Here is a 72,089-nt window from a genome sequence, read left to right as displayed (position 1 = left end):
TCCATCTATACTCTATCCTAAATATAAGATAAGCTTTAACTCTTTGGACGCCACAGACTTGAGCATCGTTTGTTCCTACCACGCCAACACTCTAAGAGATAGGAATAAGTGGCTATATAGTGGTGTTTGTAGAGCTATATCTATATTCTATATTATAGCTATGGATACAATACTATGGCCCATTTGACATCAACTATATATCGTTCAATATGTGAAAAAGAAAAAAAATGCATCCATACGTTTGCGTGTTATACCGTGGTGAATATAAGTATAGTTTTAGAGTGATCCTGTCTAATCCCAGAAAACGACGATATGCAGCAATACGTGAATTTCACTAAAAGCGTTGGCGTTTCTCGCCTGGACACGCTACTATTTCCAAATAGTACCTGCCTTGTAAAAGATACTTGAAAAGCTTGTCTATAAAAGATTCATTGAACATCTTAATAAGCACAATATTATTTACACTCACCAGTACGGGTTCAAAAAGAAACATTCAACATATATGGCAATCACACATCTAATTAATGAAATATACAAAGCTAAAGACTGAAAGGAAAACACTATAGGTATTTTTTTAGACTTATCAAAGGCATTTGATACGGTCAATCACCAAATCCTCCTGCAGAAACTCTCACATCTTGGAATAAAAAACAATGCACTGCTATGGTTACCAGTTACATTAAAGATAGATCAGACTGTATCCTATAATGGGATCAATTCTCCTTTTCTTCCTTTACTTTGCGGTCTGCCCCAAGGTTCAATTCTTGGGCCTTTGCTATTTTTGTTATATATCAATGACCTCCAGGGACGTGCACAGGACTTTAAAGGGGCAGGTGCTCAAAGGCTGAAAAGGGCACTATACCTGTGTGTGTTTTTTAAGGGCCTTTTTCGGGCGGGGGGGCCCCCTTTTTATGCTTTTTGGGGTTTTTTGGTGATCAAATATTGAATATTGAACTATAATTATCAGTGCAGGAGCTCACTTATCCTTGAAAGACACTATTATCACTGACTTAAAAGGCCCATACATCTCCATAAATGTTCAGGGGGGAGGGAATAAGTGCTTACCCTACAGACCCCAAGAAGTGCTGTATATTCTGTATTGTTTAATATAAATGCATTTTTTTTATTCCAATCCCGATTTGTATTTGAGATTCCCAAATCCCATCGGATTTGACTTCTTCGTGTCCCTCAGTGAGTGTAATACCAGCATTCAACTGTATGCGCCACAGCGGTTTCTATCATCATCATCATCATCACCACCCACGCTATGCATAAAATATATAGGTCCGCGGAGAGGAGGCCGTGCAAACTGCAATGGAATATGGGGCATCTCTCTCTCTTTACCTAATATTTTTATTCTATGCTGACATTTTTCAGTTGGAAGGGCAGTCTATATGCGTAACGGCAAAAAAAATATATATATATATTCTTTTTTTTTCCGCCCAAAAAGGGCACTTTTTTATGAGGTTCAAAACGGCAGGTGCTCAAGCACCCCTTGGGCTCTATGTGTGCACGTGCCTGATGACCTCCCTAACGTCTCAGACAGGCTGTAAAAAATTGGATCTGCAGATGACACAAGTGTATTCTATTCACATAAAGATCCTGATACCATCATTAGGGTCATAAATGAAGAACTTAACAAACGATCAATTTGGTTTAAATGCAACAAATGATCACTAAACATAAAAAAATAAAAGAAATAAAAAAATAAAAGCTCAAATCTGTCATTTTTAACTCCTCATCTAAAGTAGTGATCAATGACATGCCCATAGCTAGGGTGTGTTCTACACGATTCCTTGGTGTTCTGCTTGATGAATCCCTATCATGGAAACCTCATATCACAGCCATAACTACAAAAATGGCCAAGAGTATTGGTATTCTTGGAAAAACATGTCACTTGCTGAGCACTGAGGTTGCCACAATGTTATATTACTCTATGGTTTACCCATATATCAATTATTGTAATTTAGTTTGGGGTGGTACTCATCAGACCAAACTTGAGCCCATATACCGTCTGCAGAAACGAGCTCTAAAAATAATCAGCTGTGTTCAACAAAGTCATTCTTCTCAGCCTCTATTCCATAAGTTAGGTATAGGCCTACTCAGTGTTTATCAAGTGAATCATCTTCAGACTGGTTTATTTGTGCATAGTTCTTCAAACAGAGCCCTTCCCCCTTTTTTTCATGACATGTTTGCCCACAATCACCAAATTCATAATTACCCCACACATAGCTCCTGTTTGCTTAGACCACCCCTTTCCCACACTTCCCAATCTCAGTTTTGTTTACTCTACCGAGGGTCAAAGTTGTGGAACTCTTTGCCTCCACATATTTTGGAATTTTCTTTTCTGAAGTTCAAAAGAGCACTGACATCTCATCTCCTAGCTCACCAATATTTCCCATATGGGCTCCCTTTACAAACTGTGGTCTGATGGCTTGTTGTATTTTGTTATTGTATTTTCGTTTTATTATATATTCTTCCTGTCATTAGTTGTTTTCTCTATACCCAAAATTGTATGGCATGGGTGCCTGCTTCGGTGTCTATATGTAGACCTGCTTGTGTGTGTTTGTTTGTTTGGGGGGGGGGGGGGGGGTATTATATTTTATCTTGATATAATATCAGTGTAATTTTGCTTCCTGGTGAATGCCAGTTATTGCAATACTTTCCTCTGACTCATGACATTTGGGTATGTACTTTTTCACTGATGATTGATGGTATGAAAAGCCCTTCCAGTAAGTAGCAATGACTTACCTAACCAGTTACGATCAGTCATCCTCAATGAGTTATTTGGAGGGTAAGAATTCTCACCTATGTTTTTCAGGTCAGGACACTGTGAAAAGCACAAAAACACTACTTCCTAAAGCTAAACGTTATGTAGCGTGAATATAATGAGTTTTGCTAACTGATTTGATTATTTTCTGCTGCTTGTCCCTCATCCAGCCTGTGTTTCCTGCTACGGTCGCGTTTTGATATTCTGTTTTTAAGTGTTTTTATCCTGTTGTATCAAGTGTTTTTTACCTGTTTTATCAACGTGATCCTAACCTGGCTACACACAAGCAACCATCAGACAATTCAGAGGCTGTTTTACTTACAGATATACTGTTAGCTTGTTTCTGGACTCTGGCTCTGAGGAAATGGACCCGACTTTGGATATCACAGAAGCAAGGGCCGGACCTGGCCGAAGGCGCCAGGCACAGAAGGCCATTAGGTCAAGCGGTATCCCGCTGACTGCTTGATTCATCGAGACTAACTGTCTCCTAGGTTGTGTGAGAGTGAGAGAGAGGGAGAAATAGAGAGAGAGAAAAAGAGAGAGAAATATCTAACTAGATATAGATAAAAAAAGGGGGTTTTGGAAAGTGGGATTGTGGGCTAAGATTGATTTATCCATTGGTTTCATTATCTTATCTCTGCCTGTGACTGTTCTAACTGGTGGTCAAGATCTATTTGTAGCTGGCCGTTACTTGAGCCACAGGCACACATTCCAGGGGAATGATGAGACAATGCTTTCTGGCTGACCAGAGGAGCTAATACATGTAAATGCATAATATTAATAAATAATCCTTCAACCTCCCTATGGAGATCTCCACTGTGCGGGTGATTGGAGTTGGACAACCCAGCATTAAACTATGGGCCTCAGCGGCCGGGAAAGTGAAGGCCACGATCTAGCGGTGAGGCGGGATTGGGGTGCTGGTCCTGAGGGGTCCTGGGGTGGGGGGTGGGAATGGGGGAAGAAACAGTCTTTTGTGGTTTTTGTTTGTGAAATATCTTTTAATTTTTTTAAACTTACATTTTTATTTGCAGTTTTTCACTTACAAACATTTAATAAAACTGTGATGAAAATCATACAAGAAACAGACATAAAAACAATACAGTGACATGGGTACATTGACCCTCTTTTGTATTTACATTTCATTTTCTTTTCCTCCTTCTTATTCACTCCTCTGTCGTGTCATTCCCTCTCCCCTTATATTCTTCCCACTTTTCCCACTTTGACCCAAACTTTTCCTCCTGTAACCTCAGCATATGTGTAAGTCTCTCCATTTCTTGTATCTCATCTACTACTCCTAGCCATTGTTCCCTTGTCGGTGATTGACAGTATAAAAAGCCCTTTCCAGTAAGTAGCAATGACTTACCTAACCAGTAGCCCCTTTCGTGCCTGTGATGCACGCCAACAAGGTTTGGCCGAGGTAATCCACACTTTGTTGGTGTGCATCACAGTCACGAAAGGGGCTACTGGTTATAGGTAAGTCATTGCTACTTACTGGAATGGCTTTTTATTAGGGATGTTCGATATTGGCTTTTTTACCGATACCGATATTGTCCAACTCTTAATTTCCGATACCGATATCAACCGATACCGATATATGCAGGGTTTCCCCCCTCAAAAAACGTAATAATTTCAGGTAATTAACATTACATATCACTTGTCGTGGAATTAACACAACATTATGCATACTTTTGACAATAAATAAAATCTGAATTTGTTCTTACTTGCTTGCCTGGGTAAATAAAGGTTAAATAAATGTAAAAAAAATTAAAATAAATTACCTGAAATTATATCGGTAGGCCGATAATATCCGACATCCCTACTTTTTATACTGTCAATCATGAAAAAAATTATGACATGATGCCTGTTACATGACATTTGGGTGTGTACTTTTTTTTTAACCCTGATGATTGACGATTGAAGCCATTCCAGTAAGTAGCAATGACTTACCTAACCAGTTACGATCAGTCAACCTCAATGAGTTATTTGGAGGGTAAGAATTCTCACCAATGTTCCCTCTAATAATTTTTTGGTCTGAGCAAACACTCAAACCTCCTGAGCAGACATCAGCAACTACTGAGCAACATACGTCACCTGCCGATTAACCGGTTAGTTGATAAGCGGCGGTTTGTAAAAAATCTGAGAATCTTAATTTCCCTTAATGTCTAACATAAAAATATATACATTTTGCTGATACACAGAGAAATAATACAAAAAGGCATATATATTCCTTAATCAAATATTTATTTGACCATTGATTGACGATACAGAGCATAGTCCTTACTTTGGCGGCGGCGGTGTGAGTTGTGTCACTAACTTTTGTCTTTTTAGGAGGCTGACTAGTCATTATTTTATTAAGTGAATTATAATGCGACTTCAAGGGTGACCATATTGTGATTTTTTTAAAAGAGGACACTCTGCCTTCAGCCTCAAGATACTTAATCAAAGTTTACTCAAAGATGCCTTATCATTATAATATATTTAAAGTATACCTCCTCTGTATGGATATAAAATTATTGTTTATATTATTTTATATAACAAAATAATATCTCTCTATAACCAAAGTTACTCAACATGCTGTATTATGCCTAAAGTAATCTATCTGACAAATCTCAAGAAAATAACTAAATCAACCTATGACAAAATAATCTATATTTTCAAGTCTTACTGGACAAAATAAATAACAAGAAAAATAGGATAATATTTAACCTCTTCTGTATTAGAAAATACCTCTTCTGTATTAGAAAATCCAGCTTTAAAAAATATATCTTTATCTTTTCAATGTAATGTAAATTATAAAACAGTAACCTCACAAAGATACTAATTTAAAAGTGCACTATGCAGTTTCAGATTTGTTGCAATTAGTGTACTAAATCATAAGCATCTTATCAAACCAAAACATCATTTTGAGGCATCAAAATAGTTTTCAATTATTTTCTTTCTCTCTCTGTATAGCTGCATTCTTCAATCAATTTGGTCAACTTTGCCATCAAACTCTCGCCTCGCACTGCTTTGTTTGTAATGTTTTGCTGTGTCCATGTGAGCTTTGAGATCGCCAGCACCTTTATTAGACACATAAACATATGGTCAAGCTTTGCACGCGTTGCACTCCGCTTCCAATTAGTCTCGACCGGGATGATAAATTGGAAATTTTCTCTGCAGTTCATCTGTAATGTACATTTTCGCGTTTGCATTGTGAAGAGCCAGCAATGCTGGTCGGATCTGTCCACTTCCTCATCTGTTGTGTGTGTCTGTGTGAGTGCGCAGTAGCGCTGCCCACAAAGCACTGAAAGCGGGGCTTCTCTTGGTAACGTCACACGCAACAGGTTACCGTTAGGGATGTCCCGATCACATTTTTTTGCTCCCGATCCGATCCCGATCATGTGATTTTGAGTATCTACCGATACCGATCTTTCCCGATCCGATCAAAAAAATTAAATATATAAATAAAAATTATATATATATATATATATATATATATATATATATATATATATATATATATATATATATATATATATATATATTTCTTTTTTATCCCAATTTCTCACATTACATTCACCCTGAATGTTAATGTTATCCAGGTGAAAAGTTAACTTCATTCAAGCGAGGCATTGCAATCCTTGACATAAATCATTTGATGTATAATTAAATCAAAGGAAATGCGTTTGGGTCTGAGAGTGTGGCTGGTCTGCCGTTCTGCAGCTGGATACTATTGGTTTGTTTTGGCAAAATTCTTCTGCTCTGTGTGACAATAAATAAATTAATGATGATATGCAATTTAACTACTAACTAAATTGCACTAATTAAACTAAGGCCTCAGTATGAGTTTAAGACGTGAACATGGTCATGTTTGTTGAATAAAAAAAAATATATATATATATATTTTTTTTTGCGACCGATTTCAGATGTGCGCGGGAGCGTTTTGCCATGTGCGCGCGCGCGCACGGGCGCACCTTAGGGGGAACATTGATTCTCACCTATGTTTTTCAGGTCAGGACACTGTGAAAAGCACAAAAACACTACTTCCTGAAGCTAAACGTTATGTAGCGTGAATATAATGAGTTTTGCTAACTGATTTGAGTATTTTCTGCTGCTTGTCCCTCATCCAGCCTGTTTTTCCTGCTACGGTCACGTTTTATCTGTGTTTCACTACACATAATGAGTGCATGCCTATACCAACTGTCCGCCTGTTTTATTGCAACACTACTATCACCGACATCTAAGAAGGGAGATCCCCCCTTGAATGGCCCTTCTAAGGTTTCTCTCCTCCACACTGCCTGTGGTGCATTTTTTCCTATTGGTTTTAGTGAGTTTTTCCTTACCTTCGCGTTGGGTGTGTCTGGGAGTGTTGCATTTATTTATTTTGCATTTACTGTATTTAAAACTTTTGGGACTTTATGGTGTTCTTGTTTTGTTTTTGACTTATTGTGATGTTTTCTTCTTGACTTGTTTAAAACACATTGGGCGCCGGGCATTGTGCCCATCATTATACCCAGTCTGCCAGCACTGTAACCCTATGGAGATGTTTACCTTCTTTGCAGGGCTATAACTTTTTAAATATTATAGCTATATTGACATTACTATGGCCCATTCAACATCGATTATCTATCGTTCCGGATGTGGGAACGTTATATTTTTTCATTCATACATTGTTGTGTTAATACCTTCGAGAATATAAGTATGTTTTTAAGCTTTTCTGCTGTAATTCCAAAAACGCTAGTTATATGATCATACTGGTCATCGCGTCTCGCTCTTTGCCATTATGAGGTAACTCTTATCTCCTAGCACCTACTGTGCTCATGAACAAACAATTTGCACTCACATGCACGTGACCAGGCCACGCCCCCGCATCCTGCTATAAGACGCCGGACATGGTCACACTCTACCTTCCTCTTTTTTTGTTTCCAACATGGACGTTGCAGTGCATTCCGTGAACTAGTTGTTATATTATCATACTGGCCAATCGCGTCTCACTCTTCGCCATAATGAGATAACTCTTATCTCCTAGCACCTACTGTGCTCATGAACAAACAATTGCACGAATGCACCTGACCAGGCCACGCCCCAGCGTCCTCCTATAAGACGCCGGACATGGTCACACTCCCCCTTTCCTCTTTTTTTGTTTCCAACATGGACGCTGCAGTGCACTCCATGAACTAGTTGTTATGAAATGCAGAGAGAAATTACACAATGTTGGGTTTTCGCCGGAGATTCACCAGCCCCTAGAATCTTCTCGGCACATCCTAACAGCGTATCGGGCCTGTCCTGGGGTTTCCTTGTCTCGTGACAGCGGACCGAGGGACGTCGCGCGGCGGCTAGCTGTCAGGCTAGGTCGCGCACAGGTAGGGCCTGCGCTGCCAGGCATTAATGCTAGCATTTGTGATACTACTCGTTGTCCCGTGAGACAGCCGAGTTGTGTATTAGCGAGAGGGGCAGGATATGACTCTGTTTTGGGTGTTTTCCCGGCTATCCTAGTGCGCGTGGCTAATGCTAATGCTACAATGCTGGGTCTCCGTTCTTGTTCCCCGCCGAGGGCTGTCTTTTCTAAAAGGTCTTCCCTCCTCTTAACTATTCATGCTGACGGTCAATCGGTGTCTACTGTTGGGAGTTTTGACTGGGGCTTGTTTACCATTTCATCGGTGGATGGGCTGAGGCCTAGGGCTGGTGTGCTTTTTGTGAATCTATGAATTGTGTGCGGGACTGGTGTTTTTCTGGTCTGCATCCCCTTAACATTTGTGTGTATGGGCTAGCCCATTCTGCAGTGTGTTAGTGGAGTTTTCGTTCATTTATTCATTTACCCCTTCATGGGTGCACACCACAGTGGAGGTTGCTGCATTCCTACTAGTGAGGCAGTGCTTCACTAGTAGTAGTCTTTTGTTGCAGCCACCACTGGTCCTCCGTGCTTGTGAAGCAGGTGGCATCAGTCCTTTGCCTCTGACATGGTGGAACGGGGTCCCGCCCGGCCGACGCCATGAGGCGAGTCGGCCCGGCAGGTGGCTGGTGGGCTGTTAAGCCTATACCGCCGCGGTATAGAATTAGCAGCGACTAGCAACATTGTTCGAATTGCTGTTTTTTCTGTAAAAAATGGTGTCGGGTGGTGGGGCCTTAGGGTCAGCCGACGTCGAAACATTACGCAAGGTTTTGAGGTCCTTGGAACAGGTTGTCATCCCCACCTGTCTGAAGAAGTCCACCATCATCCCTGTACCCAAAAAATCTACGCCCGCTTGCCTCAACGACTACCGCCCTGTAGCCCTCACCTCCATAGCCATGAAGTGCTTTGAGAAGCTAGTGAAGGGCTACATCTGTTCCTCCCTCCCCATCAACCTGGACCCCCTGCAATTTGCATATCGCCCCAACAGGTCCACGGAGGACAACATAGCCCATGTGCTGCACACAGCAGCATCACACCTGGACAAGAGGCAGGGGAACTATGTGAGAATGCTGTTCATCGACTACAGCTCAGCATTCAATACCATAGTCCCCTCCAAACTCATAGCCAAGCTCAGGGACCTGGGCTTGAACTATGACCTCTGCCAGTGGGTCTTGGACTTCCTGACGGGCAGACCCCAGGTGGTAAGAGCAGGCAACTGCACCTCCTCATCCATCACGCTCAACATAGGGGCCCCCCAGGGCTGTGTTCTGAGCCCCCTCCTCTACTCCCTGTACACACATGACTGCGTGGCACAGCGGAACAACAACACAATCATCAAATTTGCTGATGACACAGTAGTGGTGGGCCTGATCTCTGCCAACGACGAGAGGGCCTACCTGGAAGAGGTAGAGAATCTGTCACAGTGGTGTCAGGAGAACTGCCTCTCCCTGAACGTCAGCAAAACAAAAGAGATGATTGTGGACTTCAGGAGGTCGGGGGTCAAGGACTACAGCCCCCTCAGCATCGACGGGGCACCGGTTGAGAGAGTGAACAGTTTCAAGTACCTCGGAGCCCACATATCCGAGGACTTGACATGGACCACACACATTGACAGTGTTGTGAAGAAGGCACGACAACGCCTCTACTTCCTCAGGCGCCTAAGGAAGTTCCAAGTCAGTCAGAAGATCCTTAGTGTTACAAAGGGTCAGATTAAACCGAATATATATATTTATTACTTGAGATATATTGTATAGTATTTGTATATCGTCTGATATCCCTTGTATATTCTTTGTACATATACACGGAATATCCCTTTACCTAGTACAGGCCAGACCATAATATTCGTTCTCCTATTGGACAGCGAACCCCTAGGCGCCACGGCCATACCCCCAATGTCTAGTTCAAAGTCACCGCTAAGACATGTCTCAACATGCCCAGATTTGCGCAGTAATACGAGACAGAAATAAGGCTGGTACTAGATTATTCACCTTACGTATAAATACGTTGCAGGTGGATACAGCAGTGTGTTACCCCAATAAGTTGAAGCCTTCACCACGATACAACGTGCTGTGAAGTGGGCCCGTTTTGCCCCGAAATAGAGCCTTGAGACCGCGTGCGAATTGATAGCTGAAGTGTCAGAGTTTAACGCTGTATCGTCGAGTTCGACCTATTCTATTATTAAGTAATAGTCTATTATGTATAGTGTATCGTGCGGCTACCGTTCTACAGTGACCAGCATTACCAACGTTTCATCGTACCGAGCTAGTGTGCTTATCCAGGCTGGGCGGCCTAACCTTGTGCCGTTATCCGAGGAGCCCTAGACGAGAACCGTGTGGATATGTACACTGGATAACCTACACCGACGACTACAGAGCCCTTTTCGGCTGGATTATATTGCTTTGGTCCTGTGGCTGCTGGAGCAGAGAATCGTCTACCCCCACTACCGTGTGGGATTTACCCTGTGAGGAGCCCCGTCGAGCCCGCCTCTAGGACTCTGAGGCTGGCTAGCTTTCATCCATGCGGCAGTGCATACCGGAGAATAGCTGTTGCTTTGTCTACGGATCAAGGGATTATTGCATTGTCTCCTGTACCTGGAGTCTCCTTATTCCTCGTTGATCCAGACTTTTGCTACCGACAAATCCTCTCCCCTGCTGGCTTACAACCGGAGGGAACCCCCCTAGTATCTCCAGCTGACCTACTAGTGTACCTTATATAATTCTTATGCTACAGGTGGTATTAATTATCCCCTTCGTAATATGCTCATGGACTTACGCTCTTGACCTATTCATGCACATTCTTCGCCTTACAAGCGCAACTCTAATTCTTAATAAATGTAAGATAATCTTGGTGCTCTTCTAATAAATATTATAAACAGTACTTTCTTTGTTAAGCCGTGTTATTGTGTGGGTGTTCATCTCATATACATGTGTACTGTATGGCCAGTAGTAATGTACATAACTCAGTAGTGGTTTAATGATACCATACTTATTCAATACAGTCAGGGAATTGTACCCCTCAGTTACAATTGGTCCTTCGAGCCGGATGGTAATTAGCGTAATATTAATATAATATTAATATTGACATGGCCAACGATGAACACTCCACAAACGGTTCTCCTAAGCTAGATCGCCCGCAGCGCAGACGGCAGCCACCTCCTTACCTAGAGGACTACGCTGCCAGTCTACTACCTAGCTTTATACAGACGTTAAACGCGGAAAAAGCGGATAGTAAAAGTATGTCAAACCCTACCGACCAGGCGACCCTGCCAGTAGAGACCCTAGTGGGTTCTAACGTAACTGACCAAGCTCACGGGGGGGACCAGGAGGGACATGACATGACTTTACCCCCCGACAACGTCAACGGGATAGTCCCCGGAGAGCTCCAGGATAAAGAAAGCGCTCCAGGGACGGAACCCGACCCACCACCAGAAGAGACGCGCACCCAGGAGATGGACCTCCTCAGAGCGCGACAGGAGAACGGATCTCTAACTAGCACTGCCAGAAGCCGATCACCTCCATCAGTGTCTTCCCCCAGCGAGGCGGAAAAGATGCTGGCGCAGGCATTTATCGCCACTGTTACGACCCCTGTGAGTCTAAGGGTAAAGGGCTGTAACATAACAGTTGGTTGACAGAAAAGATGGACCACGTTTGTAAACAACAATGATATTTATTGAAAGATGCAAAGGAAGCACATGTAGCTCAAGGGTGAGCCCAGGCCAAAACAACAAACAAACACCACTATACTCCAAATAAACCCAATCTAATCTATGGTAAAAGAAATTACATTACCTAAACTACTCTTACCTAACCAAAACAGGAGAAAACAATATCCAAAGGAAATGGCAGCTCACCCCATCTGTGCTTCCTGAGAAAGAGAGAAAAACACATTAATGATACATAAAACAAAGGCAGAATATATACAAAAACAAACTATAACTAACAATGCTCTCTCTGTGGCCATACACACACAAGGCAATTTCCACTAAGCACCAAAGGCCAATAAATGAAATGCAATATTGTCAAAATTACAGGTTACAAAATCACACTAGGCCTAGCCTCATGCCAGAGAGAGAGAGTGACTGAAGTGAGAAGCCATGTTTTAACAGGTGTGGGGTGATCCATGATTGGGTGGTGTTGATCGAGTGTTGGAGTCTGGAAAACCATCCACCAATCGGTGCTGTGTTGCTATAATGGAAGGGCAGGCCTGGCAGGGACCAATGGTGGAGGGAACAATGGCTGGAGGGAGGAAACAAAAATGGAGAACACACACACATGGAGACACACACTGGGGAATATATACATTGGGATGTAACATCCCCATACATAAGACAAAAACATGTTTGACACATAACACATACCACCAACAAAACATGTTTTTCTTTAACAACGAGATCCCCATCTCCGAGATAACTTGTACTCCAAAGTAAAGAGCTATGAAAAAAACAAAAATAAGCCGTCGGTACAACAATGAACCAGTCAACAAACAAGTCGACCGCACAAGAGATTTAACTCCGAGATAGAGCATCCGCCAACACATTCTCAGACCCCTTCTTATGCTTTATGCTGAGGTTATAATTTTGCACTATGAGCGCCCAACGCATGAGGCGCTGATTGTGGTTGTACATCCGCGACAGAAAAACCAATGGGTTGTGGTCGGTGTATACTACCACTGGTAATACGCTCGAACCGACATACACCTCAAAATGTTGCAACGCATACAACATAGCCAAAGTCTCCTTTTCAATAGTGGAATAGTTTAGTTGATGTTTGTTAAATTTCCGGGAAAAATAACAAACCGGGTGACTGACACCATCGTGATCTTCCTGTAATAACACCCCTCCAGCTCCCACCCCGCTGGCATCCACCTCCAGCTGGAATGGCAGGGAGAAATCTGGAGCAGAGAGAACAGGGGAACTGCATAAGAGAGCTTTAACACCATCAAATGCATTTTGACAATCAGCTGTCCAAATGAATGGTTTGGACGGGCTACACAGGCTAGTGAGAGAAGTGACGACAGAAGAAAAGTTTCGGCAAAAACCACGGTAATACCCAGCCATCCCAAGGAATCTACGCAATTCCCGCCTAGTAGTAGGCACTGGAAAAGTTGTGATTGCAGATATTTTTGCATCCACCGGACGCACTTGTCCTTGTCCTACCTGCTTACCAAGATAGGTAACCGTAGCCTTGCCGAACTCACACTTGGCAAGGTTAAGGGTCAGGGAGGCTCCAGCTAAGCGGTCAAAGACAGTTTGTAAGGTTGTCATGGGGTCACGCCAGTTGGTCGAATAGACAACCAGGTCATCGAGATAGGCATTACAATTTGGAACACCAGCCAGGACTAGGGTCACCAGTCGCTGGAAAGTGGCCGGGGCATTACGCATTCCAAAAGGCATTACAGTATATTGCAAAAAATTGTCAGGAGTAACAAACGCCGAGATTTCCGAGGCACGGGGGGTCAAAGGGACCTGCCAGTAACCCTTTAACAAATCTAGTTTGCTAACATAGGTGGCAGATCCAAGGTTGTCAATACAATCTTCCATGCGGGGCAGTGGGAAGGAATCAGGCACGGTGACAGCATTTACCTTTCGGAAATCAGTACAAAATCTAGGAGTTCCATCCGATTTGGGAGCTAACAAGCAAGGTGAACTCCAGGGACTGCAACTTGGCTTGGCTAAACCATGTTTTAACAAATAGTCAACCTCCTGTTGCATCATGGCTCTCTTGGTGATGTTAACACGGTATGCATGTTGCTTGATAGGCACAGCATTGTTAACATTAATATCATGGGCCAATACAGAAGTACAGGAGGGAACATCACCAAACAGAGCCATGTAGGCCTGAATCAAATTTGTGATGTCCTCTCGCTGCTCCTCAGGTAAGTGTGCTAAGTGAGTGGGCAGGTTCAATAACATCTCAGTGTTGGACAATCTAGCACCCTGATGGGCTGCATTGCGCAACTCTAAGCCATCTACATCCTCACCACTAACGTCAGGAGAGTCCGGAACTATTGGAGTTGAGGCAACAGCAGAGACCGCCAGTCCGGCTGTCTGGTCTGAGGTCTTCACCTGCACACTATCTCTGGAAAAATATGGTTTAAGCATATTGATGTGGCAAACACGAGAGTGACGTTTACGATCAGGGGTGCGAACCACATAGTCTGTATGACTTATCTTCTTGTCTATTGCATACGGTCCAGAAAAACGAGCGGAAAGAGCAGAACCAAGGATAGGTAACAGGACTAGAACCTTATCACCTGGCTGGAAAGATCGAGAAACAGCTTTCTCGTCATAGTGCCGTTTCATAGTTCTCTGGGAAGAAGAGAGCGCTTCTTTTGCGAGAGAGCACGCCTGATGCAGTCGCTCTCGAAACTGGCTAACAAAATCTAGAACATTAGTGGGTGTGCTGGCACCCTTTGACATGAACCGTTCTTTAAGAACTTTCAGAGGCCCTCTAACAGTGTGCCCGAAAACGAGCTCAGCAGGACTGAAACCAAGAGACTCCTGTATGGTCTCTCGCGCAGCAAATAGAACAAGGGGGACACCCTCATCCCAATCTTTCTCTGTGTCTAAGCAATATTTACGCAACATGGACTTTAATGTCTGATGCCAACGTTCTAGAGCCCCCTGAGTTTCAGGGTGGTAGGCACTGGACACTATATGTCGGATACCCAGGGACTGTAACACTTGCTCAAATAACCTAGACAGGAAGTTGGTGCCTTGGTCCGTTTGTACTACCTTAGGCAGTCCAAACGTGGAGAAGAACTTCGTCAAAGCCTTAATTATTACAGGCGCTGTAATTCTGCGAAGAGGGATAGCCTCAGGGAAACGGGTGGCGGTACACAATATTGTCAACAAAAACTGATTGCCGGCTTTGGTCTTTGGCAACGGACCAACACAGTCAACTATGACATGTTCAAATGGTTCACCGACCGCTGGTATAGGACAGAGGGGAGCAGGTGGAATTACCTGGTTTGGCTTTCCGGTGATCTGACAAGTACTACAGGTACGACAGTACTGTGCTACATCAGACTTCAAACCGGGCCAAAAGAAATGTTGAAGTATTCTGTTGTATGTTTTAGTGACTCCCAAGTGTCCAGACCAAGGCTGGTCATGGGCCAAGAACAGTACATGCTGACGATAAACTGCAGGGACAACAATCTGATAAACAGTGCTCCAGTCTGGTACCTGATCTGGTAGCCCTATCTCCGATTGTGCATGCTCTGCCAGTCTAGTACCATGGGACCTCCATGTACGCATCAAAACTCCTTCATCCACAAAATAAGAATGCAACTCTCTCCTCTGTTCTGTTTCAAGAGAAGAGAAACATTTTGCAAGAGAAGGGTCAGCCTTCTGGGCAGTAATTAGCATTTCACGAGTAACGGGTAACTTCAATGCGTCGGAACTAGTTACAGTTGTCTGTGGGGGTACCTTACTATGAGTCTGTGGTTTGTCAGCGGTATCAGAAGTTGGAGCCAGCAACTCCTCCCTGACAAAGGCTGAAGCAAAAACAGAGTCAGACAAATTAATTTCATCATCTTTTTCAATTGAGCCCGAGTGACAACACTTGCAGAAAAAACTTCAGGGAAGTTCTGTGACAAGTCATCAGGCAGAGAATCTGTGTCTGGGTGATCCAACACTTCTAGCACAGCGTTCACCTGTCCTCCAGCTAAATCATTTCCCATGATAAAGGAAATGCCTTTAACTGGCAAGGAAGGTCTCACCCCTATTTTAAAGAAACCAGTGACCAAATCAGATTGTACATGAATACAGTGTAACGGGGCTGGCACGAAACCCATCTCAATACCTTGAACTAGGACACTAGAACCACAGGAAGATTTCTCAGACAGAGGTAGTACATCAGAGAGGATAAAGGATTGTGAGGCTCCAGTATCTCGTAAGATCTGAACTGTACACTGATCTTTTGGATCCCCTGTCAAGGAAACTAAACCCTTGGAAGTAAATGGCCTGAAACAAGGATCGAGAACATCCTGATCATTGTGCATCTGTTGATCGGAATCAGGTGCCATTTTAATCAGACCAACCCCTTTGGGTTGCCTAAAGTTCTGAGAGGACGGTTGCTGCTTACGTTTCAATGTTAAACAGTCAGAAATAACATGACCAGATTTATGACAGTAGTAACATGTCCGCTCCTCTTTTGAGCGTGGAGGTGACATTTTTGGTCGGGGGTGTGTGAATTCTGGATGGTTGGGGACAGAAGGTCTCTGAGAGAAATCATGGGGGAGAAACGAGTCACGCCTATCTACAAACACAGTTTTATGGGTTAGCGCAAACTCATCAGCTAATACAGCAGCCTGCTGCAGAGTGGACACTTTCTGCTCACTCAGGTAAATTACAATACGCTCTGGCAAACGATTCTTAAACTCTTCTAATAGAATGAGTTCTCTGAGAGAGTTAAGATCTGAGGCCTTGCTTGCTGCACACCATTTATCAAAGAGAGTTCCCTTCTCTCTAGCAAACTCTACAAAGGTCTGGTTGACAGCTCTCTTGCGACTGCGAAACCTCTGCCTATAAGCTTCGGGCACAAGCTCATATGCACGAAGGATGGCAGCCTTCACAGTATCATACAGTAAACTATCTTCTAGGGAAAGTGTTGAACAAACCTCTTGGGCTTTACCAGTCAATTTGCATTGAAGCAACAAAGGCCAGACCTCTCTTGGCCAGCGCAATGAAGCAGCAATACGCTCAAACACATTAAAATAAGTATCAACTTCTGTCTCTCGGAACGGAGGCACCAAAGCAATGTGTTTACTTATATAAAAAGTGTGTGATGAATAAGCTGTGGAGGAGGACATACCCGGGCCTTGTGGAGGAGTCGGTGTAGCAGAGTTGGATCCACTCCTTTGGTCTCCCAGCTCCAACTCCCGCAGTCTGAGCTCTTTTTCCACCTCAAGCTCCAACCTACGGATGTTAACAGCCCTTTCATTTTCCGCCTCAAGCTCCATTTTACGAAGCCGATACTCCGCCTCACGTGCTTGTGCCTTCTCCTGAGCCTCCATCTGGAGACGGGCTATTCTAACCTTGACCTGGGCCCCTTCTCGAGACCCAGATGACACAGGAGAGGCCAAGTGAAAATGTGGCAATGTGACTTTCACACCTGCCTTCTCAGCACCATGAGCTTGCTCCTCAGAAGGCTGTGCTTCCGTAGGTTCACCAGGAGGACTTGCATGTTCATCAGAGACCACAGGTAAAACAAGCGTCCCCTGCTCCAACAGCTTATCTACCACAAGACACCTGATATCCTGCTTAAGATGCTTTTGTTGAACCGAGAGTTTAAAATGTGTGGCAATCTCCACTAAGTCTGCCTTGCGGCAGCTATCCAGCGCTTCCCAAGTAGGATTGCTCAAGAATTTCCCCAGATCAAAAGTACTAACTGCCATTATTTTTTTTTACACAAATGCCATTTTTACACACAAATTCATTAATAACTATACAAGTGTAAACAAACACAGTTCACCAAATCCATCAACCAACAATTGAACACGGGTTACAAGATCCCGGATGAGCCCCCATTTATGTTACGACCCCTGTGAGTCTAAGGGTAAAGGGCTGTAACATAACAGTTGGTTGACAGAAAAGATGTACCACGTTTGTAAACAACAATGATATTTATTGAAAGATGCAAAGGAAGCACATGTAGCTCAAGGGTGAGCCCAGGCCAAAACAACAAACAAACACCACTATACTCCAAATAAACCCAATCTAATCTATGGTAAAAGAAATTACATTACCTAAACTACTCTTACCTAACCAAAACAGGAGAAAACAATATCCAAAGGAAATGGCAGCTCACCCCATCTGTGCTTCCTGAGAAAGAGAGAAAAACACATTAATGATACATAAAACAAAGGCAGAATATATACAAAAACAAACTATAACTAACAATGCTCTCTCTGTGGCCATACACACACAAGGCAATTTCCACTAAGCACCAAAGGCCAATAAACGAAATGCAATATTGTCAAAGTTACAGGTTACAAAATCACACTAGGCCTAGCCTCATGCCAGAGAGTGACTGAAGTGAGAAGCCATGTTTTAACAGGTGTGGGGTGATCCATGATTGGGTGGTGTTGATTGAGTGTTGGAGTCTGGAAAACCATCCACCAATCGGTGCTGTGTTGTTATAATGGAAGGGCAGGTCTGGCAGGGACCAATGGTGGAGGGAACAATGGCTGGAGGGAGGAAACAAAAATGGAGAACACACACACATGGAGACACACACTGGGGAATATATACATTGGGATGTAACAGCCACCCTGGCAGCCTCCACTGAACGCGATCGACTCCAAGCACAGACGCTTAGCGAGCGCGAACATTCTTCCATGGAACAAGAGCGCCTCCGAGCGCAACACCAAAGTGAGCGCGAACACTCTACCATGGAAAGAGACCGCCTGCAGGCTCAACAACTGAGTGAGCGCGAACAATCTGCAGACCAAAGAGAACGCTTCCACGCGCAGCTCCAAGCGCAAGCCCTCAGTGAACGCGAACACTCTGCGACCCAGCGAGAGCGCTTCCAGGCGCAGCAAAGGAGTGAAGACGACCGCATACGCCTGGAGACCAGACGCCTCCAGACGGAAGAGAATATTGAAAGAGACCGCGCCGAAGCCCAGCGCGCCGCCGCCGATGCACAGCGCGAAGCCGCCAATGCACAGCGCGACACAGCCCAAGCCCAGCGCGAAGCAGAGCGCGACCTCGCTCACATCAAGCGCGAAGCCGAGCGCGACCGATTACAAGCGCAGATAATGGAGCAACTGATTGCCAGGGCGACCCCCCCTCCCTCCGCACGGAGCTCCAGGGCCTCGTCAAGACAAGGGTCTAGGGCACCCTCCCCTACCCGATCAAGCGACCCGGAGCCCGGCCAACAGAAAGAGCCTATACACGTCTCCGAACCCCCTCCCCGACCGGTCCATGCGAGACCCAGCAACAGGGAAGAACCGGCCTACGCCGCTGAGAGACTAAATAGACGATTACAGGATCTAGAAGACCTGGCAGAGGAAGAAGAAGAGGAAGAGGAGGAAGGTCAAGCCCACCAGCAGCATCGTACTCCACAGGACCAGGAGGTCCAGTACAGCCCAGACTTTACCCCCGAGGCCCTGCGTTACAGACCCCCGACTCAACTCAAGGGTGAGTTTGACGCACGACCAGCCCCGAGGAACAGCACCTGGGTACCCGGGCCTTGGTACCCACCAGGTACCAGCCCACAACGACACGTAAGGGGAGACTCGCCTAGGAGGCCTCTCCCCCAACGCTCACCGATGTGCCAGCCATCCATGGCATCGTACCTTGGCACACCGACGTTCCCGGACTTCACACACGAGGACAGAGCACAGTACACAGAGCTACGAATGTGCTTAGAGACAATGATGTCCGATGTCCCCGATGAGACGTACAAGTATGCTATCCTACTCAAGCACCTGAAGGTGCCCAGAGCGCATAATATAGCGCTGGCATATTCCAACTCAAGTACCCCATACACCGCGGCTCTAGTAGCCCTCGACCAACGTTATGGACGCATATGGGACTACGTAATACAAGAGATAAGGAATATTGACCGTCTACCCCCAGCCACAGACAATCGCTCATTGGATGACCTCTCTATCAAGGTACAATCCCTGGTAGGGATGCTGGGGGCACAAAAGGAAAAGGGTAGGCACGAACTGTACGCGAACTCTAATGTTGAAAGAATATTAGAGAAGCTTCCGCCCGCCGACAAGAGCGCTTCAGGCGGCAAAGAGACCACCGTGATCCCAACGGTCCCGAGCCATCCCTCCTAGACCTGGCCGACTTCCTGGCGAGAGAAGTCAGCAGCCTACGACTGGATACGTTCGTGCGGAGTGTACCAAGCTCCAGAGAGGGACCTAGGAGATCAAACGATAACCGCAGGCTGGTGACCGTCATGCACCAAGCCGAATCAGTACCGCGTAACAAGAACCACAGCACCCCCTCGACGAAAGAGAAGTGGAAGATTGTATGCCAGTACTGCGAAAAGGAACACTGGCTGTCACACTGTGACACGTTCAAGAAGATGACAGCCGACGAGGTGAGTCAATGGATAAAGTCCAACCGCCGCTGTACCACTGTGCGCGCAGTCACATGGCAGCCGAGTGCCGCTTAAAGAAGAGGTGTAGTCGGTGTGACGGAGCCCACTTGGACGTTTTACATGACAGTAACAGAAGAAAACCCGCACCCTCAAGCAGCACCAAAGCAAGCGTTATGTACATTGACCCCGCCAGCAGCGGGGGCGCCCGGGTGCTCTTGAAGGTGGTCCGCGTAACATTGAGCTATGAGGACAAGGTCATGGACACCTACGCCGTCCTTGACGACGGGTCAGAAAAGACCCTCCTCCTCGCATCCGCTGCGGCCCAGCTAGGGCTGCGGGGGAGCGAAGAAACGATGACGATTCGGACTATAAGAAGAGACCTGAAGACGATCAAGGGTGAGAACGTCTCCTTCACTATCGCAGCAAGCGGGCAGCCAGAGAGACGGTATAGGATCACTAACGCTTTCACCAGCCAAGACATAGGCCTGTCGCGGTACACCTACCCCATCGCCAAGCTGATGGACAAATACGTGCACCTGCGTCAACTACCTATACCGCTCATAGACGGCGCCACCCCGACCCTGCTCATAGGATCCGACCACGCACACCTCATCGTCCCGATGGACCGGGTCCACACTGGGCCCAGAGGCTGTCCTGCAGCAGTCGAGACCCGCCTAGGATGGACGCTACAAGGCCCCCTCTCCAGGTCTCCCAACCGAACAGCAGCCACTCGCTGCCTCCACTCCAGAGTGACAGAAGAAGACACCACCCTCTTACAGCACGTCGAGAGGCTATGGACACTAGAGACAATGCCCTTTAAGAACGAAAAGAAACACATTCGTTCCAAGGAAGACATTTACGCCATAGCCCTCCTCGAGCAGGGGACAAAGAGAGTCAAAGTCAACGGAGTGATGAGATACGCAACTCCACTCCTGAGGCGAGAGGGTATGCCTACCTTCCACGCCCCAAAAGAAGCGACGGAGCGATATCTACTGAACACAGAGCGGCGCCTAGCCAGAGACCCCGCTCAAGCTACTGTGTACCGCGCTGAGATTGACAAGCTAATCACAGCGGGACACACAAAGAAAACTGACTGGCGGCGTCGTGCGCTGCTCCGCGCCTCCCTGATCAAAGGCGGCTTTGATCTCCGGCAGTGGGCCAGCAGCGACCCTCAAGTATTGCGCAGCCTCTCCCCAGAGGACAAGGCAGCAAGCAGCGAGACCTGGATGGCGACCATCCCAGGTGAAGCCCAAGAAATGACATTGGGACTGGTCTGGCGTTTCAAAACAGACTCGCTCCATTATAGACACACACCCCTGACCAAGGAGCAGGGAAGGTCGATTTCACTACCGACCACCAGACGGAGTGTATACAGAGCACTCGCCAGACAATATGACCCGTTGGGATGTATTCTACCTTACACCACCAGGGCAAAGATGATTGTACGAGCGCTGTGGGACAAGGACCAGGGCTCGGACGACCCCATACCCGACCACCTTGCCTCCACATGGAGAGAGTGGGAGACAGAACTCAGCTCGCTCCCAGGTGTCAACGTGCGCCGCAGCTACTTCCCACCCACAGTGCGGCTGGAGACGTGTCAGATGGACCTGCACGTCTTCAGCGACGCCTCCGAAGTGGCCTACGGTTCGGTGGCCTACTTGCGGGCCCGAGAGGAGGGAGGAGAAATACATACTGCCTTCATCCTGGCTCGCTCGGGAATAGCCCCCCGCAAGCAACAATCTATCCCGCGTCTAGAGCTCTGCGCAGCCCTAGTAGGAGCGCAACTCGCCACGTTAATCCAACGTGAGCTCACCATCCCGGTGAGAGGAACAGTCCTGTGGTCAGACTCCATGACCGTACTCACATGGATCCAGTCCGATTCGTGTAGATACAAGGTCTTCGTGGGAGTCAGAATCACAGAGATCCAAGATTTAACAGAAGCAGCATGCTGGAGGTATGTGGACACAAAACAGAACCCAGCAGACGTCATCACACGGGGAATGTCCCTGGATGACCTCACACGTCACAATCTCTATAGTGACGGTCCCGAGTTCCTCAAGCTCCCGGAAGAAGAGTGGCCTACACCCACCACACGGGAGGCTAGTAAAGAGGAGGCAGAGATGAAGAAATCTATGTTCTGTGGGTTGACACACACACCAGTTCCCACGGATCCCAACATAGACGACTGCCCCACCCTTGAGAGTGCGCAGTTAAAGACATTCCTGTGGCACCACCCTGAGGTTCCCTCCACTACTGACATTAATGCAGCTAACTACGAAGAAGCAGAACTCCTTCTGCTACAGCGAGCCCAAAGAGACTTGTTCCCCGACGAGCTAGACTGTCTGCAGGGATCAAAGCCAGTCCCGTCAGACAGCAGACTGCTCCACTTGGCCCCTGAGAGCGACGCCCATAATCTCATCAGAGTGGGTGGTCGTCTGAGGAGGGCCCCAGACTTAACGGATGACGTCAAGTCCCCGATAGTCTTAAACAGCCGACACAAGGTCACAGAGCTCATCATAAAGAAATACGACGAGGACGTGCACCACGCAGGGGCAGAGAGAGTCTTCGCGGAGATCAGACGTCGCTATTGGATACTGCAAGGAAGAGAAGCAGTACGACGCTTCCAGCGGACCTGTCTAGACTGTCGCAAGTGGCGAGCACAGCCCAGTATACCCCGGATGGCTGACCTACCCCCCTGTCGCCTCCGACTCGGCGACAAGCCCTTTCACTCCACCGGTATGGACTGTTTCGGCCAGCTGTATGTGAAGAAAGGAAGAGGGACGGAGAAGCGGTGGGGTATTGTATTCAAATGCATGACCACCCGAGCGATACACATAGAACTCCTTCCAACCATGAGTACGGACTCATTCCTTGTTATGGCCTTCCGGAGATTCACAGCGCAAAAAGGAAAACCGTCTATATTATTGTCTGATCACGGGACAAACTTCAAAGGCGGAGAAAGAAAGCTGAGAGAGAGCTTCCAAGCTATGGGCCCAGAACTTAAGACCCACCTCGCTCCCTCTCAGATTGATTTCCAGTTTAACCCCCCGAATGCACCTCACTTCGGGGGAACTTGGGAACGAGAAGTATGTTCAATAAAGACAGCCCTGTACGCCGTGCTTGGGGCCCAGACCGTGGCGGAAGAAGTCCTCACGACAGTCCTCACGGAGATCGAGGGAGTATTGAACTCAAAGCCCCTCGGTTACGTCTCAAGTGATGTAGCAGATGTCGACCCAGTCACCCCCAACACTCTCTTGATGGGGCGGCTGGACCCCGCGCTCCCACAGACAGTGTACAGACCTGAAGAAGCGAACGGCCGAAGAATGTGGAGGTACAGTCAAGTATTGGCTGACAAGTTTTGGAACAGTTTCCTCCTCCACTATCTACCGTCTCTACAGACCCGCCAGAAATGGGTAAAAGAAAGAGACAATTTGACGGAGGGCACAGTCGTCATGATAATCGACCAGTCACTACCCCGAGCTATGTGGCCGGCCGGCCGCGTAAGCAAAGTGATCACTGGTGCCGACGGAAAGGTCAGAGCGGCAGAAGTGCTCGTCCAGGGGCGGACATACACCCGACCCATGGCGAGGCTGATAGAGTTGCCAAGGCTCCCCGACTCTCTTAATGACGACCATGACCCCCTGACTTTGTGAATTGCCCTACTCCTCACAACGGACATTGAGTAGTGGACAGTGCGGTTAATCTGTCTCTGCTTATCTAATTAGGTGCGGACTAATTAGGAGGCGGCTGTTACAAAGGGTCAGATTAAACCGAATATATATATTTATTACTTGAGATATATTGTATAGTATTTGTATATCGTCTGATATCCCTTGTATATTCTTTGTACATATACACGGAATATCCCTTTACCTAGTACAGGCCAGACCATAATATTCGTTCTCCTATTGGACAGCGAACCCCTAGGCGCCACGGCCATACCCCCAATGTCTAGTTCAAAGTCACCGCTAAGACATGTCTCAACATGCCCAGATTTGCGCAGTAATACGAGACAGAAATAAGGCTTGTACTAGATTATTCACCTTACGTATAAATACGTTGCAGGTGGATACAGCAGTGTGTTACCCCAATAAGTTGAAGCCTTCACCACGATACAACGTGCTGTGAAGTGGGCCCGTTTTGCCCCGAAATAGAGCCTTGAGACCGCGTGCGAATTGATAGCTGAAGTGTCAGAGTTTAACGCTGTATCGTCGAGTTCGACCTATTCTATTATTAAGTAATAGTCTATTATGTATAGTGTATCGTGCGGCTACCGTTCTACAGTGACCAGCATTACCAACGTTTCATCGTACCGAGCTAGTGTGCTTATCCAGGCTGGGCGGCCTAACCTTGTGCCGTCATCCGAGGAGCCCTAGACGAGAACCGTGTGGATATGTACACTGGATAACCTACACCGACGACTACAGAGCCCTTTTCGGCTGGATTATATTGCTTTGGTCCTGTGGCTGCTGGAGCAGAGAATCGTCTACCCCCACTACCGTGTGGGATTTACCCTGTGAGGAGCCCCGTCGAGCCCGCCTCTAGGACTCTGAGGCTGGCTAGCTTTCATCCATGCGGCAGTGCATACCGGAGAATAGCTGTTGCTTTGTCTACGGATCAAGGGATTATTGCACCGTCTCCTGTACCTGGAGTCTCCTTATTCCTCGTTGATCCAGACTTTTGCTACCGACAAATCCTCTCCCCTGCTGGCTTACAACCGGAGGGAACCCCCCTAGTATCTCCAGCTGACCTACTAGTGTACCTTATATAATTCTTATGCTACAGGTGGTATTAATTATCCCCTTCGTAATATGCTCATGGACTTACGCTCTTGACCTATTCATGCACATTCTTCGCCTTACAAGCGCAGCTCTAATTCTTAATAAATGTAAGATAATCTTGGTGCTCTTCTAATAAATATTATAAACAGTACTTTCTTTGTTAAGCCGTGTTATTGTGTGGGTGTTCATCTCATATACATGTGTACTGTATGGCCAGTAGTAATGTACATAACTCAGTAGTGGTTTAAAGGGGAACTATTTTACTATTTCTTTCACTATTTGGGCACTTTTACACAATTCCTGTGAGTCTATGGAACACCTCTGTAATATATATATTTTTTTTATTCATTGTTTTGTATTTCTAATCAAGTCCTCAAAAACAGCATTTTTCTACCTCAAGATTTCGAGCTGTTTTGAGCCTGGGCTCCTAAACCACTGCGGAGCGTCGTCTTCGCCTGAACATTAACATGCAGCAGTGACTATATGACATCACATATAGGCACATTTTCAAACGACTCAGTTCAGTGAGGGTGAATATTGTGAGAGGAGAATTGGAAGAATGCGCCAATATGAGAATTTTGAGACATAGATCATATTAATATAAGTTCACATAGCTAGGAAACAATGCTAAACACTCAAAAAGGCCATTTATAAGATAGTTCCCCTTTAATGATACCATACTTATTCAATACAGTCAGGGAATTGTACCCCTCAGTTACACTTAGGAACTTCTACTCATGTACAATAGAGAGCATCCTGACTGGAAACATCACCTCCTGGTTTGGGAATAGCACTGCACAAGACCGTAGCAGACTACAAAGAGTGACACGTTCAGCCGAACGCACAATTGGAGGGGGGCTTCCCACCCTCCAGAACATTTACAACAAGCGGTGCAGGGGGAAGGCTAAGAGAATTATTAAGGACTCAAGCCACCCGAACAACTGCCTCTTTGAACTGCTGCGGTCAGGCAAGCGATACCGGAGTCTTAAGGCGAGCACAGAAAGACTCAGAAGAAGCTTCTATCCCCAGGCCATCAGGCTGCTAAACGAACAATAAACACTATGCAACAACCATCAAATGCACACAGCACACACACCCACACACTCACTTAAACAAACAACACACTACAGCACCCACTCTCCACACTTTAGATCACACAAACACACTTTATATTTATTGATAAAGGATTTGCACTACAACTCGTACACCTACTGTAAATTGTACCTAAATTGCACCTCATCCCATTTCTGCATTGCACTATATAGTATTGTATATTAGTACACTGCATAGTATTGTATATTATATGGTAACTCAGTTACGTCTATTCTGCATCGAACATTGTACATATGTCTATTCTGAACACTGTGACCTCATTTTTTTTACTTCTAATTTACATGCTATACTATGTTATTTTATTTCATACTTATCTTGTCTTGCACAGTCTCTGGAGCGTAACAGTAAGAAGCATTTTGTATAAAAGTATTCTGTACTTCTGTATGACAACTATTAAAGAAACTTGAAACTTGAACTTGAAACTTATTAGCTTTGACCTAGCCTCAAGCTATAACCGCAGGGAGGGCTAGGATGCTGTCAACGCTTGTTTACAGACATCTTGGTTGGATCAGTCTCCCCTTGAGGAGGAGAGACGTTTTTTCCCTCCTCACGGCTCCCCTCTCCGCAGAGGGACTTTGGTCTTTCCGCAGGAGTGCGGGCGGTATTTGACCTAGGCCCCACACCGCCTCACACTGCGCAGCCAGAGGTGAGGGCGCGGCCTCGTCAGCGGCTGTGGCGAGGCCCTCAACCAGAGGCCATGTTTCCCCCGCCTGAGGTACCCTGGACACAAAGACAACAGGTGATCGCAAGGCCGACAGCCTTGGCGGCTGAGGGATCGGCTACATTAGATGAGCATGCCCTAAAAAACCGTCACCGTCTAGCTGTGTCTAGCTCGCTCTCCGGTCACTCCCCCCCCCCCAACACCAGCGGGATAAGGGCTCTGATTTGTTTCCTTTGGCTGCGGGCAGCGTGCCTTCAATGAAGCGCAAGCGGCCCCATGTTTAGCTTCTCATGGGGACAGGAGCTGACACCCAATTGCTGGCTAGGCCTGGGTCTGTCGGTGAGAATGTTGTGCTGTCAAGTGGCTCCCATGCCACACATTCTGCGTCTGTGTTTGGTGAGCCTGGTGTTGTGTCTGTCAACGACGAAGGTTGTCAGCGGGGGAACTCGATGCCCAGGGGGTTGCAGCGTGAGTTCACCCAGCCCCGCCCTCGCCAGGCCGGGTATCACGTCAGTGCCTCCCACGGCCGGAAGACCGGCGGTGGTCAGGCAGGCGTGCGTGATTTTGGTGGTAGTAATATCACTGCAGGGCTACGGTGTGTAGGAACCCACCCTATCGGGCAGTGTGGGGACCTCGCGCCTTGCATGTCCAGCTGTAGAACGGTTCCTCAGCAATCCATGCCGGGGAGGTGTTCTGTGGGGGAGCTTTTGTCACCCAGTGTGATGTCAGCTTCCCCCGTATCAAACCGGCCCTTTCTGTCGAGGTCCCCCCTTGGGTGCGATTGCCTCGTTGGTAGTGTCAGGGTGCGATATCCCGGCTCCACGAGACGCCCTGCTCACGCGGTTGGTGGGTCCAGGGTTGGCAACGCACAGCGGGTGAGACCGGGCTGCCTATCTATGGTTCCTGGCGGACCAGCGCCAAATGGCGCTTTGGGATTATCATCACATATGGCTACAGCAGTGCCGTATGTCGAGGTAGATGGAGAGAATGCTGAGGCGGGGGCTTGTGTTGCAGTTTGCGCAACCTCACCCTCCGTTTTCAGGTTTGGTACAGACCCTGTTGTCAGGGTCAGCAGCAGTGACAGCTCTGGCCGACGAGATCCAATCTCTGTTAGTGAAGCAAGCCATCGTTGTGGTCCCAAAGGAGGACACGATGTGTGGCGTTTACTCCCGGTATTTTCTGGTGCCCAAGACATCGGGAGGTGTACTATTCTGGATCTGTCTGTGTGCAATCGGCTGATTGTGACGAGGCGGTTCAGGATGTTGACCGTCAAACACCTGATAAGCTCCGTCAGAGTGGGGGACTGGTTCACCTCCATAGACCTGAAGGATGCGTACTTTCACATCCCAATCCCGATCCCGATAATTCCTTGATCGTCAGTAACGGCTTTATTTAGTATGGGTTGATATATTGATCAGACTGATTGCAAACAAGGAAATGGACAATCGGGCTAAAAATAACGTTAGTGTCCTCTTACCGTTCGCCGATGAGACTGGAGGAAAAAGATCCCAATTATTTGATGTCGATCTCCTAGATCCATTTCCAGTTTGTATGGCGCAATAAACGCCGAAATCATATCGATTATTGCGTTTCGAAAGCGATCCAAATGCACCCGAGTGTTTGTCTGGACCCACGTAACAAGATATGACTGCCGGAGGGATTTACTCGATGCACCGATCGCCACTTCCGGTTTGACGTGAGTGTAACTCGCCCGACCATCCACCAGGTGGCGGTATTGAGGCGTTGCAATCTCAGACAGGGTGCCGCTCCAGTCCGGAGGGAGGCTGGATGAATTATATATAATATGAAAAAATATAATATTGATCCCAAAAACGATTTACGCCGTTGTTGGCGTTCAATGCATGGCGGGCAATAACGACTTACGCCGTTTATGGTGCACACGTGTCCGGCCCATGGGGACATTAACGTGTGTTGTCAGGCCTTACGAATACATTTGATTTGATTTGATTTGCAAAGGTTTTTTTCAATACATGAAAGAAAATATGATTTGAGAGATATTTGTAAATGTACTGTTCAAAAAGTTAAGAAAGGGATTAAAAGGAGGTCTATTTCTATTATTGGGGTTAACTTGTGGAACAATGCTGATATATAGTTAAGAATGAGTAATTCGCTTTTGGTTTTTAAGAAAATGGTTTGTAAAACTACAAGGGTGAATAATACTGTTTTTTTGCTATTTTCTTTTAGAATACTGTTTTGGAGTCTTCATTTTTGTTAAGAATATAGGACAGGCATATATAAGCATTATGATTCAGTATGTACCTTTTCAGTCACTGTAAAATCAAATATTGTTAAATGATGGTGTACTTACTGTATATTGTATTGTGTGAGATGATGACTGAATAAACTACTACTACTACTGCTACTATTTGTTACTCTGTTTTTAAGTGTTTTTAGCCTGTTGTATCAAGTGTTTTTTACCTGTTTTATCAATGTCATCATTGATTTGACTGTTTTGGGACTCTGGCTCTGAGGAAATGGACCCGACTTTGGATATCACACAAGGGCCGAGTTGAAATCCACTCAACATGGATCTCCTTGGCCATCAAGCTGATCTCCTGTCTCGGTTGGATCGTTTGGAGCTGTCGGGCGTTGCCCCATGGCCTGCTCGTTCATCCTGGGTGACTGTCGTGAGAGGTAAAAGGAAGCTTTCGCCCCCTTTATTTGATCCCATGGATTCCCCTCAGCTCTCCAACCGTTACGCTCCCCTGTCCGAATGCTCCGACACCTCCGCTTTACCTTCTTCTGGCGCTTCTGGTGACATCCAAGGTGCAGTTTCTTCAGAACGGGCACTCTGGTCTAACGTCGTTGTTCCGTTAGCTGACTATGCTAGCGATAGCCGATAGTAGTAAGCCCCGCAGCTTGAGCATGGATGTAGAGCTGCGCGCCGGAATGTAAAACGTTCTACTCCGTGTCCTTCACCCCCACACACTAGCGTTTCCAACTCCCGATCCCCCTCTCCCGCCTGTAAAAGTTCTCGGCTGTCCCCTTCCATCCCCTTGGCCCTCCCTGTCACCTGTGCTACTAGCTTAACAGCAGCCCATCAAATGTTGACACAAACCCTCTGCTACTAGCTCATGTTAGACACCGTCTTTTCCCACCTCCAGAACGGATCCTTGTAGGTGACTCCATTGTCAGACATGTTAATCCCAAAAGGCATCACATATTCCTTCTCAGGTGCAAAAATCACTGACTTAGCCAAACATATCCCGGACATTGTAAATTGCTATCCGTCTGCCATACAACCACTTACATCAAGGCTCTCATCCACATTCATTAATTTGCTCCCGCTGCTCTCTCCTCTGTCCTCCATGATTTCAGAATCCCGGAAGTGTTGCGGTGGTCTATAGGCAACAGAGTTCAAAGTTCATACAGTATGAGTAACAGAGTCACATTTCATCAATTCATGTGTGATGATGTGAGTACTCACAGTAGCTCTTTCAACATCTTTTTCATAATCTTTTTTAAAAACATAACCTCACTGTATAAAATGACCTTAGGGGCTAGATCCACAAAGAATGGATTGCACGGAGCAAGTTGCACCCTTACTTACAATTCATTATTAATAAAAAATGGGGGACCCTGATGTAAACAAGACGAAAGTCCTTCTCTGGTCTGCATCCCCTTAACAATTGTGTGTATTGAGCCGTACTGTATTGTACCCATTCTGCAATCTGTTAATACAATTTTCATTCAATCAATCACTGTGCAGATTGATTGATTGAATGATAGTTTTATTATTAACAGATTGCAGAATGGGTACAATACAGTACAGCTCAATACACACAATTGTTAAGGGGATGCAGACCAGAGAAAGACTTTAGTCTTCTTTACATCAGGGTCCCCCATTTTCAATTTATAATGAATTGTAAGTAAGGGTGCAACTTGCTCCGTGCAATCCATTATTTTGTGCTATCAGACCATGACACATTCCAGTTCACCTAAACTAGTGACCTGGGTAAATGAAAGACTGTTTTAGATGTTTGTATATATTTTGTTATATTATTGCAAATGGAAAAATATATGAATGTGTTTACTTTTTATTTGATGTCTTTCCACTTAGGCTTTGCCAAAGAAACACAAAGAACACAAAGAAACCAGAAAGAAAAATGTGACCCGCCACAAGAAAGTACTGACAGGCACTAACGTTACAAGTCATTCTGCATTATTAGTAAAACACACTCCTGCGCGTGATGTAATGCTTAAATATGAAGTGGACAGAAGAAAAAAAAATGCCAAAGAAAAATGTACTGACAGGCACTAACCTTACAAGTCATTCTGCATTCTAATGTGCTGTCGTGACCTGAGAGATGATATAAAAGGATGGTGGATGAGAGACACAGCACCAGATATTTGAAGCAGGGAGTTGAGTTTCAGGCACCATGTCTTCTTCTACACTGGTGTTCTTAATCCAGCTACTGGCCTCATTGGCGTCTGCAAGTCATTACACTGGCGGCTCCGTGACCTTCAACACCAAAAGAATAAATAATGGAACATTTAAGGTGAGAGATTCAACTTAATAATATTAACAATATTACAATAATAATAATAAATAGCATAGTCAAGTCGAGTTTTCCTTTATTAATCCCCTTGGGGAAATTCAAGTGTAATTGCAGCATGGAGGGGTACAGGTAGGTAGGATTATTATAATAATAATAATAATAATAATAATAATAATAATAATAATAATAATAATAATAATAATAATAATAATAATAATAATAATAATAATAATAATAATAATAATAATAATAATAATAATAATAATAATAATAATAATAATAATAATAATAATAATAATAATAATAATAATAATAATAATAATAATAATAATAATAATAATAAAATATTGAACAAAGTGCAAAGTAATAATGATAATAGTGACAATGTTGCACCCTTAAAACAGAAGCTAAAAACTTTTTTTGTATAAAGAAAATTTACAAAGAATGCTTGGTATGGAATTAATGTTTTGGACGGCATCATATGAAAGGGTGACATAGAGTTGCAGGGAGAGAGGATATCTTTGCTGAGGTGTGGGATCACTTCTTACAGCTAACTGAACGGCCTGGAGCCGAATGAAAGCTCTGTTTCTGTAATATCAATGATCACTGTGAGAAATAGGATCTGATCTGATGGTACCTGTGTTTTATTTGTATTGTGTACATGTATATATATTCTATGTCTGGTTGGTGTGATTATGGCTTAGCCAATTGTTATGTCATACATCGAATGATGTCTGTGGTTAAATAATTTGTTCGTTTTGTATGTTTATAAATAAAGAAAAAAAAGAAAAAAAAAATACAAATCGTTAAATTGTTTGATGGTACGTTAAAGGTTTAAAATGACTGGGCGCTCCAGTAGCACACCACATAGCACGCTGAGTCGCGAAGCGGTCTCCCCGGGTTCGATTCCCCGACCCGGTGGCCATATGCCGCATGTCTCCCCCTCTTCTCTTCCCGTGTCACCCTCTCTCCTCTGTCGGTCCTGCGTTGACCGAAAATGCTATAAATAAAATATTAAAAAAAAAATATATATATATATTGAAATTACTGTAAGATTTGTGCAAACATATCAAAAAATAAATAAATAAATAAAAAAGTGCTTTGTTCTGTTACAAAGCATATTTAGCTTCTAGCCACTTTTCAGTCGACTGCTGTGGGTCTCGCTGCCACAGCGCTGCACACACACCTGCTTCAGAACTATTCAAGAGACAACGCTCCTCTTGGTGTTTATTAGTCAGATAGTCCTAACAGTTCACCAGCCGTTATGTGCTCCAGTCATTGTGGTGACAGATGGCACAAATGTGGTGACAGTGGCTCAGGAGGTAGAACGGTCGTCTGGTAATCAGAAGGTTCCCGGGTTCGACTCCGGCTCCTCCCGGGAACTGTGTTGAAGTGTCCTTGAGCAAGACACTTAATCCCTAACTGCTCCCGATGAGCAGGTCGGCATCCTGCATGATGGTCGCCTCCGCCGTCTGTGTGTGAATGTGTGAGTGAATGTGTGAGTGAATGGGTGAGTGAATGGGTGAGTGAATGGGTGAATGTGAGGCATAAGTTGTAAAGCGCTTTGGATAAAAGCTGTTATATAAATGCAGTCCATTTGCCAATTGGCAGCAGTCCATGCCCACGGTTGTGGACAATACAGATTCTACTTTTAAGTTTCCTAGTTGGAATTTGTACTTTGAGTGCGGTTCCATTGTATTCTTCCTAGTAGGAGGTTGGACTTTTCTGCAGTTGGAGCCAACTGGTAATGCAATGTAACAAATGGTGGTCCTCCAAGTGCACTCCAACAATATGTAACAGCAGGAACCCTTCTCTATTCACTTACACAATGTCAGGAAACTCCTATTACATTATTATACATTCACATAATGATCTTGTTCCACAGGTGGATATTCGCTTCAGGTGGGCCATGCGTACTTTCTGTGGTACCCCCTCCTACTCTTGTTCCCTTGGCAACTGTGGGTCTGTAGTCAGGAGTCAAAGAGGAAGAATCGACCGCGCCACTGGACAAAATTCGTGGTGTGAATCCGAGAGAGTCGTGACAAGAGTTGTTCAAACTAACAGTCCTTTTGAACTGAGGTGGGTTATTTCACTCAGATGATGGAATTATAAGACCAGTTATGATGTGATGATGTTTACTTATGGAATGTGACTGTTTTCTTCTGTTTCAACACACCAGCGTTAGAAGCTGTTGTTGGATCACCACGGTTAACAATGTTGGACATTGGAGACTACTGACACACGTGGATTTGGGAACAAGATCTGATACTGGGGAACCAAACAGATCTCCAGATATCGCCATTCTGCCTTTCTTACGGTAATGGAATTAATTTCTCAGAGTATTTGTTCATACTGAAACCTTTTGCCTTGGGTCATCATTTCAAATACCATACTAACCTGAAATAAGAAAGGGCCATTTTTTGGAATACATAGAATACAAGGTAACCATTTGATTAGAAATGACACATCCCATTCACAAATGTTTTGTGGCAGCCATCTTGTATCCTTCTTAAAAATAATTGCTTAAAGGGGAATGCCACCCATTTAAGAATTCATATACTGTGTCCTTCCTGTGCCCAAGAACAGTTGAGTCAGTATTTGTGAACATGCACCACTCTTCCCAAGGCTAGAAATCAGATAGAGAACCCTCTAACTGGTGATGTCACAGAATGTAAAATCTGACAATGAAATGCAAATTTGGTTTATATTCTAGCATTGCTGATTTCTAGCTTTAGGAGAGAGTCGTGGTGCCTGTTCACAAATACTGACTGAACTGAACAGTCATTTCCACATTGTCTTTCTAGAATTCTGACATGGATAAATGCTTATCATGATAAGGCACTTGGGGTAGTGTGTCATGCTCCACATACACAGGGGTGCGTTGGTCACGGGTCTGTGAGCAGAAGCACGCGCGTGCACACATGCAGGAATGCACTGCACTCGACTGATGCGCCAACTCACCAAGTACCCACCTGGCTGCTTTGCATAACAATAGCTCAGGTCGTCAGGTGTGTTAATACGTCCTCAGATACATTCACACAACTTGTGAATGAAATGTGTTACATTCCATTCCTATAGGCAATTAGGCATTGTCTTTATTCTGTGCGCATGCGAGGGAACATTTATGCACGTGGCGTCATTAAAACACAGTGCAACCAGGTATGAAATCACCAACGCACCACTGCACATACAGAGTTGGTTGCTTTTTCCAACCTTCTGATTTTATTCTTGTCTGTAAGTGACTCTTGGACTTCTATTCAGGTGACTAACTGTTACCTTCTGCTTGTGTTAACAAATGTATTCAGAGTTCGTCAGAATTGCCCAAGATTATACAACCTGATGGCCTTTGACCCGGATGGGGACCAGGTCTTGTGCAGATATGGAACTGCCAGAGGAACAGAGTGTAACAGGTGCAGCCAACCCTCAGGATTTCACATTAATCAGGTTGGTTAGCAAATCAATATTTTCAGTGCCGTATCAAATACTTTCTTTTATTTTTTTTTGCTTCAACCAACTGCAGTATCTAACCTTTTTTAGGGCTCTTGCACATTACACTATAACCACACCGTGAGACCTGGTGTCTATGGATTTGAGATGGTGGTGGAGGACTTCCCAACACATAACATCTCCCTGGCCTACACAAATGGTTCTTCATCTGTCAGGTCTCCACTGAGTACATCTACTACCACAACTAGGCCGACTGCCTCCTCTCCTCCCCTCAGTAAACTTCCTTTGCAGTTCTCTCTCCTTGGTAAGTCATCCTCTCCTGCTGTACTTGCATGGCATTTTATACACAGCGTAATGATTGATAAATAGAAAGATGCAATGTCATGGTAAAGCTCAGGTACTGTGATTTTATGATGAATTGAAAATGGGGGACCCTGATGTAAACAAGATGAAAGTCTTTCTCTGGTCTGCATCCCCTTAACAATTGTGTGTATTGAGCCGTACTGTATTGTACCCATTCTGCAATCTGTTAATACAATTTTCAATCAATCAATCAATCAATAGTATACTGTATTTTGGAGCAGTTAGATACAATTATATGGTAGATTATCTGGTAAAGATAATAGACGTCACGTCATGCTCGAATGGATTTACGAGAAGGTTACGAACTCATTTCTTCGTAACTCGACTTACGAACTTCTCGGGCCGATTTTGGCATGATTGAACAGTTTCATTACGGAGATTCGTTCATAGCTACAAACAGGATTTATGAACGTGGAAAGGCAGTTGTAAGTTGGACAGACTAGTGTGTGCCCGTGTTTCTAAGGGCTTCATTTGGGTGAAATCATGGTGATTGCATTCACGTCGATTCTACAGACATCCAATTATAATAATAATAAATACGACAAAATCTGTATCATTAAAAATTACGTTTTGCATTAGTCATGACTCAACAAGGTATTGTGAAATAAATAAATAAGAATTAAACCAAATCTCACGGATATAGCTATAGTGGAATATACTATATTAATAGTCCATATACCGTCTTCTTCTTTATTGTTATTCTTTATTGTTGGTTTTATTTATGTATTACATTGCTTAGTGTGCACATCGTAAGAGCCAGTGAAGAAACATTCCACAGCTCATCTTACTGTTCACGAGTTGAACCCACACAAATGACAATAGACACAAAGGATAAGTTCAACAAATTCTATATAAATCTATAGCTTATGCAGGTGGCTTGGTGAGGATGCATAAGGAGCACTCCTGGCACACACACATACTGTATACGTGTTTACTCACATTTCTGTTTACTAAATCCAGATTTAACTCTGCCATTGGAAAGACGAGATTAGGCCCGATCCATAGATGTATGACTTGGCCACAATAAGGTCATTTATAGGCCTGATATTTTATATTCTATATTCATATTTCAATGGCCATGTGTCCGGATGGCAAAATTCTGTACTGTATCTACAAAACCTCCTGTAAATCATCATTTGCTTTGATATTTTGTACACTTGATCTCAAGAAGGTGCTGAATGAGCTCAGTGGCAATTCTGGTCAATGTTAGCATAGTGTTATTCACAGTGAAAGATGGAAAAAAAAGTATAATAATAATAATTAATATTCTCCTTTGGTTCATTACAATTTACTCAAGCATAGTAACATACACAATATATGTGACACTGGGAATACATTCCCTGAGGTTTATAGATGTCCCTAGATACCAAAAACATGCAAATGAACCTTGTAGAAGTGGAGAAATCTTCCATTTACCTAGGTATGTACTTTTAGGCAAATTTTCTGAAAATATGGCTAGGGCTTAAACAGGCTACTGGTTATATGCAGGGAAACATGTATCTTGGTGTTTACATTTATCTCCATTTGAATTGCAGTGGATTCAGCTGCTCCATCTTGCGTTGATGGAGTATATTTTCCCAAGTTCCTGCACCCAACACCCAGAAATGGGGAGCGACTCCATGCTGAAGTCAACCAGGAGGTGGAGATAAGAGTCAAAGCACAAGCTACAAACGCAATGTAAGGGAAATAGGGAGGTGTAGTGGTTACGTTATTGCTGTTTCCGGCCGGTCCACCATCTTAAAAACGCAATGTAATTCCCCATTGACCATTTCTAAATCGTCTCGTTTAAAACAAATAAAGCATTACTATTTGCATGGTGTACCTTTCTGTGCGTATTCATCCACAATCTAAGGATAAGGATAAGGGTATCTTTTATTAATCCCTCACGGGGAAATTCCAGTGACATACACATACAGCTCAGAAACCACAGTTGCAGCAACGGGAGGGGCAGGGATTTATGACACTAACTACAATGCCGTCAGCTGGGGGATAGGACTTTGGTGATGAAACAGTCTTAGGCTCCCCCCCTCCAGCACGCGTACTAGTCGGCTGCCGTCACCATCACGTGGGATAGGCGCCGGGCGTACACGCGGGAGGGGGGATTGGGTATAGGGATTGGGGGTGGGCGGGGCCGCTTGCCACTCTTATCTGCCAGAGGGCCTTCGACTCCAGCAGCTCCCTGGTTCAACCTTGGTCCAGGAATTTGTTTTGGCTGAACTGGCAACATTTCTCCCAGCCACGTCACTTTAAATTTGATTTGAGTGGAGTGAGTTTTAACAACTCCGTCCAAATGACTGAATGCATTAGTCCAAGTGTCCAAGTGTCTTAATCAGTTCATTTTGGTAAGTCCGCGGTAAACAGATCCAAAATCTTCTTATTGCAGTCCAAAAGCTTCGATAATCCAAAAATGACCACGTCTTCAAGTTGGTAGCCCGATTATGATGTCCCAAGAGGCAGAGAGGGTTAGCCTTATTCTGCTTCTTGACGAAAATAAGCAATCCAATGATTAGATCCATTTCGAGTTGATTTGAGTATAGTCCGGCAACCGGCACGAAGCACAGAGCTTCATGGAGCAGTAGAGGCGGCAGTAGGAATGGCCTTGAGGAGCCTGGGGAGAGGAGAGAAATGCGACTGTCTCTGGGAAGGGCTGGGAAGGAAGGATCTCATCTATAGCTCAACATGAAAATATTCGCAATTAATCGTAAAAACACATTTTTTCTTTTTCACCACTTTTTTAAGCTATTTTTAGTCCTATTTTAGCTCTTTTTATCCCTGTGTACTTGTCCATCTTGTTTTTAACAACTAATAAGTGTATGTTATGTATGTTATGTATAAACTGTTTTTTAATTGCTGTTTTTAAATTGCTGTTATGCTGTTAATGCTGTAAAGGACATCTGAATCTCCCCTCGGGGATAAATAAAGGTTTTCAATTCAATTCAATTCAATGTAGGCTGGTGTTGGCAAATATCTGCATTTAGAAAGCCAGATATACAAAAAAGTCAGTGATTATAATAAAATCGGGACATGTTTGTTTCATCTTTGTATACAGAGTATATGATGTCCTCATCAGTGGACCTCTTAACATCACCAAGCACAGGACCACACATGATGAGTATGTTATCAGATGGACTCCTGTTCAAGAGGACCTGGGAGACCATTTCCCCATTTGCTTTGTCGCTCAGTCAGTAACTGGGTGAGCATTATATTTATTTTCTTCCAAGAAAGATGCAGCATCCCCACATTTTAGTCAAGTCAAGTCAAGTCAAGAGTTTTAATTGTCACGGCATACAAGTATACAATGAAATGCGGGTGGTCTTGCCCGCAACGATGTGCAATACAGTGTTACAACATATAATAGAATCCAATAAAAAACAACATTGTGCAATAAACAGGTAACAGGTAACATGGTGTGACATCTCGGTATCTGTACATAGTTATTTACAGAGCATATAGGACATGCTAGGTAGCTTTGGTAGTGCAATACACTGTTCCTGTTATTCTAATTTAAAGTGGCCTTTCCTTTTGGCCATAAGTGTGCGGCATTGGTGTGTGCCCGCTCATGTTAAAGTGTTAAGTGGCTGCTAGTGTGTGAGCGTGCACAGCGTGCGTGTCGTGTGTGTGTTCATGTGTGCTTGTGTGTGGATAGTTCAGTGTTCTGTGGCACTCAATGTTCATTGTTCAGGGCTCTGATGGCCTGGGGGAAGAAGCTGAGCCTAAGCCGCTCTGTCCTAGTAGCTGGGGTTTAGAAGTGTGTGTGAGAGAGTCTAAACTGTGTGAGTCGTTGGCAAACTGATTCTCCAGCTTGGGGTTGTACTGTGACCTGGCAGTGATGATGACACAGTTGAACTTACGTTTGGTTTGGTGATATTCATCCCCAGGGCCGGACTGGGGAAATAATTCATACCGGGAGATATAGCGCGAAATATAGCCCCAGTCAAGCCACTTTTTAAGCGGGGGGTTCCCCACCAGGACATTTTTAGTTACAAAGACTTAATTTCCTGCATTCTGGTGAATTTTAGTGCATGTGAATCACAAACTAATGAGCCAACAATTGCTTAGTACAATGTACTGTTATGAAACTCAAATAAAACTGTTGTGGCACTAGCAATGCTACTCTCTCCACCTTCAAAAAGAAAAAAGCAAGAGCACAACATATTTTTCTATTTACTATTATAATACAGTTAACCCTCTCCACCTATTCAAATACCATATTCATACCATTGAGCAAGAGCACAATACCATATTCAGTTTACTGATGCACTACCCATCAATTGTTAAATAGCCCTTTACACAAACATTAAATAACAGACCTTTCATTACAATACTATAATAACAGTAGCCACTGCCAGAATAGTGACACATGTATCGCACAACGAAGACAGAAGATTGCATTGTCTCAATCATTTTAACTATAAAATGAGCTCAAAGTATGAGCTCACTGACTGAAATTTCCAACAAAAAGCATCAATTGTCAAATAATATTGATCACATTAACTAGATAGATGTTTTTGAGGAAATTAGAAAGGGAACAACAACTTAACCCTTGTGTCTGATCATATTCTTATTTTTTTGATAACTTGTAGCCAATATATGTGGCAAAGGTGTGTAATCTTTGAATTATCTTGGATTTTCATAAATTGTTTATTCAACTTCAGCCAGATCATAACCACCACATATTGTTTTTTGTAATGTCAGATTTAACAACTCCTTTCAGAAAAGTGGGAGTATTTCATTTTTAATCTGAAGTTGAATAAAATATTTATGGAAAAGAAAGTGGGAAATTATTTTAACATATAATCTTTTTATGGCGTTTTTCAATTTAGTCCCCCTTTAGTTTTCAGACACAAGGGTTAAATTATTTGTTTCTTGGCAGATTTAACATTGGGCTTTTGTTTTGACAGGGGAGATGATGCATTGCATGGTAACGTTAGCTAGCTAACATCCACATGTTTATTTTTATCACTGACTAACCTGCTGGTTCCTTGACCTTGGTGCAAGAAAACATTTGATAAATGTTGCCGGATTTAGCAGCATCTGCTGTAAGGGCCTTTCTTTTTCTTTGTTTTATCCCTCTCTCCTCCACCCTTTCTCTTTCTTCCACTGTCCATCTTGACATCAACGTTAATTGACTTTCGCTCTACTGTATCTCTCCCGAGTCCCTCACTACCTGGCTCACTGCCTGGCTGTTATTCTGCAGAAAGCCATCTGCCATTCCATTCGCCGCCTCCGCTGTCAATCAGTTGTATCGCCTGGTCCCGCCTCCACCAATCACAAGCGGCAGCACGGCTCCATTTGTGAGTGTGTGTGAGCCCCGAGAGGGAGAGAGTCAAGAGAGATAGTTCTCCAACTCTGTCGCAGACAGTGAAATCCTGGTTGTTCCCCACCCATCTAGGCTATCTAACTATCGCGCCGCCACAACTAGAAACAATGGCCTTGCAATTTTTTTTTTAAATAATGATAAATTTTTTATTTTTTTAAATATAATAATAATTTGTTTTGTATCTGTGCAGGCCAGGCCACCGGGAAAACTCCCGGTGCTCCCGATGGCCAGTCCGGGCCTGTTCATCCCCACCCTTTCCTTGAGCTCCTTGATGTTCTTCAGGACCCTGAGCTCCTCAGTATTTCCTCCAGACATTTAACACTAGCACAGCCGACAAGGGGTCACATGACTAAATGTATCCTCGTCACTTGGTCGAGCTCCAGCTCTGTCACTCAATGACTTTTCCTAAAAGTACCAGTTTTATCTGGCACGGTTTCTGAAATTTCAAAATGACTTCAGGAAAATGGAATTAGAACGTTATTTCAGCTATTTCTGCTGAGCGGCCACCTCCCTCCCTCCTTGACCCTCCCTCCCTCCCTTTCACTCTCTCCCTCCCTTTCTCTCTCTCCCTTTCTCTCCCCCTCCCTTTCTCTCCCTCCCTCCCTCTCTCTCCGTCCCTCTCCCTCCCTCCCTCTCTCTCTCCCTCTCTCTATACCTCCCTCTCCCTCCTTCTCACTTCATCTCCCTCCCTCCCTCCCTTCGTCTCTCCCTCCCTCCCTCCCTCATTGACCGTCCCTCCCTTCTCTCCCTCCCATCTCCATTCTAAAGGCTGTCGGGTCTTCTGACCCGTTCCCGGCGGGAATTAGTGTCATTTTCTCCATGGCTGTGCTAGTGTTAAGAAGCATTAATGTCAAATTGCAATAATGCCCCTTCTGCCAATCTGCAAATTTTTTTGTAAATGCAAATAAATAAATAGGCCTTAACAATATGATTGTAGGGAATAGCTGTTCTTATTCAATCATATAAAAAAAGTTAAAAACACAAGGTTTATAATAGATGTATTTTCTAATGACTCAGGAACGGCGTGCCCAGTCCATCTCCAGCCAGTCACCACCACAGCTACAATCCCACAGTTTCTGCACAGTAAGTTACCTTCTTCTTTCTTTCTACATTGTGTCTAGGAAAATGTTTCAAATCAAATCAAATCAAATGTATTTGTAAGGCCCGACAACACACGTTAATGTCCCCATGGGCCGGATACGTCTTCTTTAAACAAGTCAAGAAGAAACATCACAATAAATCAAGAACAAAACAAAAACACTATAAAGTCCAAAAAAAAATTATAAATAAAATAAATGAATGCAACACTCCCAGACATACCCCACGCGAAGGTAAGGAAAAACTCACTAAAAGCTAGCAATAGGAAAAAATGCACCACAGGCACCAAGTGTGCTGCTTGTGCCACTTAAGTCTAGCACTCAGGTGTTAATTTTCGGGGGGCTGGTGGCTGGGTCTAAACGTGAACAAAGGGAGGGTACTTAACTTAAGTGCTTCCCCAGGGAGGGGGTCAGTGGCTACTGCCCTCAGACCCCCAAGATAATTTGTATATGGGCAGTCTGACTTGGGGTACTGACCATATATTAGTGTTGCAATCAGGGCTTGATATTGGCACCTGCCCACCCGCCAGATGCGGGTAGAATTCCCCTGTGGCGTGTACCTCTGTCATTCTACCCGCCCCAGTGGCTAGTGGCTTAAAGGTCTGTCTGTCTGTGTGTATGTGTGTGTGTGTATGTGTGTGTGTTCATGTGTGTGTGTTTAGTGTCTTTTCCCCGTGGCCATGTGCGTTCTAAAAATAAAAATAAATCTCTGCCTTTGATTGGCTATAACACGTTCATTATGCAAAGACCAGCCCTGATCTGCCTCTGATTGGCTCTGATCATCACCCCTGATCAGGGACGTGCACAGGACTTTAGAGGGGCAGGTGCTCAAAGGCTGAAAAGGGCACTACACTTGCGTGTATATATTAACCGAGCGCACGTAGCGCGCAAGCACGATTTTTAAGGGCCCTTTTCAAGCGGGGGGCCCCCCTTTTTTTTTTTTTTTTTTATTGATCTTTTTCCCCCTCCATTTTCCTCAGATTTTTCTCCCATCCCAATGTTAGTCGTATGCCAATTCCCAATCCCCTTCCTGGTCGCTGCGCACTTACCCCCCACAGTCGGTCTGGGAGAGTGGAGGCTACCACGTGCTTCCTCCAACACACGTCCAGCCAATCACCGCTTCTTTTCACCTGGTAGCGCGGATTCTCATTGAGAGGGCGTAGCGTGTGGAAGGATCACACTATCCCACTCAGGTCCTATCCGCGCTTAGCAGGCGCCCCGACCGAACTGTAGGAGTCGCTGTTTACAACGACCCGGACCCACCCCTCCAGCTTCTCCCACCCTCTAATACTGCCAATTGTATTAGTGTGAACGGCCAGCCAAGCTGGTGACAACCCCCGGAGTTGTGAGCTGGATTCGAACAGGCGAATCGAGCCGCTCCGGGGTTTGGTGACGAACGCAATCTCCGTTACGCCACCTGACCGCCCGGGGGGGGGGGGGGGGGGGGGGGGGGGCTTTTTATGCTTTTTGGGGGGTTTTGGTGATCAAATATTGAATATTGAACTATAATAATCAGTGCAGGAGCTCACTTATCCTTGAAAGACACTTTTATCACTGACTTAAAATCAGTGTTGTGCTAGTTACTGAAAAATAGTAACTCAGTTACTTTACTAGTTACTTCATTTCAAAGTAACTTCGTTACTGTACTAGTTACTTACACCCAAAAGTAATGAGTTACTGTGAAAAGTAACTATTTAGTTATTTAAAAAAAAATAAAAAAAATTAATTGCTCAAGTCCCATGCCCCATATACTCAAAATCGGTTGATCAACTTGACAGTTTCCATTCACATCACCGAACTCTGCTAAGCAATGTGGTCTAGAGCGTTTCATTATATATTCCCTCCCCGCTGTATGTATATTTCTCTCCCACCCACCCACCCCCTCCTAATGTACAGTCCCCTCCCCATCATATGTATATACTCTGTCAGGATCTAGGGGTAACAGTACTGTATATTTGAATACCGCTTATGTCACAAATGTATCAGTACTAAATACCTATATGTCCCTATGCCATAAATGTCATGTATGTTGTGTATGTCATAAATGTCTATATGAATTGAAAATGGGGGACCCTGATGGAAACAAGACAAACGTCTTTCTCAGGTCTGCATCCCCTTAACAATTGTATGTATTGAGCCGTACTGTATTGTACCCATTCTGCAATCTGTTAAATAAAGTTTTCATTCATTCATTCATTCATCCATTCATTAATTCATTCATAACCATCTTGCAGCGTTGTTATCAAAGCATTGCAACGTTAGAATAGTTAGGATATCAATTGTGCATGAAAGGACTATATTTATATTGTTTGATTAGTATTATGAGATTCCCTGGCAGATTTCGTACAGTCAAAATCCGTTGATCTTGAGTTTCAGTGAACACATTGCACTCACCGTCACCAGTCTGCGGTGGTCGAGATGTAACGTTAGTCCAGTTGACTCCAGCAGCCCTTCAAACATGTTCTTTATCTCGTTTCCATGTTGTATATTAATTATCTCTCCAAGTAGTTGCTAAATGGTTTGTTAGTTCGTTATTATTACTGCGTTCTTATTATGTAGATTCATAGCGAGCGTCCTCTTGTTGTTTACTGTAGAGAGCGCCTATTTCTTTCAGAACGTCAGTGGCCAATCAGAAGTGCGAAACCAGAATGAGGCTACGGAAAGAAATAATAATAATAATAATACTTCGTTTTATATAGCGCCTTTCAGTCTACAGTAAACAAAACAAACGCAGGCGAAATAAGGACGCTCGCTATGAATCTACATAAAAAGAACGCAGTAACGAACTAACAAACCATTCAGTAACGTAAGTAGCGTTACTGAATTTCAAAAGTAATGCGTTAGAGTACTAGTTGCGGCAAAAAGTAACTTCGTTTCTGTAACGCGTTACTTTGTAACGCGTTAGTCCCAACACTGCTTAAAATACATATCCATAAATGTTCAGGGGGGAGGGAATAAGTGCTTACCCTACAGACCCCAAGAAGTGCTGTATATTCTGTATTGTTTAATATAAATGCATTTTTTATTCCAATCCCGATTTGTATTTGAGATTCCCAAATCCCATCGGACTTGACTTCTTCGTGTCCCTCAGTGAGTGTAATACCAGCATTCAACTGTATGCGCCACAGCGGTTTCTATCATCATCATCATCACCACCCACGCTATGCATAAAATATATAGGTCCGCGGAGAGGCATGCTGAGGAGGCCGTGCAAACGGCAATGGAATATGGGGCATCTCTCTCTCTTTACCTAATATTTTGATTCTATCCTGACATTTTTCAGTTGGAAGGGCAGTCTATGCATAACAGTAAAATAAAAAAAAATAAAATAAAAAAATAAGATTTTTTTTTTTTCAAAAAGGGCACTTTTTTGATGAGGCTCAAAAAGGCAGGTGCTCAGGCACCCCTTGGCCTCTATGTGTGCACGTGCCTGCCCCTGATGCTGAATGACGGATTAAACAAAAAAAAACAGGTGGTGAAACCTGAAACCTCTCTTCAAAGTTATTTTCACACTGAGTCGCGCCATCGTTCATTTATGGACCCGTTTTCTGCCAATCAAGCTGGCAGGCTCGTTGAACACAGCTGCCTACAACCTCCACAAGTCTCTGTAAGTAAGCTAGCTAATGGCTAATGCTACACTACTGGCAAGTATTTTCATATCTTAACCAGCGTTGCAACTTGCAAGACGCTTATAATGAAACGTTCCAACGGCGACATTGTTCATCAATTGATTCAACCTAGAACCTACGCGCGCTCTCCCCCCCCCCCCTCTCTCTCTCTCTCGCTCTCTCTCTCTCTCTCTCTCTCTCTCTCTCTCTCTCTCTCTCTCTCTCTCTCTCTCTCTCTCTCTCTCTCTCTCTCTCTCTGTCTCTGTCTCTCTCTCTGTCTCTCTCCCTCTCTCTCTGTCTCTCTCTCTGTCTCTCTATCTGTCTCTCTCTCTCTCTCTCTCTCTCTCTCTCTCTCTGATTGATTGATTGATTGATTGATTGATTGAAAACTGTATTAACAGATTGCAGAATGGGTACAATACAGTACGGCTCAATACATACAATTGTTAAGGGGATGCAGACCAGAGAAAGACTTTCGTCTTATTTACATCAGGGTCTCCCATTTTCAATTCATATAGACATTTATGACATACACAACATACATGACATTTATGGCATAGGGACATATAGGTATTTAGTACTGATACATTTGTGACATAAACGGTATTCAAATATACAGTACTGTTACCCCTAGATCCTGACAGAGTATATATGATGGGGAGGGGACTGTACATTAGGAGGGGGTGGGTGGGTGGGAGAGAAATATACATACGGCGGGGAGGGAATATATACATGCGGTGGGGAGGAGACTGTCTATTAGGAGGTGGTGGGGGTTTTGGGCATTTACGGTGGCCAGTTTCGAATTGCAGCCTCCCGTAGGTGCTCTTTAAGAGCGGTTTTGAATGTGGGTAGTGATTCACATTCCTTTACAGCTTTGGGTAGGGCGTTCCACATTGTTGTGGCATAATTGCGAAACGTGTTTAGTCCCTTGTTTGAGCCGAATCTGGGTTTTACATGATTTGTTGAGCTTCCTCTGGTGTAGTGGTTGTGGTATATTTTGACATGTACATGGGTACCCCGGTCGTATAGTGTATCTTGTAGACCAGGCCCATTGCAAGTTGCTGTACTCTGTCGTCTACTCTAAGCCATCCTAGGTTGTCAAAGTGGGCAGGGGTGAGGTGGGTTCTGGGGTTCAGGTCAAGTAGTAGTCTGACCAGTTTGTTTTGTGATGTTTGTAATTTTGTTTTAAGCGCCTTTGAAGTGCTTTGGTACCATGAGGTGCACGCATAGTCGTAGTACCCTTGAATGAGTGCTCCTGCCAGAGTCTTCAGGGTATTCTTGTTTACCAGAGAGGAGATCCGGTACAAGAATCTAGTTCGTTGGTTGAGTTTTTTTATTACATTGGATGCCATTTTGTCACAGGAAAGATTTGCCTCTAGGATGGAACCCAGGTAGGTAATTTCGTCTTTCCTTGTGACAATATTGTCACCCACTGTAACTGAGAAGCCGTCGGTCTTGCTGAGTTTGTTATTTGAACCAAAGAGAATGGACTCTGTTTTGCCCATGTGTAATGATAGTTTGTTATCAGCGAGCCATATGCAGATTTTGCCTAGTTCCGTGCTGAGGGTTTTTTCAACCTGCAACTTGTTCTTGTCAGAGACCAGCAGGGCTGAGTCGTCCGCAAACAGGAACAAGTTGCAGTCACAGGCTGACGACATGTCATTTGCATAAATTAGGAAGAGTAGCGGTCCTAGTATGCTTCCTTGTGGAACACCACAGCTCACTGTGAGGGGGGGGATAGAGTACCGTTTACCTCTACCATCTGTTCTCTCCCCTCCAGGTAGGATTGCATCCAGCTCACTGATAAGCTATCAAAACCAATTGCTTTTAGCTTGTCCATCAGAATGGAGTGATTGACAGTGTCGAAGGCCTTTTGTAGGTCCAGCATGACCATGCCGCAGTATTTGCCCGCGTCCACCTCTTGTTTGATGTGGTCGTTCAAATAGAGGAGGCATGTGTCAGTGGAGTGGGACGTTCTGAAGCCAGATTGGAATTCGTAGATTAGATTTTTTTCCGCCAGGTACTTTTCGACCTGTTCGTAGACTATTTTCTCCATGACTTTCGAGATGGAGGTAAGAATAGAAACAGGGCGATAGTTGCCTGGGTCTAATTTGCTGCCCTTTTTGTGCAGAGGGGTCACTCTCGCAATTTTGAAGTCCTTGGGGACGTGTCCCTGTTTTATAGAGAGGTTTATTATGTGTGTGATGACTGGGGTGATGGCGGCTGCTGCGTCTCTGAGGAATTTGGAGGGGATGTTGTCATGGCCAGTGGCCTTGTTAGGTTGGAGGGCGCTCAATTTTTTTAGTACCTCATCAGTTGTTACCATTTCAAGTTTGAAGTCATCTTTGTGGACCCCTAGGTTTTTGTAGTATTCTACTATGTGTTCTACCCCATAATGCCCTGAGTGGGAGGGTAGTTTGTTTACCAGTGTTGTGGCTATGTTTGTGAAGAAAATGTTTAAGTAATTGGCTACATCCAGCTTGTCTGTGATGAGCGTGTTGTCCGTCTTTATGTTTATGTTTGAGAATCTGGTTTTAAGTTTTTTACTGCAGCCTAGTTGATAATTTCCAAAGTTCGCAGGGTTTGTTTTTGTTTTCCTCAGTTTTGTCGTTGATGAAATTTCTTTTTGCGGTTCTGATCATGGTGTTTACGTCATTTCTTAGTCTGTTTCTTTGAATTTTTTGTTCAACCACGTGGGCTTGGAATTCACTGTTTGAGCTTTTGGAAAGCTTTGTCTGACTTTTATGAAGTTCAGAGCATTTTTTGTCTCTGGTTTTCATAGCGGCCAGTATTTCAGTGTGCATCCATGGCTCAGCGCGATTTTTAACCCTGGTGGTTCTTATGGGTGCCATGTTGTTGAGTATTGCTGTGAATTTGGTTTTGAATCCAAGCCATGTTTCTTCAACCTGTGTACCACTGAGTTCATCTGACCAGTCCAAGCTCCCCAGTTCTAGGTTAAAGGCCTCGCTAGAGTAAGTTTTGAGGTCTCTAGCTGTGACTGTTTTGTGACAGCCGGCCTTCTGTTTTAGCTTTTTGCGGGTACAGAAAATCATATAATGATCACTTAACCCGCATGCTATCACCCCTTTATTGGAGATCATGGACTTGTCAGAGGTCAAAATGAGGTCAATGGTGGTTTGTGTCGAATCACATACCCTTGTGGGTTGGGTGATTAGCTGGCTGAAACCGTGCAGATCAGAAAATCTACTGAAGGCCTTGAAGACGGGTGCTGCTTTACGCAGCATATCCGTGTTCCAGTCCCCAATAAGAATTTTTTCTACCCCCTCCACCCCAGCTAAACACCCATCAAGTGTGTCATAAAAGCCACTCTGTTCTGACGGTCTATATATTGTGCCTACTAGTACTGGTTTCGCCCTGTCTAATAAGATTTCAATCCAAACAGTTTCAATTTCATCATGGTTAAGGTCAGTACGGTTGATGTATTCGGTATCCTTGTGTATATACACGCAGACGCCACCTCCATACTGGTTTCTATCCCTCAAGACTATTGAGTAGTTTTCAATTTCAATCTCTGGATCTTGTACAGATGAGTCTAATTTTGTTTCTGTGAAACACAATATGTTAGCCTTACCGTTTAAAAACAACTGTTTGATTTCAGCCAGTTTAGGTCTCAGGCTATTTGTATTAATGTGGAATATATGAAGTCCATTTTTGCTGGTAATCTGATCGATGTTGTCACACTGGAGGTAACTCTGTTCATTTGTGTCCTGTCCTGTGGTGGGGGGAGGGGGGGCGTTGTTGTTGTTTGTGCCGTGCGTGGGGAGGGGGGGAGGGGGTGATCCTTTGTCCTTTGCTGGAGTTTGTATTCCTCTGTGTGAAAGCCCGCGATGTGGGGGGGGGGGGGCTGGTTGTTTACAGATGTGTCTGTTCGTACTCCATTGTGGGGGAGGGGGGGTGCCTTTTGTCCTGGCCCCGGCCCGGGTAGACTAGCTGGCATGGCGGGGCCAGCCAAGCTAACCGTCGGGTTCTTGGTGATCTTGATGTCCCGCGCCGCTCTCCCTCTAGCCTCTCGCCAAGTTTGCTGGGGCTTCGGTGAGGGTGTGTCGCCGCTTGCTGGTCGGCTGGTGCAACTGCTGGCTGAATCGTCAGTTGCGGCCGGCGCCGGTGTGAGGAGCGATGCCTCGCTGTTTCGTCCCTGCGACGTGCTGGGCGCCTCGGTTGTGAACCCCGGTTCCTTCCCTCTCGCTGTGGCCTCTCGTGGGTTCTTTTGCAGAGGTGGTAGAGGAGGAATGTTGCCGTTGATCATGTCGTTAGCCGCCGTCTGTGTGGGTAGCATTTGATCTGTTGTGCTGGCGAAGCTGGCTGCTGCTTCTTGGGTCAGCAGATTTAACTGTAGTCTCTGGTTCCGTGTCATTACGGGACCAGGGTTCTGATGTATGTCACCCGACATGAGCAGATATAATAAAAACATTGATCTCTTATTACACTTGCCTGTCGGGGGTAATTTCTTTCGTTCCGGATTTGCAGTAAGTACTGTGTGGATGGTCGTGGCTCCGAAGGCTGGATGTTTCCTCTCCATGCCCGTTAACAAGTAGAAGTCGCAATGGGACTGCTGATTTGCGTTATCGCTACCCTCCACTTCTGTCTGGAGTTGCTGCTTGAGTTGTGAATTCAGGTACAAATCCATAATCCACAGGAGGGAAAGTAGAAAATGCGCAAAATACTTTTTTGTTGTTGATCTGTTGCGTTGGTTACGGGAGCTGCGTAAAATGCGACCGTCCATGTTGAAGCCGGAAGCTGGTCCGAGTTGACTCTTGAGATATAATCACGGAAATAACGTAAAAGTTTTTCGCAAATAATATTTTCAACAGCTTTGACAGAGCCTGGTGTGAGCTGGTTATTGTAGTTTTGTGAAATGTCGATGTCCATCGAAAGCCCTGGGTCTCCTCTCTCTTAGGACTACAACGGTTTCATGACGCATTATTTCCTTGCGTCTAATTCATCCGATATCCGCCGGGATGCACAGAGATATTTATAAACTCATATTTCGCTAATAACACTTAAATACATTGGTAAACAAACGTAGTGCTGAAAATATAAATCTTTGATAGGGTTAGGGTCTTTACTCTTGGCTACATTTGAAAACTGTATTGATCTATTTATCAGACCCCGGACTGACCCAGGACTGTATTGATCTATTTATGACAAGATATTAATTCCGTCTGGCTTAAGGGGTTAAAGTAAGTTGATGAACTTATCTACGTGGTCCTCATTTCACACAGTCCAGCAATGAGAACCTTGTGGACTCAACCACTACATGATGAGGACTGTGTGGAGTACTCAACCACTAAATAATGAGCCCATTCCACACAATTGTGTGTGTGGTTGAGTCTGATGTGTAGTGATATTTGTATATTTTTTTCAGGTCTGACATCTATCAGTCCGAGATGAGATGTGTTTTGGTTGAGGTTGGGCGGAAAAACAGTAAGTGATATTGTTTAGATCTGGCAAGTTGTGTAAAAAATTATCATTGCATCCTAAAGCATTAAATGAGTGTGTAAGTTCTAGATAGCCAATGGTTTTGGGTCCTAATCACAAGAGAAGTGGAAGTTGATGGCAAAATCCCATTCAACCTCTTCCTGATTCACTAATGCTAACGACAGGTTATGTATATAACCTAGTTATATGAGTACTAGCTAAGCGTCCCGCTCTTAAGCCATACCGAGATATACCTCATCTCATGTACCTAGTGTACTCCATCAACGAATAAAAACCAATACACCCAGCACCTGCAAGGCCCCGCCCTACTGACGTACTATATAGTACTAGGCGTGGTCACCACTCACTCTTCCTCGGAAAATCGTTTCCAAAGAAAAGTTTCCCCAAGGGAACTCAGGGCACGCTAAGAGCGGGACGCTTAGCCAGTACTCATATAACTAGGTTATATACATAACCTAGTTATATACTCGTACTGGCATCGCGTCCCGCTCTTAAGCCATACTGAGATATGGGGTAGAGCGGACGCGAGGCCCGACAAATGCACCCCCTGAGGACCCGTAAGCCCACATCAGGGGGGGGAGAGTTCCTAATGAAGAGGAGACGGCAGTCAACTCCACCCGAGTGCGAACAAGAGGGAACTAGAACCTCTTGAACGCACAGCACAGGCGGAACCACGTGTGACACAACACATTGTGGCCCACACCCACACACGCCTGCTACCCCCCCAAAGGACGGGAAGCAGGAGAGGCCACAGACCTCAGAACCGCCTGGGAGACAGAACCCCCGGTCATGTCCATGAGGTAAAACCTTACGAAGGGACCCGGTGAGGACCATGAAGCCGCAGCACAGATGTCCTCCACCGAGGCCCCACCCCGGAGAGCGGCAGAGGCCGCCACCCCACGAGTGGAGTGCGCCCTGACGCCCCCAGGGGGAGCCAGCCCGGCCAACGTGTAGCAAAGGGCAATGCCCTCGCACAACCAATGGGACAGGCGCTGTTTCGACAGTGCCTTACCAGCACGAGAGCCACCGTAACAGACAAGAGCTGATCGGTAGCCCTGAGGCCCTGAGTACGGCTGAGGTAAACCCCCAAAGCTCGGACCGGACATGACAGGTGAAGGCCCGCCTCCAACTCACTAGCGTGAGGAGGCGGATGAAACGCCTGAACCATAATATCCCTGGAGCGGAAAGCACACTTTTCGGAACGACAGGCACTCTGGCCGTACCGAGAGAGCACAAAGCACACCCACGCGTTTAGCGGAGGTGATGGCCAGCAAGAACGCAGTCTTGAACCACAGCCGTTCCAACAGCGCTTGCTCAAGAGGCTCAAACGGGGCCAATGACAACCGACCGAGGACCAATTGAAAATCCCAGCTCGGAGCCAAAGAGCGTTTCATCGGCTTAAGGCGTCGAACGCCAAGCAGGAAACGCTTCACAAGAGGGTGGCCTTACACCACTCTTGGAAAATACGCCACCTACCTGCGTAACCCGCGATAGTGGAGGGAGCATGTGCGTTCCGGATGGTACCAACCACAGAAGGATCCATCCTCTCCAGACTCACCCTCTCACCAGCCAACCCACCAGCAGCTGGCCCAGCACAGGGAACTAACACAGAGACCCGTGCGCTTGAGAGAGGGCCCGCGATGACCAAGGAACAGGCCATGACGGGATACCAAGAGCTGGATCAGGACCGGGAACCACACAGCTGCGCCCCGGTCCGGCGCAATCAGGATCAAGGACCTGCGCTCCTCAACGTACCCGCGCCAACAACTGACCTAACAGATGTATGGGGGAAAGAATCCCAGGCGGCACGGCATCGGTCCCAGACCTGCCTGACTATGTCCGGACGTAATCCCCACCCGTCAGGGTGAGGACCGCCCGCGACATTACACCTGTACCCACATTCACCCTGCCGGGGATGTGGAGAGCCCTCAGGCCGCGCAGATGGAGAACGCCCATAGCCAGCGCCAGCCGCCCGCCGCCCGGTGCAGATGGGGGGAGCGTACTCCTCCCTGTCTGTCGATATACAACACTGACGTCGTATTGTCCGTCCTGATCAACACCGTTTGAGGACCAGAAGGACCGCTTTCAATACCAACACATTGAACGTAGCGCAGACGGGGCAGCATGGCTTGCCAGCTGCCCCCTACTGCGTTGGCCCGACGCGTCTCCAGCGAGGGAGGCGTAGGTGAAAAACGTGACGTGTGACAGCCTACTGCCCATGGGGACCCCCCTGGTGAGGACCCCAGGCCCTCCCCAGGGGCGAGGTCCCCCAGTACTGACACGGGAACCTTAACCGCTTCCACTTGCCTCTCACCGGGTCTATTTCCATACTGGAAAACCCACCTCCGTAACCCCCTCCTGGGGTGAAGAGGAGGCCAAGAGGGACCACGGAATGAGCAGATGCCATCATACCGAGCAGGCGTATCACGGACAGCGCCGTAACCGTCCTAGGACGGAACCTCCCGAGCATGTCGACAACACGCTCTGAGAGGGATGCCCATAGCACTCCACCCGTTGACTGGGAAGAGGAGTACTCCACTTCCAGTCTACAGCAAACCCCAGGCTGGTAGGAACCTGCCTGGTACGAGACCTGACGATCCACCTTGACCGCCAAGGACCAGAATGTCGTCAGGGCAGAATACACTTCGTAACCCCTGACGACGCAGAGGCCCCAGTGCGGCCTCCACGCACTTGGTGAAGATGCAGGGAGCCAGAGAAAAGCCGAACGGCAGCCTCTGGTACTCATACGCTAACCCTGCAAAGGAAGCGTAGGTAAGGACGGAAGATCGGGGATGCGAATACGCATCCTACAGGTCTATGGAGGAGAACCAGACCCCCACCTGACAGTGTTCAACAGGTAGGAGACGATCCAAAAAATGCTGAACCTTCCCATGGGACAGGTCCAGCATGGGTCTGACACCCCCCCTCCCGATTTCTCAGGCACCAGAGAACACCGGGAGGAAAACGCCACGACGATGGCTTGCTTCGTCCACAGAGATTGGATCTCGTTGACCAGAGCTGTCACTGCTGGTGACCCTGACAATAGGGTCTGTACCAAACCCGAAAACGGGTGGGGTTGTGTAACAAGTCCCCGCCTCAGCGTTCTCTCCATCCACCTCGACATATGGTACTGCTGTGGCCATATGTGATGACACTCCCAACGCACCCGCCGCTATGTGGCGCAGGTCCGCTAGGAACTGTAGATAGATGGCCCGGTCCCACCCGCTGTGCGTAGCCAACCCTGGACCCGTGCGAGCAGAGCGTTACGTGTCGGGACATCTGACCCTGACACTACCCACGAGGCAATCGCACCCAAGGGGGGACCCCGACAGAAAGGGCCGGTTTGATACGGGGGAAGCTGACATCAGTCTAGGTGACAAAAGCACCCCCACTGAACACCCCTCCAGAACATGCTGAGGAGTTGTTCTGCAGCCGGACATGCAAGGTGTGAGGCCCCCATGAGTTCCTACACACCGTAGCCCTGCAGTGATATTACTACCACCCAAATCATGCGCGCCTGCGAGACCACTGCCAATCTTTCAGGAGTGGGAGGCACCAACATGATACCTGGCCTGGCGAAGGCGAGGTCGGGGAAGCCCGCACTGTGTGCCTCAAAAAGGTTTCGAGCCCCCCTGCTGACAACACTTATAGTTGACAGACGTAACACCAAGCTCAACCAAACACAGCTTATGGTGTGGGAGCCGCTTGACAGCACAACATTCTCACGGACAGACCCAGGCTCAGCCATCAACTCGGTGTCAGCCCCTGTCCCCATGAGAAGCGAAAAGTGGGGCCGCACGCGCTTCAACGAAGGCACGCGGCCCGCAGCCAAAGGAAACAATCAGAGCCCCTTTTCCGCTGGTGTTGGGGGAGGGAGTGATCGGAGAGCGGGCTGCTCGCGGCAGGACGGCGACGGCTTGTATATTCCAAGCCGAGCTCATCCAACATGGCCGATCCCTCGGCCGCCAAGGCTGTCGGCCTTGTCGACACCTGTCGATTCAACGGCCAGGATACCTCTGGCGGGGGAAAACATGGCCGCCTATCGAGGGCCTCGTCATCGCCGCTGACGAGGCCGTGCTCTCTCTTCTTCTGGCTGCGCGGTGTGAGGCGGTGTGGGGCCTAGGACAAATACCGCCCGCGCTCCAGCGGAAGACAAAGATCCTCTGCGGAGAGGGGAGCCCTGAGCGGTTATAGCTTGCGGCTAGGTCAAAGCTAATAACGTCAACAACCTCGCGCGATGTGTCGACGTCGGCTGGCCCTCAAGGCCCCGCCACCATTTCTTGATAGAAAAAACAGCAATTCGAACACAGTTACTAATCGCTGCCAATTCCATACCGTGGCGGTACAGGCTTTAGCAGCCCACCAGCCACTCGCCGGGCTGACCCACCTCATGGCGTCGGCCGGGCTGGGCACTGTTTCAACATGTCAAAAGCAAAGGACTGATGCTAACACGGAGCACCAGTGGTGGTTGCAACCAGCAACCTCCACTGTGGTGTGCACCATGAAGGGGTTAATGAATAAATGAACTAACACCACGAATATACTGTAGAATGGGCAAGCCCATGCACACAATGTTAAGGGGATGCGGACCAGAGAGAACCAGTCCCGCATTCATTCATAATATTCACAACAGCACACCAGCCCTAGACCTCAGCCCATTTACCCATGAAAGGTAAACAAAGCCCCCCCCGCAATACTCCCCCAGTAGACACCGATTGACCGTCAGCATGAATGGTTGAGAGGAGGGAAGACTGTAGTATAGACAGACATTCCCGTAGCAGGGAGACAGAACAGAAACAGTATCCCAATATAGCATAGCGTTAGCCACGCGCTCCAGGATAACGGGGAAAACAACAACGTTTACCCAGATATCCCGCCGCTTGCGCCAATACACAACTCGGTTGTCTCTCGGGACAACTCGAGCACATCACAAACGCCAGCATTGTCATGCCTAGTGACATCCCACAGCGGGGAACAGTAGAACAGTGACCCAGCATTTATAGCATTTAGTATTAGCAGCGCGCTCCAGGACAGCCTGGGAAACGTCCACCTCAGAGGGACGTTTACCCAAACATCCTGCCCCTGGCGCAGATATACAACTCACAACAAGCAGCATTTACTAACACCAGCGATAATGCCTAGTGGCGCAAGTCCTACCTTGTGCGAGGTAGCTCGATAGCTACACCTCACACGCTGTCCCTCTGTCTGCTGTCAACAAGACAAGGAGACTACAGAACTCGACGCTGAGATGCATCGAAATGCATCCCGCTGCAGAGTCGCAGAACCCATACGAGCGCCGCCAGAACATGCCGCGAAGATTTCAGGGGTAGGCAAATCTTTGGTAAGCACTCAACCTAATTTCTCTAAACTTTTTATATCAACTAGTTGCATAGGGTGCACGCATCCGCTATGATGGAAACGAAAATAGAGGAGGAGTGAGTGGTGACCACGCCTAGTACTATATAGTACGTCAGTAGGGCGGGGCCTGGCAGGTGCTGGGTGTATTGGTTTTTATTCATTGATGGAGTACACTAGGTACATGAGATGAGGTATATCTCGGTATGGCTTAAGAGCGGGACGCGATGCCAGTACGAGTATATAACAGTATCTATAGCCTGGGCTGCACGTGACAGCAAAACATGAGTTTTACAAGGCTTTTGAGGCTGTAATATGGTTGTTTACATTATTAATTGAAAAAGAAACAGATAGATACAGAATAGATGCCACAATGTGATATTTGTTATTCCAGTTGAAGCACATGTGATTTGCAAGGAGAACACCATGACAGTAGAGGTGACCAAAGTGTCATTCCGAGGACTTGATGAAGATCACCTGCGTCTCAGTGACCCCAGCAACACAGTCTGCAGCCTCCAGACCCACTCCAACAGCACTCATATCATCGCTGTCTTCCCCCTCAATGCTTGTGGCACTCAGATCGAGGTACTGTTATTCACTCTTTCTATTAGGCTTCTTGTTTCATGATTTACAAGCGTTCCTTAGTTTAGTTTCGTTTATTTGGTTTATGAAAAGGACAGTGTGCATGTACAGTGTGCATATATAGTCCTAGACCATTAAGGGATGCTCGATATTGGCTTTTTTACCGATACCGATATACCGATATTGTCCAAATCTTAATTTCCGATACCGATATCAACCGATATCAACCGATACCGATATATGCAGGGTTTCCCCCCCCAAAAAACTGAATAATTTCAGGTAATTAACATTACTTATTACATGGCGTTTTAACATTCGCCGAAATGCTTGATTGTGATTGGTCAATAGCGCTCGTCAGAGGTCCGTTATTACTCGATAACGGACCTCTGCCGAGCAATAATGACCGCTGTGCGCAGCTGGACCAATCAAGCCCACTGACATCAGTGCAATCAGACACACCTGCTGGCTGCTGGCGAAGCTGCCGGCGATGACAGCGGGAGCGACAGAACAGAACTGCGTCTGCATTTGATCTCGTCTTGTCGATGGTGTAAAAAATTAGGTATATTGTAAGTTAGCCATGTAATAAGCGGGATAATGTATAGCCTATACTCGGTCATTGTCGCAAAATAATTGACCTTCACTGACGTTTAAAACACCTTGGCGAGGCGCCTCGGTATTTTAAACTCCGTGTCGGTCAATTATTTTGCGACAATGACCTCGTAGCTATATCTCTTGTTGTGTAATTAACACAACATTATGCATACTTTGACAATAAATAAAATAATAATTTGTTCTTACTTGCTTGCCTGGGTAAATAAAGGTTAAATAAATGTAAAAAATAATAATAATAATAATAATAATAATAAATAAAACAATTTGAAAACCGATACCGATATTTTCCGATATCACATTTGTATGCCAATATCGGTAGGCCGATAATATCGGACATCCCTGAATTAACACATACACACAAAAAACACATACAGTACAAAACAGTGATATACAGTAAGAGTACAAAGAATACAAAAAACAAGAATACAGTCATAAAAAGCCCCATCCCCCCACCCTCCACTCCTCCCTTCCACCTTACAATAAAAAGCACAATATTATAATATCTAATGTATTACAGGAAACAATAGAAGCACCCTACATAATAGGCCAAATTTAAGAACTCATTACATAAGAAAGGTGCTGAATGCTGAATCCTGAAAGTGTGGCTGTCAGCATTCATCCCAACAACAAGGTAGATGATGTTCTCCCACCGTTCAGAAAGATTGTTTACTACGCTCTCCCTTGTTGGGCAACAACACCCAGTCACCAACTTCAACAGATGTCAGCATGCCTCCTCAACTGCTTGACCACAGTGACTTGTGCTTTATTACCATAGTTTCCTCCAGATCCTTCCACAAGAGCTGGACATACTTATCATAGTTCACATAGTCGTCGATGTTTAACCCCTTGAGCATGAGATTTATTTCACGTCATAAATAGATTAATACAGTCTGTATTATTTAATGTAGCGTTTTTCTTTCAAATGTAGCCAAGAGTAAAGACCCTAACCCTATCAAAACAGCAGTCAAAGTGTATACTGTATCAAGTTCAAGTTTCAAGTTTGTTTATTAGTTGTCACAATAAAATACATGTACTTAACGGTGAAATGCTTGGTTCTGTATGAGCCCCTGAGAGTGTGCTTCATACAGTAAAACAAGTAAGTAAAAAAAGTAAGTAAAAAAGTAAGTAAAAAAGGAATATACAATATACAATACAATATACAATCTAAAGTACAGCCTAATTACAATCTAGGTACAGTGAGTAAAAATGTGTAAACAGTGAGGTACAAATGCAGACAGTGAGGTACAAAACTTTAAGGTAAGGTGCAAATGCAAATGAGGTATGAATTAATTTAATCTAATAAATAGATTGTGTAAAAATAAAATTGTCTAAAGTGAGTGTTAATAAGGTGAGTGTTTGTTTAAAAGTGAGTGTGTGCATGTGGATGTGTGCGCAATGAGTGTAGATGATGGGTTGTTACATAGAGTCATTGAGCATCCTGATGGCCTGGAGGCGTCTATGCCAAATACAACGCTGTTCGGTTTCCGGGTTCCTCTGATTGGCCACTAAGCCCACGTGACCACGCGCTAGCACGCCCCCCCCTTATCGCCCACTCTTGCGCTGTGAAGCAGAAGAGCCAGCGGGGGCAAGGCGGTGGTTTCTCCCCGGCTCCGTGCGCCGCTGACTCGGTCCAGCTCCAGCAGCAGCGGCCGTCTTCTCTCCGAGGCGGCTCGTTCTTATTAATCCCCCATTGTTCCGGTCGACATGGTCGCACAAACACCCGTTGGAGGAGTAGTGGGGGAGAAGGAGAGGAATATTTTTAAATAGCAAGAATTATCGACTGGCAACTCTGTGCTCGTCAGACAGTTAATGTCATGTATGTTGTGTATGTCATAAATGTCGATATGAATTGAAAATGGGGGACCCTGATGTAAACAAGACAAACGTCTTTCTCTGGTCTGCAATCTGTTAAATAAAGTTTTCATTCATTCATTCATTTCTCCCCCACTACTCCTCCAACGGGTGTTTGTGCGACCATGTCGACCTGAACAATGGGGGATTAATAAGAACGAGCCGCCTCGGAGAGAAGACGGCCGCTGCTGCTGGAGCTGGACCGAGTCAGCGGCGCACGGAGCCGGGGAGAAACCACCGCCTCGCCCCCGCTGGCTCTTCCGCTTCACAGCGCGAGAGTGGGCGATAAGGGGGGCGTGCTAGCGCGCGGTCACGTGGGCTTAGTGGGCAATCAGAGGAACCCGGAAACCGAACGGCGTTGTATTTGGCATAGACGCGGCCTGGAGATAGAAGTTCCTTCTGAGTCTCTCTGTACTTGCCATGAGACTCCGGTAGCGCTTGCCTGACCGCAGCAGTTCAATGAGGCAGTTGTTTGGGTGACTAGAGTCTTTTGTTATTCTCTTAGCCTTGGCCCTGCAACGCTTGTTAAAAATGTCCTGGGCCCTCATTTATCAATAATGCATAGAAAGTGTTCTATTTTCGTTCCCATACGCACAGAATTTGTAACACTCCTTCCTGTAATAGTCATGGCAAAATCTTCTAACTCAACAAACAAGCCATCCACCCATAGCCCTCACCTCAACTTTGCCGCCAACAAGTTTCTGCATGAAACAGATCGTCGTAAGGGGAAAGCTTCTGTGTGTTCTGCATTACAACTTCAGTCTCCATCCTCATTTCTTCGCACACACTCTTATAAATGGACTCTAAATCATCATCTCCCCCCCCCGTATGTGCGGTAATGTGCTAGTGCTGACCCAGCTGCAAGAGAGAAAACACAAACTTGTTTTCAATCTGATAAATTAACCAATATTGTCACCTTGTGGTGAATGTGCAATAAACTTCTGGAATGCGGCGAATCCCTCACTCGATGACGATTCCAGAAGCACGATCACGGCACAATTCTAACCAACTTTTATTTGTGTTGTGCTTTTACATTTTTTTTTTTTTTTATTAACGACAGACACTTGCTTCTTGGTCTTTGGTGATTTATTCTGGATAATAGACAAACGTGGATTGGATAATTATTGTGTAATGATTATAATAACATCCAGTATTCCTCTTGTAATGATACCACTAACGTAAACACTGGTGTAGTAGCTCACAAGGAAACGCCGACCAGCCAATGAGAATCCTTAGAACAAAGTAAACACTATTCTATTGGTTATTAGTTACCTTGGCAAGTGGAATCACAATCAACTCCGTTACACCCAGAATACTGTTTTTGAACTCACAAGAAAAACAATGAAAGTGATGGGTTTTTTTTGTCGGGGAGCCTGTTCTTCGATGGCTTTATATGAAAAGAAAGTTTGAGAAAAAGCGGAGCCTTGTCTTGGAACACTGCAGTCACCCCTAGAGGTGGACATAGAGGCTCTGCTCAGTGACTCAGAGCGAGACTGCACAAATTAATTCAGTGGGGGGGGTGGTACCTGGTAGGATCATAGCGTTCAGATAGGTCTTTGTGGTTTCAACTTAGTCAGGGCTGCCTGTGATAATGCCTATGCCTGAGATGTATTCAATTGGTTAAATTGGGCCCCCCATATCACCTCAAATCTAAAGTCTATGGGCCATTAGAAGAACCTGCTGGCCCAGGGCCTGGGACAACATGGCAGCTACGATTAGCGTTGCTCTGTTCAGCAGCAGTGTCACCATAAGCACTGCTTACGTGATTAACTTCTTTCATTGCAGGAGGATGACGATAGCCTTCACTTCAGGAATGAAATCACCAGCATTGACAACATCACTGACATCATCACCAGGAGACACCATGTGGAAGTGAAGTTCTGCTGCCAGTACAGCAAGCGGGAAAATGTGTCCTTGGGCTTCTCCGTGCACAGGAGCAATGTTACGGTCAAGGAGAAAGGCTTTGGTACATTCACCTACCAGTTTGAGTTCTTCCGCGACAACCATTTTAACCAAATAATTGATCCCAGTTACTACCCATTGGAGTTTGATGTGGGGGAAAAGATTTACATGGAGATAGATGCCACGTCTACAGTCAACGAAACCGAGCTGTTTGTGGAGTCCTGCAGTGCTGCACCATATGATACTTCCAACTACTCGCCAGTCTACCCCATCATAGAAAATGGGTAAATACAGATACAGTAACTGATGGACTACTGTTTTGTTTATGAAAGTCAGTGTCATGTTGTTAGGTTAGAATGTCCCTAATAGACTCGTTATTTCGGCTAACAGCTTTCTTTCAACATCCAATCTGAATTTTGTATTCCTTTTACCAGGTGTATCATGGACGAGACGGTTAACGTCTATTCCTCCAGCCACAAGAAATATTTCAGGTTCGGAATGGAGGCCTTCAAATTCATTGGATTGTATGACCAGGTAAATACATTTTCTGTAGATATGATGGAGCAAATTACTACATAGAAATTGTAATTTTAGTTAAAATCTATCCATCATGCTACCAAATAGCCTATATGCTGTGATATCTATGATTGCTCAATCTAATGATTTCAGCTTGAAGTTTTTCTTTGTGTGCTCTGCCCTCAACTCTGCTTTTATAAAATGTAAATCTATCTTTGAAATAAAATTCAGAGAGTCCTTCTGCATTTACTGTGAGTCTGATGGTTTACCGACGCCCACTAAAGGTTTACATCAGCTGTACGGTCATGGTGTGTGAAGCTGGGGAGCCCAACTCCAGGTGCTCTCAGGGATGCACCAGCTCTCCTTCTTCTAATGGTCGGCAGCATCATCGTGGCAAGAGAGAGGCCGCCATCCAGACTACAAGCCACTTCATTTCCCAGGGTCCCCTGCGCCTGAGAAAGACGTCTGCAACCACAGGTAATTGTAAATCTTGTCTTATGGACACCAGGAATTAGAAACAAGAATAAAATGGGTGTTTACTAGCTTTGCTTGGCTCTCAAGACCTTTGACGATGCTGAGCTGAACTTGTGTTTTTCTTTCCTCTAGTGACCAATTTGAACATGAACCTGGTATTCATGGCTGGATGTCTTCTAGCTGCTGTTGGCATGATATGTGCAGTGGTCATCTACAAAACCAAGATGTCAAGTGTCAAATATCAACCTTTGCCATCAGTTGAAAATAAATAGTATGGTTTACGTTTGAGGAATCATTTGATGGGAAACATTCTCAGACACTATTGTCAGATTTGATTAACAATCAGTTTGTGTTTCTTGACATGATACATTTTAGAGGTATGACTACACAAGACTAAACCATGTATAATTTTAGCAAGCAATGACATTTTGTATGGTTGGAAGGAGTTTAGTAAATTAGTTCAGTAAATTACTTGTAATCAATGATATGTTTAAATCTATAATCAGTCGTTTCAACCTGTATCTTTTGCAACAATGACAATCAATGATGCTTCATTATTACCTATGTAAACCTGTGTAGATGGAAATGTGGGTGTTTCTTTGTCTTTAAAACAGTTGTGCTAATCATATTATACATATTATACATATATATGTGCCCATATATGTCTTTTATTTGTGCCAAGGTGGTTGGCTGATGTTGGCGCTCTCACATAGGTTTAGTGAGGGAGGGGGGCGGGTAGGCAGTGGAAACCATCTCAGGTTTTACATCTGAAAGAGAGAGGAAATAAGTTGTGTATTCCTTTACCTTAAACAATTATCTCTATTTTGATTCATACTGGGAGTATATCCGAAGCCATTTTAGTTACAAGTGCCTTGTGTACTCTCTTTCTGTGCCTGGGGTGAATGTATTTGGGAGTGTGTGATCGCTGGCAGACTTGGCCCAGTGACATTGTGTCTGCCAATCAAGGATTTCTGTTTAATAAAATATTTTCTTGCTATGTTTATTGGACAATGTTATCTATAATGTAATTATTCTTATTATGCTCATTGGTTGATATGTTATGCTATTCTCACTTCATGGCTGAATCCTGGGCTCAAATAGTCACCTAAACTTCTCTATGGGTTAACTACCTTACAATTTACAGGTATGAACTGAATGAAGCCATCTATTTAGCCACAATCAATGAAATAAACATTATGTAGCTTGTGTTAACTTACTTCCACTTTCAATCTCTCACCAACACACACACACACACACACACACACACACACACACACACACACACACACACACACACACACACACACACACACACACACACACACACACACACACACACACACACACACACACACACACACACACACACACACACACACACACACACACACACACACACACACACACACACACAAATGACCACAGTTGAAATAAACCACTGACATATTATGCCTCATTTACCATGCATAAATTGATTGGTAAATAAAGAGATGATAATCCACTCCCCTTAGTAATTTATCTTGAGCAAGACTGGCATGATTTGATTCTAGGCCAACAAGGGTACAGAGGAGGGGTCTGAACCACCTGAGAGGAGAGGAGGGGTCTGAACCACTACACTATCTGAGTCTGAGCAGGAGAGGAGAGGAGGGGTCTGAACCACCTGAGAGGAGAGGAGGGGTCTGAACCACTACACTATCTGAGCAGGAGAGGAGGGGGTCTGAACCACTACACTATCTGAGTCTGAGAGGAGAGGAGGGGTCTGAACCACTACACTATCTGAGTCTGAGAGGAGAGGAGGGGTCTGAACCATTACACTATCTGAGAGGAGAGGAGGGGTCTGAACCACTACACTATCTGAGCAGGAGAGGAGAGGAGGGGTCTGAACCACTACACTATCTGAGTCTGAGAGGAGAGGAGGGGTCTGAACCACTACACTATCTGAGTCTGAGAGGAGAGGAGGGGTCTGAACCACTACACTATCTGAGTCTGAGAGGAGAGGAGGGGTCTGAACCACCACACTATCTGAGTCTGAGAGGAGAGGAGGGGTCTGAACCATTACACTATCTGAGTCTGAGAGGAGAGGAGGGGTCTGAACCACTACACTATCTGAGTCTGAGAGGAGAGGAGGGGTCTGAACCACTATACTATCTGAGCAGGAGAGGAGGGGTCTGAACCACTACACCCTATGAGTATGCTGCAGGTGGTGGGTGCCCTGGCCAGTGATAGGTGCATAATTCAGTGTGCGCTAAATGCATCCAAGTGTAGTCCAAGTGCCCAATCATATAAATAGGGTTATGAAATAACTACTGTTCTAACTAATAGAGTACGCTCAGTAGACTGCAGTGGTTCCCAAAGTCGGGGTCGAAAAGCGGGACATCCTCTCAATATGCAGGATGCGGGACATTAGGTCAAATGGCTGTGCAGTAGGCCTACAACCAAAAAAGTGGGACACCTGGTCACGCCGCGGGACATGGCTGCCTGACTAATATCAGCGTAGAGGCCGAGGGCATTGCAGTAGTCAAGGCGTGATATACTTTAGGTAAGACTAACTGTAACATATTAGGGTGAATGAATGAATGAACATTTTATTTAACAGATTGCAGAATGGGTACAAATTAGTACAGTACGGCTCAATACACACAATTGTTAAGGGGATGCAGACCAGAGAAAGACGTTTGTCTTGTTTACATCAGGGTCCCCCATTTTCAATTCATAGTGACATTTATGACATACATAACATACATGACATCATGACATTTATGGCATAGGGACATGCTGTAAAGGAATGTGAATCACTACCCACTTTCAAAACCACTCTAAAAGAGCACCTACGAGAGACTGCAATTCGAAACTGGCCCCTGTAAATGTCCTAACCCAACCCCCTCCAATGTACAGTAAATGTCCTAACCCAATAATACACGAGACCCTCTTCTTGGGACCAAGTAAGGTTTCGTCGATATTCCAATGTACAGTTTCCCCCACCCCGCCTACCCAACCCCCCCACCCCACCCCCACCCAACCACCTCCAATGTAGTTCCCCAGAATTTTAAGTAAGGGTGCAACTTGCTCCGTGCGATCCATTCTTTGTGGATCTAGCCCTCAGTGTCCACAGCAGAGTGGTGCAGTGACATGATGCTGTGATCAGTGCTTTCAGCTGCTACGCCCCAAAACTGTGGAACACTCTCCTGCAGGTCATTAGGACAGCAGACTCGGTTGGCACTTTTTAAAACCAGGTCAAAACGGTCTGTTTAAGTGAAGTTCCAGACATAGATCTTGGTTGAGTTTTGTGATTTCCCCTGTAATGGTTCAGGAAGCTGATTCCTGGTCAGTGCTCAAGGACAACTTCACCCTGGAACAATTATCAGCCAAACATCTGGTTCCCTGAAACAGCGTAGAGGATGTTATACCTAAATATACCAGTAGAGGTCAGCTGTGTTTCAGTGTCTGTGGGCTGGACTTGAGAGCCTGGAGCCACACTCTAGTGTGGCTAGTGAGCAGGAACAGTCAAATGGTGATGAACCAGGGTTGTGGCATTGGGCCTGGAAACAGGGGTGCAGTCGTGCACACACGCGGTTACACGGCGTGTTATTAGTAGTCACTCAGGGCAGAAGTACCCGGCCGTTGTAGAAAGCTACCCGGCCGGCGGCCGGGCACTTCTCACCTAGACTTTGCATAACTGCAGACTGTGCGCAACTGAGGGAACATGTATGCGCGTGCGCATGCGCGGGAGAGCGCGTGCACGTGGCGTGTAACCAGTTCCCATATTACGACTGCACCACTGCCTGGAAAGGTTATGGCAAATTATACATAATCCAAATAGTTTCAGAAATATCTTGTAAATTTGTTCAGAATCAGTCATGTGTTACGCTTCAAGCTTGTCTGCTTGTGAATCTATGGTACTTTTGGATTAAATAATAACCCACATAAGAAATGTACTGATTATATTTTTTGTATCTACTTTTTCTCCCATTTTTCTATTTTTCTCCCATCCCAATTTCGTATCGTCCAATTCTACCCTCCCCTGTCTCGAACGCTGTTAGGCCATGCCTCCCACAAGCCGGCTGCAATGTGAACGAAGCCTTCGGTCCCCCCCTCCGGTACTCGAGGAGGCAGCCGTCGCATCTTTTCACCTGCACAGCGCGATCTCTCAGCGTCGGGGGTCTGCGTGGGAGGGACACGCCGCCCCCGTCGCTTCCTGATTCTGCTGCGCAGGCGCACCAACCGACCTGTAGGAGTCGCTGTCCACAATGTCCGATCCCCACCCATCAGCTTCCCACCCCCTAATACTGCCAATTGTATTAGTATGAACGACCAGCCAAGCTGATAGCGATGCGGAGAGCTGGGCTCGAACCCAGCGTCTCCTGCATTGGTGGTGAGTGCCTTGCCCACTGCACCACCTAGCCGCCCCCAGAAATGTACTGATTATATAGTTCCCTGGTGATAGTGGTACCTAGTAAGTAGCAACAAGAATATCTGACTCATATCAGTCATGGAACATGCACTATATTTCATGGACAAGTCATGGAATTTGTAGGATCCCTTAGTTATATGAGCCAGTATTCAGATTCAGATTCAGATATTTCATACAGACAGTACAGCATAAATGAGTGAAAACCCTTTGTCCTGGCTCCTCAAGTCAAGTCAAGTCAAGAGTTTTATTTGTCACGGCATACAAGTATACAATGAAATGCGGGTGGTCTTGCCTGCAACGATGTGCATAGTACAATAGTAATAACATATAAGAATCCAATAGAACAACATTGTGCAATAAAACAAGTAAACAGAGTAGGGCATATCGGTATATGTACATAAGTTATTTACAGAGCATGGTAGGACATGCTAGGTCCTGTGGTAGTGCAATACACTGTTAGCTACGGATGAGGCACTGGGTCTTTCTGTACATGCTATTTTATACAATCTCAGGTTATACTATACTATTCTTAAAGTGACCTTTCCTTAGTGGCCATAAGTGTGGGTGTGTGCAGCATGAGTGTGTGCTTGCTCATGTTAAAGTGGCTGCTAGTGTGTGAGCGTGTACAGTGTGTGTCGTGTGGAAGGACTGTTCTGGAGCTGCTGGTCCGGGCCCTGAGGGAGTTCTGGAGCCTGCTGTTCTGGAGCCTGCTGGTCCGGGCCCTGAGGGAGTTCTGGAGCCTGCTGTTCTGGAGCCTGCTGGTCCGGGCCCTGAGGGAGTTCTGGAGCCTGCTGTTCTGGAGCCTGCTGGTCCGGGCCCTGAGGGAGTTCTGGAGCCTGCTGTTCAAATATATTTAGGTTTTAAGAATTTGTAAAGGATAGGCAAAAATAAGCATGTGCTTCAGCCTATTCCTTTTTTTGGGTAATTGATTTTGGATTTTGTGTGTGAACCTTGAATATGTACAATTGTGATTTAAAAAAAAAAATGTAAATCCACACAAGTGTATGTTTGATTTATCTGTAAACAAGGCCGACAAATAAACGTCATTCATTCATGTGTTTTAATTTGTCGTGCTGTTTGGCGAGGCGTTGGTACGGCATCTGATCAGGTCTGTGAACTCACTCCAGTCACACAGTGGGGCTTCTCCAAATCTCCCTGGCAACCAGTGCAGAGATGCTGCCATAGAGACTGATGTGTTGTGTCAAGGGACGATTTACGAATGGGATCCATTGTCTGGGAAAAGCATCAGACCACAAGGCCTCTATGTGTGTGTGTGTGTGTGTGTGTGTGTGTGTGTGTGTGTGTGTGTGTGTGTGTGTGTGTGTGTGTGTGTGTGTGTGTGTGTGTGTGTGTGTGTGTGTGTGTGTGCGTCTGTGGATTGGATTCAAATAAAGCATTCACATACAGTATATATATATGTGTGTGTGTGTGTGTGTGTGTGTGTGTGTGTGTGTGTGTGTGTGTGTGTGTGTGTGTGTGTGTGTGTGTGTGTGTGTGTGTGTGTGTGTGTGTGTGTGTGTGTGTGTGTGTGTGTGTGTGTGTGTGTGTGTGTGTGTGTGTGTGTGTGTGTGTGTGTGTGTGTGTGTGTGTGTGTGTGTGTGTGTGTGTGTGTGTGTGTGTGCATGCATGCCACTGAAGGGGCGACAGTGGCTCGGGAGATAGATCAGTCGTCTGGCAATCCGGAGGCTCCCGGTTCGATTCCTGCTCCACCCGGGCAGCGTGTCGATGTGTCCTTGAGCAAGACACTTAACCCCTAATTGCTCCCGATGAGCAGGTTGGCACCTTGCATGTTTGCCTCCGCAGTGAATGTGTGAGTGAATGGGTCAAATGTGAGTAACAAATTGTAAAGCGTTTTGGATAAAAGCGCTATATAAAAAAGCAGCCATTTACCGTGTGTGCGTGCGTGTCTGTGCATTGAGAATAGTGTGACATGCCCGACTTATCATGGGTGAGCCATTGTTCAAAATAAAGAGTATCCTATGCGAGACAAATTATATAACGTTGGGATGGGCGGGGAAGTCTATGCATATAGGACGTTTAATCAGGAATAACAATGTCCAGTCTCTCCCGGCAACCACTGACATTCAATAGAGAAGTTGTTTTAGTTGCACAAGTGAACACGCTGTTCCAGATAAGTTGTTCTAGATTAGATTCACTTTATTGTCATTACACAGTACAAGACAGTGCAACGAGATTGTGTACGTCCAACCAGGATGTGACAATCAACAGTCAGTTGCAATATAAGACACATATAAATAAAACTGTACAGTAAAGTGCAATGGTTAGCACAATGTGCAATGGTGAGAATAAAAAATAATAATTAGAATAATCATTAATTAAAATAAAGTCTACATAAGCTATGGCTACAGGTATACAGTGAGGTGCAGTGGGCTAAGTAGAGTTTTGATTCAGAAGTCTAGTTCTAGTTGCACAAGTGAAAATTATAGTATAAATTCTTATATTAAAGTATATTTCGTTTTTAAGAATTGTAAAGGATAGGCAAAAATAAGCATGTGCTTCAGCCTATTCCTTTTTTCGGTCATTGAGTTTGGATTTTGTGTGTGAGCTTACTTTGAATATGTACATTTGTGATTTTCTTTTATTTTTTTTTGAACGTCCACACAAGTGTGTTTTTGATTGATCTGTAAACAAAGACCGAAAATAAACTATTCATCATCATCATCATCATCATCATCATCATCATCATCATCATCATCATCATCATCATCATCATCATCACGCAGTTTTGCCCATCCATACTACTGGTGGGAAAAGATGGGAAGTTCTAGAAATAAAAAATAAACAAGTGAACACTCTGTTCTAGATAAGTCGCCTCTCCTCCCCAGTGTCTGTTTGCTTGTCTTGTGCAGAGCCCCCTGTCTATCTAACCGCCGGCACTGATTGTGGTGATGATGCCGGTGTTTGGACGGGGAAATGAGTCTGTGGGAGGAAGGGATTGATTGGTGGTTTTTAGAGGCTGGTGGGGGACAACAACAGAGGACCACTCGTGGTCCAATCAGAGTGGGCGATGCTCGTGTTTACGGGCCGCACTCGTACCCCATGTTTAGAAAACACAGCGGCGTGTCTGTATCCTATTCTCCCGAGTGAATTGTTTACACGATACAGAACAATACATGATTTTTTGTCAGACTCTGATGGATTCTGGCACTGTAGGGGAAATGTCTAAACAAGGGACTAAACACGTTTCGCAATTATGCCACATCAACGTGGAACGCCCTACCCACAGCTGTGGTTATTTTAATAACGGAGCATTGCAAATGTGAATCCCGCTGGGATATTTTTAATGAATGAAACTAGGATCAGAGGTTATTGTGGAAGGCCTACCGGGCGTTTGGCTCTGATCCGTTTCATATTCTCCGCTGTGGATGCATTTGGGTAACCGGAGCGCACGGATTGTGTTTCATTCAAGCATGAATTGAAGCGTCTTTACGCGTGGAACGTGGATGTGAATTACGAGGAATCTGAATCTGGATTGTTGAATTGTATCATTGTCACACGTTATTGTGATAGTGGGTCTCATTCCCGAACGAGTTTACGACCAAAAATGTCCTCTTGGGCAGATTTCTGCCCATTTAAGACATATTAGGGCTGGGAGCGCGAGTCCCCAAATTTTCCTGAGATCAGATTTGAGCGTGGCTGAGAGCAGATTTGACTAATGATTGAATGATTGAATGATTGATTGACTAATTGAACATTTTATTAACTTGACAGACTGTGTTCTCATAGTGATTCCTTCATGTTAACGCTAAAGGCCTCCTTGGAATTAATTACTTAATCATAATTAAAATAAATATGACAATATTTGTACGATAAGAAATTACGCATTTGATGTCGGAAAAATAAATAATATGGATTCATCTGATCACAGGGCAGCTGCTTAACCATATCTGAACCAGCTATTTTGGACAAATGTATAATTACTTTAATTACTCAGATATTCAAACACAATTATGCAATTATTGTGAAATGATTGAAAATAATAATTATTTAATACCTTCTGTGGAATTTGTATTTCTTATTTGTTTTAATGATTAATTATATACATTTGAAAGAATGCAGGTCAACATGGAATATATCCCATTGATTGGTATACAATGGGACAGACCTTTGTTTGATTGATTGATTGATTGAAAACTTTATTAACAGATTGCAGAATGGGTACAATACAGTACAGCTCAATTACATACAATTGTTAAGGGGATGCAGACCAGAGAAAGACTTTCGTCTAGTTTACATCAGGGTCCCCCATTTTCAATTCATCATAACATATATGACACACACGACATACAGATAGACAGTACTGCTACATCTATACATTTATGACATACCAGATTTGCAAATACAGTACTGTTTGTGATACAAAAAGAGTCAGGAAAAGAGAGTATATACATTTGACGTAGAAACTGTTGGAGGAGGTTGGGTAGGTGGGGTGGGGTTGGGATGGGTGGGTGGGGGGGGGGGCTGTACATTGGAGGTGGTTGGGTGGGGGGGGGGTTGGGTAGGAGGGGTGGGTGGGAGACACTGTACAAGCAAAACTATACATTGGAATATTGACAAAACCATACTTGGTAATTTACTGTACATTGGAGGGGGTTGATATAGCTATAAACCTGCATTCCTTCGAATATATCATTAATCAATTAAACTTATATTGAAATACACTATATAGCCTATACACCAACACTGAAATGACAGTGGATAAATAAATAATAACTAAAGCTAATCGTATGGAAATAGACTGCATTAATATTCCATAACAAGTCTTGTGTGCGCCAGTATGGCCTACATGTCTAATGAACAGTATAGACTTAGTATATTCTAGTTACTTGTTTCATTAGGATTTAGTAGATACTATATATGCTCTGCCTCTGCCCTATGTACAGTATAAGTACAGACTGTACCTATACTGTACGTAGGGCAGAGCATATAGTATCTACTAAATCCTAATGCAACAAGTCATTAATGGAATAATAAGCCTATACTGCGTTCATTCATTACGCCGTAGGCTACAGTATACTACGCGCGTGCGTGCGCGCTGCGGCAGGTGTACCACGCTGTACTGATGACTGATGACAATACATTAATCTAATCTCATTTCGATGGGTCGCAAGACTCGCAAAGCGCTTCTGCATCCATTTCCACACAGCTGTGTCATTACTTTGCCTTATAAGGAGCTCTGGAGGCATTGTTTTGTATGCAAATGACCTGAACGGGAACGCGCTTTTGAGTTTAAGACAGAATGCCATTCCCCAAGCAGATATCAGATCATATCATTTGTGCGACCGTTTCAGCCACTTAAGACATATTACCAGCACGTTCGGGACTCAGAGTGAACTTGTCATTGATTCTGTCTCAGTGGTTCCAAGATAAGTCTTCCAAAAGAACTCTTTGTGATGAAAATGTTTGGAGAATGAGACCCATTGTAACTGGGATTAAAATATATATAAGATATAGAGTGCGTTTGTCGGTTCATAGTAATCTGCTTGATTCACAATTCTTATGGCTTTCTTCTGCATTATGAACATTTGGTTAGTGTTTGTTTTATATGTGTTTACCCATACCTCCACACAGTAGGTTATGGAACTATGAGCCAACAGTACAACAAATGGAGTGAGTTCTTGTTTAAGATATATTTCATTTTTATATAATATTGCAATGGTTTTGGATATTTTTCTTTTTACGTTTTTTATATGTGATTTCCAGTTTAGTTTCTCGTCAATTGTCACTCCCAAAAATGTATTTTCATACACATGTTCAATTTCAATTTCAAACTGTTAATAGCCTCCAAGCCTCTCTGA

General features: G+C 45.1%; 1 protein-coding gene across 1 annotated transcript; it reads left to right on the top strand.

The window, feature by feature from the left end:
• The first annotated feature begins 31,128 nt into the window (after window positions 1–31,128).
• On the top strand, window positions 31,129–62,860 carry LOC311236418 (uncharacterized protein). The gene is made up of 14 exons (XM_084324096.1): window positions 31,129–31,272; window positions 33,158–33,351; window positions 33,452–33,589; window positions 34,578–34,716; window positions 34,810–35,023; window positions 36,618–36,759; window positions 38,132–38,275; window positions 41,420–41,485; window positions 50,494–50,552; window positions 56,317–56,507; window positions 60,753–61,153; window positions 61,304–61,403; window positions 61,670–61,862; window positions 61,992–62,860. The coding sequence occupies exons 1-14, from the start codon at window positions 31,153–31,155 to the stop codon at window positions 62,129–62,131; spliced, it is 2,241 nt and encodes a 746-aa protein (XP_084180222.1). The 5' UTR covers window positions 31,129–31,152; the 3' UTR covers window positions 62,132–62,860.
• The last annotated feature ends 9,229 nt before the right edge of the window (window positions 62,861–72,089 follow it).

This window comes from Notolepis coatsorum (assembly GCF_963971535.1).
Source record: "Notolepis coatsorum genome assembly, chromosome: 11".
Classification (NCBI taxonomy): Eukaryota; Metazoa; Chordata; class Actinopteri; order Aulopiformes; family Paralepididae; genus Notolepis; species Notolepis coatsorum.
Note: the sequence above shows the minus strand (reverse complement) of the source record. Positions and strands in the feature narration are given on the sequence as shown.

Excerpts from the sequence above, each read along its gene's own strand:
- LOC311236418 (XM_084324096.1), top strand. The coding sequence starts at position 31,153 with ATGTCTTCTTCTACACTGGTGTTCTTAATCCAGCTACTGGCCTCATTG. Across the intron at positions 35,024-36,617 it reads TTTGCAGTTCTCTCTCCTTG|TGGATTCAGCTGCTCCATCT; the intron begins GTAAGTCATCCT and ends TTTGAATTGCAG. Across the intron at positions 56,508-60,752 it reads CTTGTGGCACTCAGATCGAG|GAGGATGACGATAGCCTTCA; the intron begins GTACTGTTATTC and ends CTTTCATTGCAG.